This window comes from Littorina saxatilis, linkage group LG12, assembly GCF_037325665.1.
Source record: "Littorina saxatilis isolate snail1 linkage group LG12, US_GU_Lsax_2.0, whole genome shotgun sequence".
Lineage (NCBI taxonomy): Eukaryota > Metazoa > Mollusca > Gastropoda > Littorinimorpha > Littorinidae > Littorina > Littorina saxatilis.
Genome location: NC_090256.1, coordinates 43771457 through 43843545, shown reverse-complemented (window position 1 = coordinate 43843545; position 72089 = coordinate 43771457). Strand labels below are relative to the sequence as shown.

Here is a 72089-nt window from a genome sequence, read left to right as displayed (position 1 = left end):
CCGTATTTGACGGACTACAAGCCGCGACTTTTTATTTTTTAAATCGCATTGCGGCTTACAAAAAATTGCGGCTAAAACGTTACCTAAACTTGAATAGCATTTACCTAATGGAAGTCGCTGCGGATTTTCATTTCGCTCGATTAGCGATTACCGGTACTTTATTAACCCTCTACTCAAGACTCGACGCTTTTCTCTTTCTTTTGCGAATCTTCGTTTGTCAACAAGTCGTCGTGACAAGCGTACAGAGTTCAAACACCGGATGTATCAGGATCTCGCGCGTGCGAGATTTTGTTTTTTTGTGTCTCGCGATAGTTGGAGGAGCGAGAGCCGCCATGTTGTGTTTTCGTCTGCTCGAAATGTGCGCAAAAGTCGTAAATCATCCCAAAAAAGCTTATTCCGGGCGGGACTACATACATGTGTGTTGGTTACAAATTGTGTGTGTGTGATATTTTTCTTCAAACTTTTTCACTTTTCTTCTTTGTTTCACTTGTTTATTCTCGGAGCCGATTTCGCCAAATACCGTACTTTCGTTTGCCTCGTTGTTTTGATTGATTGACACGATACGCGATCCGATTATATTTTTTCGACGGCAGCTAAAATAGTGACGTAATCATGTGCCAAAATACTGGATCGGCTTCAGGATGGGCTTGTGAAGAAAAGTAGTCTAGGAATTTTTCTCGTCGTATTTTTTTCCCACTGACCGTACTGAGCGTATTCTCGACAATCATGCGTACAAAATACGGCAATCGTATGGGTTGCCAGGTCTGATATATATATAAATATATGACCCAAAATATGGCTGGGGTCAACCAAACTAGGGTCACGTGTTCAAAGTTTCAAAGCTCTAACTTCAAAAACGCCAATGTTAGGTATTATAAATATAACAAGAGCCCCTGTGACCCCAAAACTTGACAAGGGTCAATCAAACGCAAGTCAAGTCTGGAGATTATCAAACCCTAGAAGCGTGCAAAGTATCAAAGCTCAAGCTTCAAAAACATCTGAGATAACCTCAACGTCAAGTTATTACACGAACATGACCCAACTGACCCCAACATTTGATAAGGCCTAAAAAAAAAATAGGTGTGGTTACGGTAACCCGACCTACCCTATTTTTAGGGGCCGACCCTATAACTTTTTATTACATTTGTCAAAAAACAAACCAAAAAAAAACCCCAAGAAAACGAGTGCAGAAAACGCAATGAAAGTGAAATCGCCCGAGTCGCACACTTATTAGGCCAAAAAAAAAAAAAGGTCTGTTTACGGTAACCCGACCGACCCTATTTTTTCGCGCGACCCTAAACTTTTTTTGGCATTTGGGGGGGAAAAAAGAAGGAAAAAAAGTTTGGTTTTTTTTGTAAAATAACTAGAAAATATGTTTTTTGGGAGAAAAATTAAAAAAAAATTAAAAAAAAATCCCGACCTACCGACCCTATTTTTTGGGGCCTATGTTACCGTAAACAGACCTATTTTTTTTTGGCCTTAAGTTATTTCCCTGTCAAGTAGGTTTAATTTGTACACATTAGAAAAAAAAGTTTAAAAAAAAAAAGTGATTGCCTACCTTCCTACCCTATTTTTTTTTGGCTATGTTACCGTAACCACACCTTTTTTTTTTTTGGCCTAAGGGTCAACCAAACTAAGGTCACTTCGTGAGATCATCAAACCCTAAAAGTGTGCAAAACAGGCAGGCTTGAAGAGAGAGAAGGAAAAGAACTTACATTTGCCGCAATACCACCCACAAATATTCTGCTTGGAATAACTGTTCCAAACTTTGGAGCATGGGTACCAACAAGAGGCGTAGAGCTTGGAGTAGCAGATGGGGACACATCAGTGGAAGACTGCAAAATGCAATATAATTCCGTTCACACATAATTACCTAATCTAATACAGTGTTGCCCCCCCCCCCCCCCCCCCCCGTCTTTCACAAATACTTTTTACCCCAGGCCAGTGTCACGAACTGAAAACTCTGCCTGAACAATCCTTCTCATTGCGCATGCGCCAACACGTGGAGATTAATCAGGTCGTGAACAACCTAACCCTAACCCATGATTCGATCGGTCAAAGGGTCGCATTTTGTAAGTCCAAGATTGGCGCATTGACCGCAATGAGAAGGATTGTTCAGCAGAGGTTTCAGTTCGCGATGTCTTTTGACACAAACTTTGCATGTGTGGCCAGGACATTTCGACCCATGTATATTTTTAACTAGATGATTACCCGCTTCGCCGGGTACCGGCTTCGCCGGGAAGAAGTAGAGCCGAATACCAGGCTGCGCCTGGGATGGCTTCGCAGGCGCACGAAGGAAAGAAGATAAACGTGCAAAACACTGGAGACCTTCTAAAAATAGTAACGTGCAGTGACCTAAAAATAGTAACGTAGTAACGGGAATATGGATTGACGCCACACGGAGGAAGGGAGATAATCGCGGCTGAAAACACTGGAGAAGATAAGGAAGAGTTACTGGTAGTGGATCCCGACAACAAAAACAAAAATCGGTTCAGCGCTGAGAGCACGTGTTGAAATATCTCATCGATGAGGTTGTGTCCGGGGTGTAGCTGAATACGGTCTCCAAATTTGAACAAGAAGAGCAAACGCTCGATCGAGTCACTTTCGCAGTTCTGAATATTATATGAGGCATCAGCTGATGGACAGGAAGAAATTGCTATTCACAACACAATGAGTCACGTTCACATAAAATTTGAGCCCGGTCACTTTTAGTTTCCGAGAAAAGCCCAACGTTAAGTTGTGTGTTGCCGAACAGAAAAGGCTAGTTATCTCCCTTGTTTTTCTGATAACGTTCGTAAAAGGCTACAGATGTAAATACTTTGATGTAAAGAATAATCCTACAAAGTTTCAATCACATCCGATGAACTTTGTCAAAGATATAAAATGTCTAATTTTTCCTTTGACGCTGACCTTGAAAAAGGTCAAAGGTCAACGAAACCATCGTTAAAGTGTAGAGGTCATTGGAGGTCACGACTAAACAAAATATGAGCCCGATCGCTTTGATAGTTTCCGAGAAAAGCCCTGGTGTCTACGGACGGCCGGCCGGACAGACTAACACTGACCGATTAGTCACTTTTTCTCAAGTGACTCAAAAAGATCCACCGAGAACTTTGGCCGTGCATCGCGAACAGACAGACAGACAGACACTAGTCGTATATATATATAGATCATAGTCCAAACAAGCTATTGTCTCCAGTGTCTGAGTCTGGGAACAACACTGCCCAACATCATCAAGTACCAAATGATGCTTTACATCAATGGAAAGCTCAAACAATGTTCTATTACGCAGTCTAGTTAGTAGTTTCTATATATAAAAACTTTCTATTGTTTGGACTTTTTTTTTAAGCTCGTCACACAAAAATTGGGGGAATCGACAAAATCTTGTTTAAACTAAAAGGAGAAGTTTTTCCTCTTTTAAATATATCTATATACGGCTTGTGTGCATCTGTCTGCGTGTTCACGATTCACGGCCAAAGTTCTCGATGGATCTGCTTTAAATTTGGTGGGCATATTCAGGTAGACCCCAAACACAATCTGGTCGATGAAAGTTTTCAACACGTGCTCTCAGCGCGCAGCGCTGAACCGATTTTAGTTTTTATGTACATCCATTCCCAGTAACTCTTCCTCATCTTCTCCAGTGTTTTGCGCGTTTATCTCCCTTCCTTCGTGTGGCGTCAATCGCGGATACCCGGCGAAGCCGGCGTACGGTGCGCAACTCACCCGGCGAAGCCAGGTATTCATACTCCGTCTCGCGATCATTCCGGCGAAGCGGGTAATCATCTAGTATAATATATATATAAAACATCAGAAGTTGTGAAAAAAACAATTAAAAGTCAGAAGACTTTCTTCTGAGATTTGTTAAAATCTCTTAGCAGAGCAAAAGAGAGGAAACAAAAAAATGTGTCCCTTCACAGACAGCCCTATATAAATGATATATATATATATATATATAATTATATATAAACTGTGTTCAAAATCCTAACCAATCACTTAGGTTATAAATGTCAAATATGAAGAAAACGTTTTTTAATGTTTAGGCTAACAATTGCTCCAGAAAATGGCTAGGCTATGTGTTTCACCCTCACACTCGAAAGAAAAGCAGGCACGTTTCATACCTCCTTAGCCCAAATATTGCAAATTTATGTTTATAGGCTACCTCCTGAAAAACGCTTGTAAATGAATTCTTTGGAGGCAAAAGATTCCTCTTATAAACACGGATGTAGAAATGCATACTGTCTGATGATTTTGCAGTTTCCATGTGACTAGCCTATATATTAGGCCTATAACTACTATTGTAGTGGTTGCAAGGGTGTCGTTGAATAAGTCGGTCTGTAAAACGATCGCTCAAGAATTCGCCTACCTCTGGAAGATCTTTTCAGCCATTCACACTCATGGCAGTTCTTTCTTTATTTGGTGTTTAACGTCGTTTTCAACCACGAAGGTTATATCGCGACGGGGGAAGGGGGGAGATGGGATAGAGCCACTTGTCAATTGTTTCTTGTTCACAAAAGCACTAATCAAAAATTTGCTCCAGGGGCTTGCAACGTAGTACAATGTATTACCTAACTGGGAGAATGCAAGTTTCCAGTACAAAGGACTTAACATTTCTTACATTTCTGCTCATGGCAGTTGGGCTAGACCTTTAGCTAGTGAGCGTTGAAGTTTGGTCTAAAGTAAAAGTTCCAGTCCCCATTTTAACATATCAATGAGATTTTTTTAACGAGCATAGCAATACCAATTTAAGGAGAGAAAAAAACCCAGAACTGCACCTCTTTGGAATGCACTTGCACAATCTGTCAACAAGAATCGGTAGGATGAAGACATCCAAATTTTAAGAATTAAATTCGATTGACAATTCATATTCTGAATATCCCCCCCCCCCCCCCCCCTCTAAAAGAGGAAAAACACGCGAAACACATACATACACTGACTTACTTTCTGTACATACCCTGTTTTACTTTTGCAATGATAACTAGCCAGACAAACCCACTTCACCAGACACACCGACACACACGAACGCGTACACACTCTCTTTCTCAAAACATGTGGGTGTCATGCTTTCAGTCGTCACCGTCTGGAGTGTTTTTCTCCCCGTTCTACACGAAAATACACGTTTTAACATCGAATTTTGTCTCTATTTGTAAATGTGCCGTGAACAGTTGTACGTACCATTTTCCAGAAATCCTAGTAAACCGTACAACAATCCAAATCACTGAAAAGTTCCTTCCCGAACACGAAGGATCCCGTTGAACTCTTGGAGCGACATGAACGCTTTCGAAAGCAGGACTCTGCCATTTTCTTTCAAAAAGGGGTGTCAGGGTTATGCTGGCAGTAGGAATAAATCCATCCTTCTGCTAACTTACGGTACTTCTGGCGCAGCAGAAGATAACTTTACTGAACAAGACTCGTGAAAGTGAAAATACAAGCAAGTCATGGTGCATACTTGCTCTCATCACGAATCTAAAAATGTATCCTGGAAAATAATCTGATGAGTTGTTGCGATGCTAAAATAATTATACCTATGCAAATACTAAAGTCGGACATTCCAAGAGACCATTTGAACAGACGTTTTGAGTAGTCTTCGTTTTTCCACTATGAAGTCTTCAATTCACAGCGGAAGATGCATTTCGGATTTTCCATTTCATTTGGTGGTTGATTTTGATGTTGTTGGGAGGGGGAGGGGGGGGGGGGGGTATGAAACTCATATTATATGCAACTGATCTTCGTGCTTCCAAATGTCCCGCAGCTTCCAGCATCGGCCAACAAACGATGTAAAGTGTCTTCTATCCTCAACTTGTAAAATGTGAAAACGGTCAAGCCAGTCCCGCTCAAAACAAGTTCGTTTGATTGATGCAGCATGCTCAAAGACAACTAAATGTTTTGAAAGGCGCCAGAAATGGCTGGTATGACACGATTTTGGAAGACAAGGTCCACACACAAAAAATGACTCGAACAAAAAAGATTCGAATGACTCGAACAAAAAAGAGTCGTTCAATAAAAAAAAAAACCATATTTTTGGGATCAGCTCGTTACTCCCCCGGCTCGTTACTCCCCCTTAGGGTTAGGGTTAGGGTTAGGAATAGTAACAAGCCGGGGGAGTAACGAGATGCTCCCCATATTTTTTACATTCAGTGATTACGAGAGCGGAGGGTGAGGTTTGTCTCCCCAGGTATGTGTGTGTGTGTTCAAAGTATATCTCAACAAGAGGCGAAGCCATCAAGGCTCACGTAAGAAATCGACAAACAGTAACACACACACACACACACACACACACACACACACACACACACACACACACACACACACACACACACACACACACAGAAAGAGCATAGGTGAAACTGTGCAAGAAAGCGAGACACTAGATCTAGATCTGTCTGTCTGCATGTAGCCTACTTACAGGGACACGACTGCCAACTAGTCTCGGCCCGCTCAAAATAATAATGACCGAGACTTTCAGTACTTCCTTCGCGTGACGTCTAACCCTCTTACGTCATAATGTGACGTCAATGTAATGTGACGTCTTCAAATGTTAGAGTTCCAGGCTACCACAGACATACACACGCACGCACATACGCACGCACGCACAGACAGACAAAGTTACGATCGCATAGGCTACACTTACGTGAGCCAAAAATGAGTGCATGGAATTTTATAAAAATGTATGTGCACCATAATCTTGTGTCGTTTTTCTCTGATTTTTCGATATAGCGCTATTTGATGACGTCATGTGTGCCCGTCTGCAAAAGTTAAGGCCGCACTATCACGGCCACAGTTGTTTACCAATTTGATTGAATTGTTTGTCACACAATCTTTGATTTCGTTTGGACTATGGAATTGCATTTCAGCTTTGTACCTTAAAAATTCGTTCATGAAATATGTTCTAAAAATTTGCCAATTTTTTCATTATTTTCACAATCGGAATCGGAATCACAAAAAATATATCATTGTATTCCTTATTGCCTCCTAGATCCTGTATCCAAAATTATATAGTTTTGTTGTGTTTGATCGAAAAAGTGCTTCACATTGGAGAAAACCGTTAAATAGCAATTTCCTTCATTTTTGAAACAAGACACATACTCATTTTTCGAATCCAAACATATTTATTGTTATATTCTGCTTGATATTGAAAGTATGCTCACAATTAAGAAAATCGTTGAATAGAAATTATGCTTCAAACCTTTCTTACTTATCGATAACAGGGGCGGATCCAGGTGGTTTTTTTTCGACCCCCCCCCCCCCCTAGCATAAAAAAAGAAGAGAAAAAAAAGAAAAGAGAAAAAGAAGAAATAAATAAATGTGAAATAAAGAAAAACTGATGGCTCAGGTTGCACCAAATTGCTCCATTTTGCTTGATTTTTATCAAAATGTTCCGGATGGGCATGCCCCCCTAGGAGCCGGCCTTTGTCTTCTAAGGGACGGTTTTGGAAAGCAGTTGGTCCATTTCCCTTGTTTTTATCAACATTTTCCGGGGGGGGGGGGGGACATGCCCCCTGACCCCCTAGGAGCTTCGCGCCCTCAACTGAACGCTTCGCGTCGTCGAATTGTCCCTAAAACAAATTTGCAAACACCCCCCTACAAATGATGTGATCCGCCCCTGTGGCCGAGGTCTTGTCGGTAGCGCAAATAAGTTAGGTTACGCATGGAGTTACGAACACGTAAAGCCTACATATTCCGTAGCTCCGCAAATGCGTAACTTGGTGGTCACGACGCTTGCTAAGTCGTTTGCGGAGTAACGAAATACGTAAGGAGCTGACGCTGTGCGCAAAGTTGTACTATTTTTAGTGAAGGGGTATATCCACAGAGATATAGAATAGATTCTATATATCTCTGTGGGTATATCCCGTGAAGTCGCGTCTAACTAGTGACGTCAAAAGCCTCAAGGAAGTCTATTAGTCTCGGCGATACGGAGAATTCTTTCTTTTTGTGTACTTTACGTCATGCTGTTGTGTTTGATTACGTAATATAGTATTTGTTTTGTTCTTTATCACGTTGTCGAAGCTGGAGCACCAAAGCACCGCGGCGGACATTTTAGTGAAGTTAAAATCCACACCTTGCTAGAAAAAAAGAAGCAAAGCAATGAGGATCTGTTCAGCAACGTCCGTTGACGGCTGAAGTTCCGCCGCAAAAGCATCCGAAAAAATAACGTGCTGCCCGCCATGTTTTTTCGCCACACGCGTGCTGCGCAAAGGTTTACGACAGGGGGGGGAGCTGTCGTAACTTTACGGTGAACGTAGCGGCGCAAGTTTCGCTACGCTCGCGTCATGACCACCACGTTTTCATCTTACGGTGTCCGTAGGCTCTGCGCATATGCGTAAAGCCGCTACGTAGCCGACAAGACCTCGGCCACTGGATAAGAGAACGTCCGTCGAGTCTGGAACAAGCAAATGACGTCATATTAAAAGGCGATGATATGGCGTCATCTTGTCACGCGACGGTCTTTTGCAAGAATGGTACGACTTTGGCGTCATCTTGTCACGCGACGGTCTTTTGCAAGAATGGTACGACTTTAGCCTCCAAAATAAGGCATTCCGCATTCACAAGTACATCGACAGGGCCGGACTACCCCCCCCCCCCCCCCCCCCCCCTAGCCTAAACATGTACCTCACTTATTTAAAACATTTTTTATTATTGTTTATTTTATGCCGTTTCATGCAAAGAGCGACCTTCTTCTTCTTCTTCTGCGTTCGTGGGCTGAAACTCCCACGTACACTCGTGTTTTTTGCACGAGTGGAATTTTACGTGTATGACCGTTTTTTACCCCGCCATTTAGGCAGCCATACGCCGTTTTCAGAGGAAGCATGCTGGGTATTTTCGTGTTTCTATAACCCACCGAACTCTGACATGGATTACAGGATCTTTTTCGTGCGCACTTGGTCTTGTGCTTGCGTGTACACACGGGGGTGTTCGGACACCGAGGAGAGTCTGCACACAAAGTTGACTCTGAGAAATAAATCTCTCGCCGAACGTGGGGACGAACTCACGCTGACAGCGGCCAACTGGATACAAATCCAGCGCGCTACTGACTGAGCTACATCCCCGCCTAGGAGCGACCATTTTCCTATCTCAGAATATGACCTACCCATCAGCTTCAGGGGGCATCGCCCCCTGACCCCCACTGGCAACCCCATCCTCTTAGCCTAGTCCGGCCCTGATCGACCCAATAGACAGACAAACAAATACTTATGAGAGAAACGAAACAAATGAAAGACACTTGTCTGAGTATGATTTCGATACGCTCTCAGGCAAGATTTCTGCTTTCTGTGCATATTGGTTTTTGTTATCTCCTGAATCGAGTCAATTTAGCAAGTTGACATTTGTGTCAATAAGCTTAACGAAATAAATTCAACGAAAAGCAGTCAGTGTGTTAATATTAGGTTAGATATTATGTGTATAAACGAAGGGATGGTCTTATTCCATGTAAAGCCTGGCCAGATCTGAGATGGTAAGCCAAAATTTGCTTTCCACGCGGCATGCAGTCATTTCTTTAGCGAGAGTAAAACGTACTGTTGAACTGCACTCGATGGGAATGTCCGACAGAAGGAAAGGCATTATTATACCCAACGGCAAAAAAAGTAACTTTTTTTTCGGAGTTATGACGTTATATCAATCGAATGTTCAACCTTGAATACAATTCACGCATGCAGAAGTACATTATAATTAGAAGTAGTGTACGACCATTACATGCAGTCGACGCGCGGTGATACAATCGGCCTTTGGGCTTTTCCCAGAAGCCGATGTTACGAAAACATAGAATGGGTAATTCTGGGAAATCGTTAATTGGAAGTACTCAATAATTAAACAACCCTTTGATAAATTCGATTTTCAATATACCACTTAAAACCTTTGAAATGAATTAAAATGAATAAATTACAAGAATTACGAGTACATAAAGTAAAGAAAAAGATGAAAAATAAAAAATAAAATTTTTAAAAAGTTAAACATCTTTTTGCCGGTTAAAAGATGCGAACCCGTAAACGCCGGTGTACTCCCGGTTGACCGTATCTCGTTTGACCGTATCTTGTTTGACCGTATTCATTCAGTGGAACGGACTCGAAGTGCCGTTTGATCGTATTTGCTCATGTTTGGTTGTTTTTCTTTCGTGCATGCCGATCATTGTACACACACACACACACACACACACACACACACACACACACACACACACGCACGCACACACACACACACACACACACACACACACACACACACACACACACACACACATATACAAATCCCAACTTTCTCCCTTTCGTTAAATGGCAGGTGCAATCGCTAATAACAAATAGTACATAGATACACACACAGAAATAAAATGTGTTTGTCAAATAAGAAAATCAATTTGCCATGCTAATCAATATCGCAATAAATGGACTCACAGAAAACTGTCCAAAATCTTTACACTGTGAGTACAAATCGCAAACATATGCTCCATATGTCTCACGTGAGAGACAGAGAGAGAAACAAGTCGCGTAAGGCGAAAATACAATATTTAGTCAAGTAGCTGTCGAACTCACAGAATGAAACTGAACGCAATGCCATTTTTCAGCAAGACCGTATACTCGTAGCATCGTCAGTCCACCGCTCATGGCAAAGGCAGTGAAATTGACAAGAAGAGCGGGGTAGTAGTTGCGCTAAGAAGGATAGCACGCTTTTCTGTACCTCTCTTTGTTTTAACTTTCTGAGCGTGTTTTTAATCGAAACATATCATATCTATATGTTTTTGGAATCAGGAACCGACAAGGAATAAGATGAAAGTGTTTTTAAATTGATTTGGACAATTTAATTTTGATAATAATTTTTATATATTTAATTTTCAGAGCTTGTTTTTAATCCGAATATAACATATTTATATATTTTTGGAATCAGCAAATGATGGAGAATAAGATGAACGTAAATTTGGATCGTTTTATAAATTTTTATTTTTTTTTACAATTTTCAGATTTTTAATGACCAAAGTCATTAATTAATTTTTAAGCCACCAAGCTGAAATGCAATACCGAAGTCCGGGCTTCGTCGAAGATTACTTGACCAAAATTTCAACCAATTTGGTTGAAAAATGAGGGCGTGACAGTGCCGCCTCAACTTTCACGAAAAGCCGGATATGACGTCATCAAAGACATTTATCAAAAAAATGAAAAAAACGTTCGGGAATTTCATACCCAGGAACTCTCATGTCAAATTTCATAAAGATCGGTCCAGTAGTTTAGTCTGAATCGCTCTACACACACACACAGACACACACACACACGCACACACACACGCACATACACCACGACCCTCGTTTCGATTCCCCCTCGATGTTAAAATATTTAGTCAAAACTTGACTAAATATAAAAACACATACCATTGTTGCATACGCTCACAATCGTATTTAAAAACAAGTCGCGTAAGGCGAAAATACAATATTTAGTCAAGTAGCTGCCATTTTTCAGCAAGACCGTATACTCGTAGCATCGTCAGTCCACCGCTTATGGCAGCCAAAGGCAGTGAAATTGACAAGAAGAGCGGGGTAGTAGTTGCGCTAAGAAGGATAGCACGCTTTTCTGTACCTCTCTTTGTTTTAACTTTCTGAGCGTGTTTTTAATCGAAACATATCATATCTATATGTTTTTGGAATCAGGAACCGACAAGGAATAAGATGAAAGTGTTTTTAAATTGATTTGGACAATTTAATTTTGATAATAATTTTTATATATTTAATTTTCAGAGCTTGTTTTTAATCCGAATATAACATATTTATATGTTTTTGGAATCAGCAAATGATGGAGAATAAGATAAACGTAAATTTGGATCGTTTTATGAATTTTTATTTTTTTTTACAATTTTCAGATTTTTAATGACCAAAGTCATTAATTAATTTTTAAGCCACCAAGCTGAAATGCAATACCGAAGTCCGGGCTTCGTCGAAGATTACTTGACCAAAATTTCAACCAATTTGGTTGAAAAATGAGGGCGTGACAGTGCCGCCTCAACTTTCACGAAAAGCCGGATATGACGTCATCAAAGACATTTATCAAAAAAATGAAAAAAACGTTCGGGGATTTCATACCCAGGAACTCTCATGTAAAATTTCATAAAGATCGGTCCAGTAGTTTAGTCTGAATCGCTCTACACACACACACACACACACACACACACACACACACACACACACACGCACAGACAGACAGACACACATACACCACGACCCTCGTTTCGATTCCCCCTCGATGTTAAAATATTTAGTCAAAACTTGACTAAATATAAAAAGAAAAGTCATGTGAATTGAAAAAGCATGCTACTGTTTTTCTCTTTTCTGTTTTGTTTTGCCATTGACTGCTCGCACACACACACACACACACACACACACACACACACACACAGCACGACCAGGTAAAAGCATACGGTCAAACGAGACTTTCCAATACGGTCAAACGATACAACGCTTCGGTTACCGTCACGGTTAACTGGACGGCGGCTACATCAATAGTACGGTCAAACGGGATACGGTCAACCGGACCCTAACCTAAACGCCGGGTCAGTGGTCGAGCGCTCTACCGCTTGAGCCAACGCGGAACACTTTTCTCCGAGGTGAAAATAGAAATTTTAAATAGAGAATACTACATGGCTTGCTGTGTCGTACCAGATTTACACGAGGTTTTTTTATTTTAAATATTGAACTGCGAGCGAAGGCGAGCTGTTCACTATTTGAAAAAGCAACAAGTGTAAATCTGGTACGACACAGCAAGCCATGTAGTATTCTGTTTATCCTACATACTGTACTTATGTGTATTTTACTGAAAATGTCCTGCATTCGAGGCAGCTAAATTGAAGACGCTTGTTTTGGAACCTCGATATCTTCTAAAGCCTCGTGCAATCTATTACGTCAAAGCAAAGAAACGTCACTCTGAAAGTGTGGCGTGACGTGTTAGTTGTAAAGATTCATCGAGGGTAATTAGCGAGCGCAATTTGTGTTTCTATAATGACGTTTGTCTCGGTGACTTTGGCATCATACGCAGTGGAAAAACAGGTCCCTGCCAGACTTGCTTGACATGTGACCTCATTTACATGATATACACACGTGTGATTTGAACGATTATTATCTCACGGGTGTCTCTCTCACGTATGTAGGATAATTTCGAATAGTACACATGAGTTCTCGAGTATGTGTCGACTCGCAGGTTTCCGAGTTTTTCCTTTCGTATTTGTGTGCTGAACGTTCTGCCGATCTCACTGTTCGAGGTAAGTTAATTAGATAACTGATCTCTATGCTCCCGTTCACTTCGTATCAGTTTGGAAATCATTCTCAAGAAGCATTCATTTCAAATGTGACCGACATTATGTTGTAGTTCGGCTACAAAATGCATTGACCAATCGCCAAAAGGCGCTGACGTCATTGCATGAAAGGATTTCCCTACCCAGAATTCCAAACGGTTTTGGAGATTTTGAAGATTTAGTTCGGGACGACGATGCTCTGTTGTGGGATTATTATATAAAAGCAAGCAAGAGGTTTAAAACGGGCGTCGACAGAGCCAATGAAGGGGGATATGAACTTATAGACAATATACCTGCGACGCAGGCCAATTCACTGCGAATAGCACGTGAATTTGAGTACTTGAAACGGCGCGTCACAGAGTGCTCCCCATCGCCTTAAATAGAAACTTCCAATTTTATATTTAACTTGTAGGAATTTATAACGATGGAGAAACAGAACAAGAATATTTAACAAATCTGATATAATTATATGCGTCGGGTTACACACGGGTGAATCAAGCATTGCGTATAAAAGTCACATTAGCTTTTGACAGTGCAGCCGTTATAGTATAATTTTAAGTACATAGCAACAATTGTTGTGGCCTGTAAAAAATAGAGAGCTCTGATTATTTGGTTTAAGGGTGCCAGGGAGTGTATTAGTGTCTGAGCGTTCTATTTTTCAAATAAGTCTAAATGCTGTGTTGGGTGGTCTTTTGAGATCGTAGATATTCTCCAATTAGCAGTGTGTTTGTTTACGCGCGCGCTGTGTTTTGCGTTTTAGCCCCGTAAAGCACGGAATGTGCATGCGTTTGCTAGCTTACAGGATTGATTTTCCAGCTTTATTCAAGCTACAAAACTTGAAGTCTGACCTGAGGCCAAAAATCCTGGAACGCCGAAGAAGAAGAAGAAGATTTCCTGAATCCAACGGTATTTTGCTGCTTCGGCGAATGCGAACCCTTTAGAACTATACAAAATATGATGTCGAACGGAATCGGGACTCCTGACACAGGAGAGCTGCCGTTGAAAACCGCCCGCCGATTTAACTTGATTGATTTTATTAATTAGCATAGTTACGAAGCATTTTTGAAGAAATTATGAGGGGTATCTACCATTCTGATCAGTCATCGCTCAACGGCTATCGCCAGTTATCTCTCTGACCGGACGCTACAGTCCTACGCGAATCTATCAAAACACGAATACAAGAGTTATCATCTCCCATATGTTTTTCGCGAGCACTGATCTAAATTTGAGATCCCAGTGTTCGCGAGACGAAAATGATTGCAGATTGGCCGACTTCGACAGTGATCTCCGTTCTGTTCTTCACAGTTATGATAAAGACATCGTTCCAAGGTCAAAACAAGTCGAAATTTTGGGACTGCTGCCGGAAGGAGACCGTAATATATGGTTTCATCACTGCCAACTGGTTACAGAAAAAATCGTCTGCTCCAGTGAGCGCCGAAACCAAACGGTTGATTATCACGTGACACTTTTGCCATATTTAGAGTTGTTTGCACAGTAAATACAGCCGCGAAAAATAGCTCGCTTGAAACTGTCTTACATATCAATTCCTTTGTAATTTAAAAATTACAAAACACCATGAAAAATCATTATCGACGATCGCGAATCTGCTTATATCAATAATACATTACAAAAAGCTCTACAGTAAATATGTTTTAAAAAAAATCGGTTTCCTTGCCAGACAAGGGAACTCAAGGCATCCTGTCAGGGAGAGAATCAGTGAGCCGAACTCATTTTGACCTGAGTTCAGGATGGGGTATCTACATTACAGAACAGCGAATGTTCCTTGAACGTGTAACAGTCCAATTTGCCAGAAAACTTCCCAAAATGGCTCCTTAGTGAGTTTTACTCAGTTGCACATCTACAAATTGAATAAAATGTGCCGAAGCCTCCTCGACTTCATTTTTCGCGCACTGACTCAGCCAGTGTATGAAGCAGTTAGCACACCGGCCACTGTGCGTATTCCACGCCCCACTAGAACTAGAAGGACAGCTTTCAGAAACAAATTCATACATTCTTTTTATGAAATTCATGGTCTCATTTATGTTTAGGTTGTTATCGTTGATGATGTGCAGTTTTGATGTTAACTCATTTAAATTCAGTCACACAAAAAGAAGAGAAGAGCGCGCCGCATACTTTTCAGTCTGCTTTTTAATTTCGACCCCCACCATGTTCTAACGCGTGCCAGATCAACACTGGAAACGAAGACCAATCTTTCTGAATCAAACACAGCTTTAAAGCAAAATAAACAAGGTTTCTGTTGATCTTTTTTTCCCCCTCATAATTGTTGTGTTAATCAAAAATTGGTGGCCAAAGAAACACAAAGCAAAATGAACAAGGTTTCTGTTCATCATTGTTTTTTCATGATTGTTTTGTTAATCAAAACTTGATGGCCAAAGAAACACAAAGCAAAATGAACAAGGTTTATGATGATTGTCTTCAATTTATGATTGTTTCGTTCATCAACTTAGTAAGCGACACCCCCCCCCCCCCCCCCCCCACGGTTAATCTATTGGCACAGGGTCAGTTTCGGCAAATGTCCGTGTTTTTGTTTGTTCGTACGTTGTTACCGGTAAAAATGGTCGAAAATAAGAATGTCGTCAAATGGTCAGTCCTGACTATTTTTAATACATTTGACAGTTTCCCCCGCATGTGCTACCCCTAGTTGATCAGTTGTTGATTGCTTTCCATGAGTCAGCGACAGACCGGTTTATGACTGAGGCACTTATTCACCCGTATAATTAAACAGAAAATGTAATCGGTGTACAATACAACCAAATAGCGCAATCAGTGATTTAGAATACACGGTAGGGTGACCATGATCTCGGTTGACTCCCATCATCACGATAAGTAACCTCAGTACAAGTTCTGACGACTCTTGGTTGAACTGAACGGCGTATCATCAGGATCAGGATCGATACATTGCAGGAACCTTTTTAGGTTATCATCGCAACGGAAACTGACGAGAGAGCGCAACCCCAAACTTAAATTTTGTTTAATAATAGGGAATTATTGGATCCTAGCCTATCCTCCTATTTCTAAGGAGGTCAGTTTGTGGGGTTAGGGGGGCGGTTGAAGAACAGGAAGCATCCGAGTGACACCCCCAGCCTTCCCCCACACGCAGATCCCCCAACCCCCTAAATCCTATCCCTAACCGAATTTAAAAACAGGTTAAAATAATTTTTGGCGCTCATCATCTCTCAAGTGACGCCAGTTCAACTGAATAAGTTAATCCGAGAGTATCAGACTGTCAGCGATCTATACTGATGTTTACTTTCTGCAGCAAACCAACACTGAGCCTCGGTCAGCTTTTGGAACAGACCGACGGTGTAGAAGTGAAGCCTTTGCGTAGATAAGTCTCTACTGATCGCACTCTTGAACGTAAGTGGCAACAAAACTGGGTCTACAGCTGATACGCTCTCTATGTAAGCTGAGACACCTGCTTTGCGGGATTCTCCGGTGATGCCCATAAAAGGTCAAAGGCAAAACCCAGTGTATCTTGTTTCCGATCAGTCATAAATGACACCGATTGATTAAGGGTAACTTTGTTGTAGACACAGAGAAAGGACTTTGATAGGGTCTGTCTTAGGTCGATGTTCCTATACGTCGACGGACAATAGAGACTGAACCAAACCCTCCGCCCCCTGGCCCCATACATTGGACTAGCCCAAAGCCGCACGTGCAGTCAGTACGACACAAACAATCATCACAACCACCACGTCGGCTGCTCGCTGCTGGAACCAAAGCAAACCGCGTGTTTGTTGTGTTCCGTGTGTGTGTGTGTGTGTGTGTGTGTGAGAGAGAGAGAGAGAGAGAGAGAGAGAGCGAGACTGCGTCAGTGTCTCATCATACACACACGTGTGCGAGCGTGTAAACCCCCGGCAGAGTAGAACTGCCTGTGTGCATTCCAACGAGAAAGTAGCAGCACATTCTCTCCCCGCGTACCTGGCCCCTTCCCCCTTCATCATATCTTGGCAGAGCTACCTGCTGCCAGCGGCCCACAGAAAGCTTGCAATCGGAACCCTTACCTTTCTGGTTCTGTGCTGCTGCCATTACGCCCGTCTGTCTTCCAAGGTTGCGGTTTGTTTTTGTTGATGCCGAGAACAGCAACATTCATCGCCGCGTCTTACTCAGTTCAACCAGACTGCCAGGCGCTTGCACCTATCTAATGATTGACTGTCCAAAAATACCACGGGCCCTGAAGTTCGGCGGTTGGCCTATACACCGACACTATCAAAACTTGGCAAGATCGGGCCTCGTAACCTGATGCCTGAGCATCGTGATGAAGTCTGCGAGTAATTTGCTTTTGAAAACCTTGGCTTCATTTCTCAGCGTTGACTCACTCTAAACATGCGAAGATCGGGTTTTAACCACTGAATACAGTGTCTGCACTCTCCGGGAATTCAACAGACCGCGCATGGCGTTACTCCCGGACGATGGACGGCCAGTGGTCAAACTAGGTCATGCCGTTCGCGCCCTTTCTCCGAAATTAGCGGGTCACAGTCCTCAAGCTTGCCGCTGCTGTGAAGATATTTTGCATTGCGCGAAGCGGTGCCATATTTCGGTTCACAAGTGGAGGACGTTTTTAATTACTTTAAAAAAATCTAGGCAAATTTTATGTAGCGCTCAAGACGAAAAGTTGAAAAGGACGATTAGTACTTTCTTCTGTTAAACTGGCTTATTTCCAGCTTTCATAGTTTTGAGCCCTGTACACGTAGGGCCTACATTTTCACAAATCAAGACGGTAATTAAACCATCACATTCATACCCAAAACAACCCCTAAGCTCAATGTCACATTTTAATTTCTTCGTTTGAACTCTCGTGGTCTTTAAAACTGTCACGCTCATCATAAGACAGAGAACCTGTGTCGGCGATTTTGATCTTGAAAACTCGTCTCTTCATTTCTTTGATTGAAGTGACTCGGAGTGGCAAAACCGTGTAAACCGCGCCTAAGTTAAACTTATGAGGTTTTCGTGCCACACATGGACGGAAACTATGTCATAATATGAAAGATACTGGTTTCCTGCTGTTGTATTTTTAGCATGCATGCATGTTATCAAAACTCGTGTATATATATATCTATCTATATATATATACGACTAGTGTCTGTGTGTCTGTGTGTGTGTGTGTGTGTGTATCTGTCTGTGCGCGATGCACGGCCAAAGTTCTCGATGGATCTGCTTCAAATTTGGTGGGCATATTCAGGTACACCCGGGACAGGACACAACCTGGTCGATATTTCAACACGTGCTCTCAGCGCGCAGCGCTGAACCGATTTTGGTTCCACCTCAGCTACCCGGGCCCCCATACCGACACACCAAAGCCGCTAGACCACATCACAACGCCAAAGTTCTCGGTGGATCTTTTTCAAATTTGGACACCGTATTCAGCTACACCCCGGACACAATATCATCGATGAGATATTTCAACACGTGCTCTCAGCGCGCAGTGCTGAACCGATTTTGGTTTTTCTGTTCATTTCACCATTCCCAGTAACTCTTCCTTAGGCTTCTCCAGTGTTTTGCGTTTATCTCCCTTCCTTCGTGTGGCTTCAATCCATATCCCCGTTTCTACGTTACTATTTTTAGAATGCCACTGCGCTGTCCAGAACGCTTCCCTTGCACCCGTAAGTTGTTCTTACTGTCAAAGTGAAAAGGTCGAATCAATTTATAGCCACGCGAAAAATACACTGTCACCTATCTCTATATATTTATAGATATAGATATACATATATATATATATACGGCTTCTCTGTGTGTGTGTGTGTTTGTGTGTGTGTGTGTAAGCAACACCTGTGGATTATAGAGTTCTGTTTGTGATGGGGTCTAGCGGCTTTTGTCTGTCTGTATGTTCTGGCATTTGAGAAGCCACAACAGATAATATAGGGCTAAGAAATAAGCTCTAAAATTCTCAATCCCGTTTGACAGGACTTCGCCTTCAAAGGTGATTGTGGTGAACCGCCACGCTGTCTGTTTCTGTCTCGCGATTCACCCCGGCGAAGCCGGGTATTCCTCATATATATATATATATATATATATATATATATATATATATATACCAATTCTGGATAACTCCATCGGATAAAAAGCTCCTATATCTCAATATTTTCTCCGTTGTATGGAATATCATTAATAATTGACATCAGGGACCTATATATAGGTCTATGTTGACATTAACACACAGAATGGTATTGCACTGTTTCAAAGAAAATATCAATCAATGAATTGAAGTTATATTTGAAGCAGTGCTATTTCAAAACTGTTTTTTCCATTTTTCTCAAAACAGCAAAAATGAGATACAAGGTTGCGACGATATGTACCAATGTCACACGCTTTCCTTCTTTGCCACTACTAAAGCAAACGTGTGCAAGATTGTATGTTACACGCTTTGGAGCATGTGCAAGAACGGATTCAAACTCGAAATCGTCCCTCCAAAAGCCCCAAAATGCACACACGACTTTTATTTCTCCTGCTGTTGTCGTGTCTTCTCTTTACAAATTCTTCAACGCTGAGAATACTGAAAACGGCATCCCAGACTGCAGTACTGTTTCCATACGCGAGTTTAGCTTCCCTTGGAAAGTGGCTCGCTCAGGAGGCCTGTTAGTCTGAAACTAGAAGGACAGAGTTCTGAACATAGATGACAAAGACCCCGGAAAGAACAAACATTTCGCGGATGCAGACACAGAAAGACGTCATGAAGAATTGGAATGCTTCAAAAGATACAGACTGTGACGATGACTGTGACGTCATTCACATATACCGAGACGTCATTCATAGTTGTTCGTTCACTTTCGTCAAAAAGTAGATCTCTCCACAATGGCTGCTCCTGTGTTTAGGTTTATCAAGCGTGAGTACGCAAAACGTGTTTGTTCTCTCCTCTGTTGAAGCTGTGAGACATAATCGCCATTACGAGCTAGTCGTGTGACAGAGAGTGTTCTTGCACACTCGACTGCTGCTGTTTCACTCCGGCTAAAGCCGTCGTGAAACATCTACAGTCTCGTGTGCAAGAAAACTCTCTGTCACACGACTAGCTCGTAATAGCGGGTATTATTACCAATTCAGTGCCCCATATGGCTTTTTGACCAATCAGGACGGATTCTAGGTGACCTGTTAAATGTTATAACGTTCAGGCAGGGACCCTTTTTGTCTATCAAGCTAAAAATTGACAAAACAAAGTAAAAATGTAAACGAACAATATCAGCGTGATTTATTCTTCAGAATGACACTTCAAATACTGTCAGATAATACTCTCTTTATCTAAAAAAAAATACCGATAAGCGAGTTTTGTCGGTGGGTGCTTTACGGAACAGCAAGGTACCACCCATCCTCTGAGTGTGAAATCCCGACCCGCTCACTTGAAATCTAAATTACCTAAGTTCAAGTGAAATTGCGTCACTCGCGTTACGTCAAATGTATCTTTACGTCATTTCCCATCCGTCTTGAGTCGGTTCTAAATTCTGTCGCTCTCTATTCAACAAGAAAAAGCGAAGCAACCGAAACGCATGTTCAACATGGTTTATTATCTTGTGAGATTGTTGTGTGTCAAACGCATTTGATCTGTGAATATTCATCACGTCAGGAGTATTACTCTGATTGGCTGACCCAGGTCACGAGAATTCTTTGGCTGACAGGCATAATCAGGTAGGAGCGCTCCAGTTCCCATTGCGGCTGTTCTGTCTAATTCGCGGGGTCGCTTCGAAATTTGTTTTGGTCGAATTAAACGGTAATAAAACCGTTATTTCTAATATGCGGACTGTTAGCAAATGACAACAGTCATGTCTCACAAACGATATCAGCATTCGCCTAAAAGGCTCATGCTTGATATCTTTTTTCTCGACATGCCTTGTTATCATTTGCTAACAGTCAGCATATTAGAAATAACTCATATGATTGTCTTTTAAACTTATGAAAGTTATTTATTTTCACACTTAAAGCAAAAACTTGTTTATTTACTGTTCTGTTCATCTTCAACAAGAAAACAGTGAGCAATGTTATTTGAACTACCGTTCCTGGTGGCATGAAAGTGTATGACCCACCTGTTCAGGCTTTTCACCAACAAAATAAGGCAACTCATTTGTGCGTGCATGTGTGTCCGATCCATATGTGCAACAACTTTGTAACACAATGAGTTTAGCATAATCTTGAATAGATGGTTATATTCTTCAAAGCCACACTCGCCTATGGCTTAAGATTGGTAGAATCTCATGAAAATGAAATTCGTCTGTGTACTGATGCCCCTGAAAGTGTGTCAAAACCTGTTCACACACACACACACACACACACACATGCACCACCATACACTCAAGAGTAAAGATGTAGCCAGAACAAGTACAGAACATTTAATTTTGTTTATTTTCATCTCTGTGAGTTCTGTGTTTTTGTGTATGTTGGAATGGAACAAGAAGGAGACAGATGACCACAGTGACAAAAAGTAAAATCTTCATTTTGTTAACACGGAGAGAGAAAAAACACACTCAAGACTTTTACAGTCAAACAAACTGGTATCTTTCTGGAAATATATGCACTGAGCGATCACATCTTATCTAAAATCTGTTTACTGCCAACAAAGAAAACAAGCAAATTAGGTAATAAAACATGGATTTAAAAAAAAAAAAAAAAGACCCTGTTTAGGACATTTTCAAAAGTTGAGAAAATATATATAGACAATGTCAACTGTTGCAAATAATTAGTGTTGTTATCAGGCCTGTCTTTGGATACTGATGCATACATTTTTACACCCCCGGTATAGGGGTGTGTATAGGTTTCGCTCGATGTGTTTGTTTGTTTGTTTATTTGTGTTCGCATATAGATCTCAAGAATGAACGGACCGATCGTCACCAAACTTGGTGAACAGGTTCTATACATTCCTGAGACGGTCCTTACAAAAATTGGGACCAGTCAAACACACGGTTAGGGAGTTATTGGTGGATTAAAATTATACAAGGACTTATAGAGGGACATCTTAATGGTCAAAGGAAAATAACCATTCTCACTCAGTCACTGCCACCAACTGAGAAGGTTATTTCCCTTTGACGGGGGTGTTTTTCCTACCTCGTAGGAATTTCTTGTTTTATGTGAGGCATTGTTATGACCCTTTGCTGGTCGACCCTTGGATAGGTTTGGTTTAAACAAGGTTTTATCCCCGAGTACGCTAGTACTAGGGCTCAGCAGACTTTAATTGTCCCCGAGTACGCTAGTACAAGGGTCCAGCAGACTTTAATTGTCTGTGTGTGTGTGTGTCTCGACTTAACAGCTTATTCATTGCTGGGAAACTACTGGGCGCAGTTCGTTCAAAAGTTGATACACTAACTTGATAATAGGTCCGATTGATCGTATTAAAACTTCATAATGTTACCTGGGACCTAAATGCGAAATAAACCACACAAAAACGACTTGGCGGCGGGGGGAATTCGCGGAGCCACAGCCAGCCAGGCAGTCTCATAGAACAGCCGAACGCGTCACACATTGACGAGAAATATAGCGTCATAAAAAGATTACGTCACGGTCAAAAGTCTTTGACGTCTTTTTCTCTCGCGCGGTGTGTGTGTGTGTTCATTTTGTGCACGTGTTAGTGTTACTGTGTGTGTGTGTGTGTGTGTGTGTGTGTGCGTGCGTGCGCGTGCATGAGTCTGTACTCAGTCGTGTGTATGTGTGTGTGTGTGTGTGTGTGTGTGTGTGTGTGTGTGTAAGAGAGAGAGATAGAGGGAGTGAGGGAGAGAGAGTGTGTGTGTGTGTGTGTGAGAATGTGTGTGTGTGCATTTTCACTGTGATCAAATTACAAATAAAAGAGAAAGGCTAGTCACCACGCACATCCTCGGCTCGCATGCAATGTATTTATATAGCAAAGGGAATGCCTGTAATTCACACAGATCAATCACTTGGTCTTAAACGTGCACAAGACAAAAACTTTCATACTGGGGGAGCGAGCCAATCTGAAGAGTACTCGGGTCCAGCGCGAGCGTTTTTTTTTATCTGTGTGTGTGTGTGTGTGTGTGTGTGTGTGTGTCTCGACTTTACAGCTTTTTGCTGGGAAACTACTGGGCGCAGCTCGTTCAAAAGTTGATACACTAACTTGATAATAGGTCCCACGAACTCAAGCGAAGGCTTGTATTATGTGCCCTACGATAGTTTTGACATGTAGGAGGTCTTCTGACAGAACTATGTTTTTGTAGCCAAGACGTTTGAACCTATACATAAATGAACTTTGAATCAAGGTCCAACCCACCTATTGTCTGGGAACAGCACTTAATAATCATTTCACATTGTAACTGACAGTGTTTTGGAAGTCACAGTCTCAAGAACCTAGCTTTGTAACACTGTACTGACACAACAGTTAGGCCCCCCCCCCCAAAAAAAAAAGGTGTGGTTAAGGTAACATAGCCAAACAAAATAGGGTAGGAAGGTAGGCAATCCCTTTTTTTTGTTTTTTTTGTTCTAATGTGTACAAATTAAACCTACTTGACAGGGAAATAAGTGTGCGACTCGAGCGCTTTTGCTTTCATTGCGTTTTCTGCACTCGTTTTCTTGTTCTTTTGTGTATTTTTTTGACAAATGCAATAAAAAGTTATAGGGTCGCCCCCTAAAAATAGGGTAGGTCGGGTTACCGTAACCACACCTATTTTTTGTTTAGGCCTTACCTGTGCTGATTAGCACTAGGCATAGCACAGTCATACTTAGACAGAGGAAGACGATTAAAAGCATGGGGATGGGAAGTGTTTGTGTTTGTGTGTGTGTGAGAGAGAGTCTTACAGTTTGGGCATCCACAACTGACCTTTTAGTGTGTGTTGTGTGTGTGTGTTTGTGTGTGAATCCAACTGCATGGTAGGATGCAAGTGTGAGGGGAATAGGAAGGACAAAAGTTCAGTTTGACAGTTTCTTGTGAGTGATAATAAAACATGTCTCAGACTGTTCAATTGACCAACTGCAATATCCATTTTCAAGAATATTGTTAACAATAATAAATATTATTACACTCCCCTTCCTCCTCCCCTTCCACACCCCAACCTTCAGACCAAAATATAACATACTTTGAGAGAAGACAAACAACAGTACATTACACCAACTGTCTTGAATTCAGACAGAAACCATGGTTACAAACAACTCAGAGAAGACAACAACAACAACAATAACAACACAATAACCCCTGCTTTGGATGCAGAAATAAAGAAGCAAAGAAAACAAGAAAGCTTTGCATGTACATGGTTGAAAAGCACAGCAAAATCTGAGACTCAGTCCTTGTGTGAGAAATTCCTCTGGGTATTCTGAAAGCTCACTGCAAGATTTTACAGACAGTACTCTTTACAAGAATTGTAGTACTGTATAAAAATGAAGGACTTTGAACTGTTCAGTTATCTGCACTAAGAAATGAGAATGTTGACTTCTTCTAGGTGAGACATATACCTTGCGTAAAAAATCACTAATCTCCTCTCCCATCCCCCCTCGACTTTATCATAGCACCCAGCAGCTAAACTCAAATTGTGAAAATGAGCACATGGCATTTTTTGTTGCAGCCGGCTGTGAAATGAAGATAACACTGTTGAAATTAACCGAGTTCATTCAAACACTATGGCCTAACACAATGTCGATGCCAAAAATGTCATACAAACACATTGTAATAAATCATGCTGCCCGTCGCCCTGGCCAATGAAACAGCATCAGTTGAGCGTTTGATTTCACCAGATGATACACCTGGATTTGTAAGCATACAAATGTGAGCCTTCCCCAAGACAACTCATCCCTTGTGAAATACATTAGTATGTATTGTTAGATTCTGTTTGAACAAAACGCAGTTTCCATAACCCATACATTTTTAGAACCAAATACATGACTAACAAAATGAAAGAAAATCAACTTGGGATTTCTAACCCCATAAATGGTTGTTAGCCTTTCATATGACAGCTTTCCAAGAAAGTTTGTCTCTGCTTCTTGTCTGTGCAAACGCTGCTTTTATCACAAACAATGCTAAAATACCAAGCCATCCAGAATGCACATGCTTATTTAACTTCAGGGTAACGAAAACATCAAGAAACCTCTGTTCACACAAATGTTCACACATTGAACAATTACAAACTGTCACAACATAATTATGCAGACACAGTTTTTCTTTCACACAACAAAGTGCTGAACAAAGTGATTCTTCAAACTTGTACACAAATAATTTTTGACCATGGCAAAGTGACGCCACCCCGAACAAACAGCTAACACACAAACAGAACTGATTGAATGTCAAGTGTAAAAACAACATTTCCCCTCCTTCAACCCGTCTGTAGACACGCTCCCAAGTACACCACAGACAGGGTAGTGTCCTCTTTTTGACCCAAGAATCTGCATGCGACCTCTTCGCCCCTGACCTAGCTCTGCGCAGCTGCCGGAGCACCCCACGTTCCTGCAACAGACCAACACACAACTTTACTCTCAAGAAAATGTCAACAAAATCATGTCAGGAAAGCACAGTGGAACCCCCCCCCCCCCCCCCCCCCCCCCTGCCCTTTTTAGGATCACCCCCGACCCCAGATCTGACAAAAACATGTGATAAAATAGAGGTTAATTTACCAAACATCTGAAAATGCAAGGTCTTAAAGGGAGGAGGGGGGGGAGGGGTTGTGTGTGTGTGTGTGTGTGATGAATAGGGGTGTCTTAAAAGGGAGGTTCCACTGTTTTCAAAACAACAAGATGCAATGTTTAAGGTAAGGAGAGTTAAGTTCAATATGCCAATAATTGTTACCCCTGTGACAGGTTGTAGGAATGATAGAAAACTATAACCAACCAACCTGACCCCCTGTGTCAGACATAAAGATAAATGCTGGTTTGCGATGCTTGGTGAATCACAAACTATGTGTGCTTCAGGTGTGTGTGTACCCATTCATGTCATGAGACTGAGTTGACAAATTATTGTAAAAAGTGGAAATACTCGAGCAGTAGTTTAAGTCGAAGCAGGGCAACACATATAACTTGTATAGGGTTAACAAAAACATGCATTCTGCAAGGGAAGCAACTCATGCAGAGCATACTTTTTGACATGTATCTGCAACCCGGTGAGGTGGGGGATGAGAGGGAAGAGGCGGTGAGAAAAGGAAAGGAAAAACAAATGCATGGCAGTCTTGTCCCCAACACCAGCATACTCTGAATGTTGACTCTTTTGGGTGAGACATGTTTATCAAACAGAAAGAAACAAGATATGCTCTGCACAGACAGACAGGGGGGCAGACACGTGTACCTAGGGAGACAAAACCTCACCTTCCACCCTCGTTAAATCATTCAGTCAAGTATTGAAAAATCACAACAACAAATATAAAAAACACACATTCAGACAAGATACAAATATTTCTTGTCATGCTATATTCTTCGTGGAAGTCAGCTTTCCTCTAAACCTACAAATGACAACACCCGTGAGCCAAGGGAAGCAACTGCTTTCAAAGAACTGTCCAGGAGTGGTATTCAAGAAGAAAAAGAATTTGAGGTGGTTTCAGATTCTGAAGCCGTTTACTACGCTTTAACTTCCGATTTTAACTGGCATTCACGAGTCCCCCTCCGAACGCTGTTAGCTAACAAGGTTGTCTATTTATAAACCACGGGGTTTCCCTCACTTCCCGGCTGTTCAGTGCGCACGTGCAGTAGGTCTTATCCGCCTTCATTGCTTTTATTCCGTGAACGAACACGTGTGCATTACATTTACTTCAGTCGACATGTACGGAACATCCATCGGACAAGCGAAAGCGCCGGCACACGAGGAAGAGATGGAGGGGAAGAGGAAGCGAAGTGCTAACTGGACTGACAGCGAAACGCGGACAAATTACGAGATACCGCTCGCGAAAGATTTCAACCGATGCTCGATCATACCGGCTTGTGGTGAAAACGTGCTAGCGTCTTCTTTAATGCATTACAGTGTCCATTTTCATCAACTGATTCTGTGGCCGAACGGTTCTCACATTCGCCTGATGCGCGATTGAGTCGAGTTCAAATCAGCATCTGTCCGTACTTTTTTTTTACTCTTTGGCATTTGTTTATTTTTGTTTATTTTCTTCATGTGCAAAAGAGTACGTTATAATAGCAAATTGATTTAAACATTTTTTTTTTAAGGCAGGATTGGGTTTTTGTTTTGTTTTTTGGTTACCATGATATTAATTTATTGATAAAGTTTGATTACTTAAACATGTAAACATTTGATTTAAAAAAAAATATATGAAGAAGGATGCTCCCCGCTTAAAAAAAACAAAGGTAAGAGAGACGAAAAAAACCCAACTAAAACTTTCTGTACAAATCTACATCGTCATATTTATCCAAAGGATGAATGCGATCCCGGAAAATACGGTTTCTTCTCAGATTTCTTCTCTCGGCATATTCCAACATCATGAAGGCCGCCATCTTGAATCACGAAGATAACACGGTGTTAGCGATTGTAGAGACGAGTAGTCCTGTAACTTTGAAGGCGTCATGTGACTTTGGCGGGTCACAACAGGCTTTCGTGAATGCCGATTAGCGCGACTTACAGCTCAAACAGCGCCACCATGCGGCCAAGTGGCGCTAAAGAGCTTTCTTGAACACCAGTCCAGCACTAAACTATTTCTTTCTGTTTTTTCTCCAATTTGTTTCCCAGTAAACTGCAAAATAGCAGGTATCTAGATTGCCCGTAACCAGCAATAATACAATAACACAAGCATGAGAATGTGCAAAAGGAGTTTCTATTCTGCAAAAATTGGCAATGGAATACTTTGTGACAACTGACAATTCTGTTACCTTCTTGAGACAAACTGCACAAGTTAAAACCTCACACATACAAAAAAAAGACAAACAGAGAAAGCATCTGCAAAACAAAATAACCCATGTCTCCCTGGCTTGCATAACAAACAAACCAACCAACCAAAAAAACAACCAACCAAGGGTCAAAACCTTGAAAACAACCATCAACATCAACAAAAACAAAAGGAAAGCAACAGAGAAAAAGATACCTAAAGGGTATGGTGGTTGGAGTGTGTGTGTGTGTGTGTGTGTGTGTGTGTGTGTGTGTGTGTGTGTGTGTGTGTGTGTGAATTCATGTCTGTGTTAGTCATCGCTGTTAAGCTCACAAACAGCATAGGAGAGAGAGGCAGAAAGGTGACAGCCACCACTTCCATCAACCAATACCTTCAGCAGCCGTACCATCCTTGCCACCATCATTCACTTTCTCATCATCATCACCACCATTATCATCATCACCAACACTCTTGTCATCCACAGCGTCATCTGTCTGCAACCAACAACAGCCACACACGGTCAACCTTAAATATCACTTCATGATCACAACCATACATCATTTCATGTTCACAATCATGCATCATTTCATGTTCACAGCCATCATGTCATGCATGATACACTCAGCCTTGAGAATGGCTCTAACAACCATCTATCTCAACAACAGCAACACACTGTCAACCATACATCAGTTCATGTTCACAAGCATACATCATTTCATGATCACAAGCATACATCATTTTATGATCACAAGCATACATCATTTCTTGTCATCATTTTCACGAGTTTTCATTCACAAACACCTGGGAAATAAATCTCATGTTCTGCATGCAATAACTCGAGGTGGTGAATGGGTTTGAGCTTTCAGGTGAAACGTGGATTGTCAAAGTAAAAGCCAATCAGGCTGATTGTTTGATGTGTGGAACCATCGCGGCTTTGGATTTGTGTTTCCGAGGACAACGATTGTAAGCATTCACTCTCAAAGACCCAATCAATGTTGATAATTACCGCGGCGACTCATGGTCAATTTGCAACTTATCTCTGTAATCGCAAAATCCACAACGAAAAGTCATAAACACTTAAAAGAAAAGAAATATGCTCAACACTTACTGAACTCACAGGTATGATCGCAGCTCTGTACATTTTCAGACTGGAAGAAAAGCGTCAACAAGCTACGTTTGATGTCACATACAAGTTTGACGTGTTATCTCGTGCTACTGTGACGATGCTTTGTGGCCCGGAGTTGGATTCTAAAAATTCGTCTCCCTGTGGGTTATTGTGCATTTTGTTGCACAACCAAAATGATGACAAAAACGATGTTTGGTGGCTTGTTGTCAGACCAGCATTTTGTTGTTGGTCCTCGGGGAGCATATCGCCTTTTGTCTCATATATATCAACCGCGGCCTTCGGCCTTGGTCGATAAAGATGAAACAAAAGACGATATGGTCCCCTTGGACCAACAAACAAGTCGCGTAAGGCGAAATTACTACATTTAGTCAAGCTGTGGAACTCACAGAATGAAACTGAACGCACTGCATTTTTTCACAATGACCGTAGTCCGCCGCTTGTGCAAAACGGAGTGAAACTGCAAGCCTGTTTGGTTTCACTGTGCTGCATAGCACGCTTTTCTGTACCTCTCTTCGTTTTAACTTTCTGAGTGTGTTTTTAATCCAAACATATCATATCATGTTTTTTGGAATCAGGAACCGACAAGGAATAAGATGAAATTGTTTTTAAATCGATTTCGGAAATTTAATTTTGATCATAATTTTTATAATTTTAATTTTCAGAGCTTGTTTTTAATCCAAATAGAACATATTTATATGTTTTTGGAATCAGGAAATGATGTAGAATATAGAGATGAGATTCCCTAAAAGTGTTTTGGGAGGAAATTATTTGGCGGGTGTCCCCAGTGGGGTCCAGGGGCAAAGCCCCTGGCGGGGGTCAGGGGGCAAAGCCCCCTGAAGCTGAAGATTTTTTGACACTTTGACCATAAAAAAAGACTTGGAAATGAGTCCGAGCAGTAGAAGCATACAACATTTTGTCAGTCATATGTGCAAAACTTAAGTAACTTTAGCTCAGGAATTTTCACAAATTTTAGAAACGGCACAATTTACTTGCACAATGACCAATGGTGCTCGTAAGGTATTGATAAAAGAACTGGACCTAAATAAATTGCTTGAGTGCCATATGTCTTCCCTTTGGATTTGTAGCTGAGATCAAAATTACACCACGTGCATCTAGCCTTTCCCGGAACAGTCAACTTTTTAATAGAATCTTCAAGTCGGAGCGACAGTTTTCTCCCGCGCAGTTCAGACGTGACGATTTCTTCCTGCCATTTCGGAACCCACTTATTCTTCACACCCTGGTCGATCTCCGACGCCAAAACATGTTCGCTTTCCGTCAATGTTCTCACCGACGCCATCTTTGTTAAGCAGGCTAAAGCCGACAGCTGAATCAGCCCGTTTATGAATTTTCGGAGTGAAAGGGAAACTTAGTCCCAAATGGAAAGTTCATATTCGGGTCGAAGGTCCACTTCCTTCGATACGGAGGTTATGTTGTCATTATTTTATCGGAGATTTGATCTGGAAAATCGACTTTAGGGTTGTAGGTGGGACTTTACAGATCGAATCCAATGGAACCACAACAACTACTCTACCCCCCCCCCCCCCCCCCCCCCCCCCCATTTTTTCTCAACGGATTTAGACGATTCAGAAAAATGGTCCTGGGAACGAACTTTTGGGCGGAATTCCGCCAATTGGCGGAAGAATCTCATCCCTGAGAATAAGATGAACGTAAATTTGGATCGTTTTATATCAAAAAAAAATTTATTACAATTTTCAGATTTTTAATGACCAAAGTCATTAATTATTTTTAAGCCACCAAGCTGAAATGCAATACCGAAGTCCGGCCTTCGTCGAAGATTGCTTTACAAAAATTTCAATCATTTTGATTGAAAAATGAGGGTGTGACAGTGCCGCCTCAACTTTTACAAAAAGCCGGATATGACGTCATCAAAGGTATTTATCGAAAAAAATGAAAAAAACATCCGGGAATATCATTCCCAGGAACTTTCATGTCAAATTTCATAAAGATCGGTCCAGTAGTTTGGTCTGAATCGCTCTACACACACACACACGCACAGACAGACACACACACATACACCACGACCCTCGTCTCGATTCCCCCTCTATGTTAAAACATTTAGTCAAAACTTGACTAAATGTAAAAAGCTGGTCTGTCAACAAGCCACCAAACATCTTATAATGTTCACAAGGATGATGCATGATAGTGATACACTCAGCCCTGAGAATGGACATTTTCAATGTTTTGACCAGGACCATGTCCCAGATGTGACCTTGAAAGTTGACAAGGGTACACCAAGCTTTTGTCCTGTTTGAAGATTATCAATCAATCAATATCAGTATGAGGCTTATATCGCGCGTATTCCGTGGGTACAGTTCTAAGCGCAGGGATTTATTTTTTATTTTTATTTTATGCAATTTATATTTGGAGTTTTTCTCCTACTGCTGGCCATTTAACCGTTTGTATGACCAAACAGCCAACACTGTTTACAACTATAAGACTCTCCTGATTACTCAGGTGAGTAAAAAAAAAAAAAAGTTGTTTTCATATTGCACTTTTTTTTTTTATAAACATGATTGTCTTCAAATGTAGTGATTGTTGAATGTATTTACCTTCTTGTTGAAAACGCTCCAACCCAATTTGGCCATGATATTTTTTTCCTCTTCAGACAAGGCACTGCCTGCTTCACTCTGGGGCTCTTCAGCAGGCTCTGGCTCTGAGTCACACACAAAGTAATACAGTGTTACACATGACAAAAGATACAGAGAAGGAAACATGGTACAGTGAGAGAGAGAGAGAGAGAGAATTGAATTGAATTGAATTGAATTGAATTGAATTGAACTTTATTTAACAAGGATTAAGATTTAAGGCTACGCCTTTTCTTACAATCTGTCCTCAGGACGCATAGACACACAATTATATAGTTAAAAAATTAAAAATTAAAAAGTTAAAAAGTTAACCAACAAAAGGAGGTCGGAAAACGTGATAATAAAGATGATGATGATGATGACGATGATGATGATGATAATGATGATGATGATGATGATGAAGATGAGGCATGAAGAGCATACATATGTGGTTATTCATAAAATCAAATGCATATTATGCAGGTAATTATAAATATAAGCTGGTAGCAATCAAACATATAGCAATAGTGTACCAAAAATATGTTCAGAATATACAATGCACAGCATATCTTTGACGTCAAAAGGCGTTAAACTACTCAGACATTAAGTGGTTTTTAACACATTTTTTAAAACTTTTTAATGACTTTAAGTGCTTAAAGGATGATGGAAGTGAATTCCAAACTGAAGTACCCGAAAAAGCAAGACTGGTCTTATACAGGTCAATTCGTGGAATTGGTGGGATCAAGTTGACCGACCCATATCTGTGGGTAGCTTTATTAAATAATGATGTAATGTAAATCGGCACTTTACCGTAATACAATTTATGCATGAAAATGGCTTTGTTTAACTTGAGATGCTTTTCCAGTGGAAGAAAGTTAAGCATTTTTAATTTCATATCTGTTGAGGCATTATCCTTTACGATGAGTTTGGCCGAGCGACGATAGAGAGAGTCTAACTTTTTTAAGTGGACATCACTGCTGCCATCCCAGAGCGTCGAAACATAATTAATGTGAGGCATTACATGAGCATGGTGGAACATTTCCAGAGTCCTTCTGTCGGTATATTGCTTTAACTTGGATAGGAGGAAAACGTTCTTGGCTACTTTCTTGCAAATATGCTGTAATTGTGCCTGCCACTTGAATTCACAATCAAGAATTACCCCTAAAACGCGATGCTGTTGAACTTGTTCAATTGATTGCGTACCAATAGTAAGATTTAGTTTGAGTGGAGAAATCTGATGTTTTTGTCTGGTTGCGATTACCATACTTTTAGTTTTTATTGGATGGACAAGCATAGCATTAGCACTACACCAGTTATTTACATCGTTTAAAGCTGTTTGAAGGGAGGACTCTATTACTGGAACAGACTTTCCACTTGAATGAAGAGAAGAATCGTCAGCAAAAAAATCACTTCTTACATTACTATCAGAAATGTGCAGTGGCAGATCATTGATATACAGACAGAACAAGATCAGCCCAAGCACTGACCCTTGAGGCACCCCGCATTTCACAGTCTCCTCAGTAGATATTTTACAGTTTAGGGCAGTATATTGAGATCTGTCCTGTAAATAGGAAGCAAAAAAGTTACACACTGAACTGTTTCTGATATACAACTGTAATTTCTTCAGTAAAATTGAATGATCAACAAGATCAAACGCTTTTTTAAAGTCGAGAAACACAGCACCACTGATTTCAGATCGGTTTGTTGCAGACAACCAGGTGTCGCATAGCGTGGTAAGGGCGCTGTGACAAGAGTGATTTGTTCGAAAACCAGATTGAAATTGATGGAAAAGGTTTCTGCTTTCTATGTACGCGAGCAAATGTTTGTGAATATGTTTTTCCAATGGTTTGGATAAAATGGGTAATAAGGAAATGGGTCTAAAATTATTTGGGTCGGATAGATTTCCGCCTTTATGGAGTGGAATTACTTTTGCTCTCTTTAATAAACTAGATACAGTATTTTGCTTTATGCAGAGATTATACGCATAGGTGAGTGGCTCCACAATATACGGTAGAGCTAATTTGGCCAAGTAAGGAGGAATCTTGTCAGGACCCATGGACTTTTTATTCTCAAGGCTTTCTAGCGCCTTACCTACCTCATGCACTGCCATGTCTGGAATAGTAAAAAAATCGTCCGGTTTACATTTGTCATTACAAAAATCATGTAATCTTGAGAGAGAGACTTCAAAGTCAGAATCAGGACTGTCGCATTTTGCAGATTCATTTAGCCTATTAGCAAGGGACAAAAAATGGTTATTAAAATCTTCAGGGGAGATGGTTGTGGCAGACCGATTTGAGTTCTGTTTAGATTTACCTAATACATGTATGTTATTAACAGCCCGCCAAACAGTTGCAATATTTTTCTTGTCCTCGATTAATTTATTAAAATAATTTGCTTTTGCATGACGTGTTAATTCTGTCACTTTATTCCTTTGTTTCTTAAAGTCAGACTTCATGTTCTTTGCTTTGAGAGAGAGAGAGAGAGGGGGGGGGGGGGGGGGGGGAGACAGAGAGAGAGGGAGACAGAGAGAGGGAAAGAGAGAGGGAGAAATACAAAATGTATTATTATCAAGGATTGGGGAGGAAGGAGTGCACTTCTATCATGTGAGAATGGTACACTAGTTGGGTAGCCACGAGAAAGTCGGGAGCCTGCACAAATAGTAGCGTGCTTATGCACACAACCCTTGATTCAGTCAAACCCCCTTTAAGATCCCTGTTTTCTCAGATTTTCTGTTCATAACCTCTGTAAATGTACACCCATTTTAAGACTCCCTTCTTATTAAGACCTGAAAAAATCAGGGATAATCAGGTCATAAAAAGGAGGCAGTCTAAAATTGGGGGTAAATCAGAGGTTGTGAACAGACCTCCAACAATCTGACAAAAATCAGATCTTCAAAAGGGGGTTCCACTGGTATCCAAACCCTGCCCTTCAACAAGTGTTAAAAGAGTGTGAACCTGGTTCTGGCTCCTCTGGCTTGCTGGTCTCTGCTGGTTCAGAGGGTGTTGCTGGTACCGATGGTGTTGCCGGCACCGTGGGCCCGATGAATCCAGCCTTGGCCTCCCACCCATTGTCTGATGCTGGTCTGAAATATAGCAGATGTTATACTGTCACGTTACAATTCAAAAAGATGAGTTTGATGATGCCTGCCTTCAGAATTTATGCCGTCACGTTGCAATACAAAAATAACAGTTTGACGATGCCTGCCTTCAGATGTTTGATGATACCTGTCTTGAGTCGCCTTGTGGTGAGATATATGCGCGTTATAAATTCTAGTATTATTATCATTATTATTATTGATCCGTGTAAAATGTAATATTTTGGCCAAAAATACAAATAACGTACAATGTTTGTTTCCAATGACAAGGCCAACAAAATTAGGGTCGGTAGGTCGTGTTTGTTGTTGTTGACTGAAGTTTGTTTTTCATTTACACAGCTGTCAGTTTTAGGATCGAGAGGAAAAAGTAGGGTTGTTTGGGGAATCAAAAACAAGGAACTTTTTGTGTGTGTCTTAGATAAAGAAGGATGAAATGTGTCTACAACCTGTCAGTGTCACCTGCCAGACATAGGGTTCAAATAACAAGGTTGTGTTAAGCAGCATTCCACATTCTCAAAATATTTAGAGATATTATATCTCTTGGTGAAAAAAACAACAGGTAATATTGGGCAACGATTCTTGTTTTTTTCCAAGGTAATTTTAAATGGTGGGATTACACAAAAAAAACAACTTTTCAGCAAGTGGAAGGAAGCTGTGATATTTTATGTGTTTTTTCTGTCAATACATGTATTACATGAAGTAGAAGACTAATGAACTCACTTTGCACTGGCAGAAGCGTCCGACAGAGAGTCTACCTGGTTCCCTTCCACCATCGCTCCCTGTTCACAACACAAACAACAAGTTGAACAACACCGTTACAATGTCACTGTTCACACTAAACAATCACGTCTTCAGAACTAACAATAGTCATTACTCCTGGTCCTAACTACATTGGCACACACTTAACACACAAACACATATGAAATTGGCAATGCCTCCTCCATATGACATTATGTGCACAGAGAAATACACAAAAAATTATGTGGTTACTTACTATTTGTCCTAACAGGTTTATGGCTGGAGTTTAATGCTCAATGTGCCTGTCTTTAACAAACCACCAACAATTTTGGTACACCAGCACATGACTGAGTAGCGCAACATACGTTCCTGCTAACTTTGCACTCGGAGTAAGTCACCCGAATTACCCAGAAATAGGAAAATAAAGTGATAAAAAAAACCTGAAAAGAAAATATATAAATATATAGCTATTCTGATAGACACGTGGGGGAATTCGGGGGCTGTGATTGGATGGTCTCACACATCCCTTTTCCGATCATCAAAGCATAATGCTACGGAAGTTGGTAATTTTTTGCTGATATCCAAACGATATCGGCAATAACAAAGACGCATGGTTCCGGTTTCTTCCACGTGTATAAAGTACACGCATACCTCGCCAGGTTTGTTTCTGTGACTAGTCGACAGACGATGCCATTTGCTTTGTGTGTTTTGTTGTTGTTGCTTACTGTACATGACATACATTACGTGTAAAATCCAGTTCTTTAACAGGCAACAAACCTTGCAAAGTTCAAGAAGCTGCAATCTGAAGCGACCTATCTCTGATTCTAGCAGACGATCTTTCCAATGTTTAACACAAAATCAGCAAACTCTCCTGTCACATAGAACGTCCATTGTATAGTGCAATGTTGAAATGAAGTTACCGGTCTGAAACATTTAGTCGTTTCTTCTGAGACAATCCTTGTTCTCTTATCATCTACAGATTTACCGCAGTCTTCATCACGCGAATCCCCAACAGAAGTCAGACTTTCGAACATAGAATATACGCAAGCAAGCATGATACGTCATGACGTCATATGATTCCTAGCATATTGACGTAATGCTAAACATCCGGTTATCTCGCGTCTTCTCCGTAATACAGTGTCCGTGGGGTTTTCAATGTTCGGTGATTTCCGTGGATTCATGCGCAAAAGGATATGCGAATTATAACCGTTGTCTGCAATCAACGACATGGACCATTCTGGTAGTTGTTGCTGACAAAAACATGATTTTAACACAGAATATAATGTCAGAATAGCTATATAAACGCTATTGTGTTTTCAGCGTAGCAATAGGGTCCGATATTTAGACTCGAACAAGTATAATGCGACTCGTCGGCATTATACTTGTCTCGTCTAAATATCGGACCCTATTGCTACGCTGAAAACCCAATAGCTGTTAATATTATCTTTGACTCAATTATTTTTCTCGGGAAAGTACTTGCTTTGCTCCAAAATCAAGAATAGTTCTTCAGCCAGTGTTACATGTCTGTACGTTGTGTGTGTGACAGGGATGAGTTGACTTACCCTCGTGGTGTTGAAGCTGCCGAAGCCCATGACTTGCCTCAAGGCCATGTCTTCCTCGCTCAGTTCCTCCATCTCCTCCGGCTCTGCTGGCTCTGTACAGGGATTCAAATCGTGCGTGGTTAAAACATAACTGAACAAGATTTAGGTAAAAAATCAAAATGTATCTCATATATAAATATATACAAGGGCCAACTGAAAAGTTGCCACTAAGTGCCCACTAGTTGATCCTCCATCACCTACGCACAGACAGCATCAGCAGAAAGCATCAACGGTCTCATGAGTAGTGGCTGTTAGGTGGTCTTCCACAACATTTGTGTTTGTTTGTTCGTTCATGGGCTGAAACTCCCACGGTTTTTACGTGTATGACCGTTTTTACCCCGACATTTAGGCAGCCATACGCCGCTTTCGGAGGAAGCATGCTGGGTATTTTCGTGTTTCTATAACCCATCGAACTCTGACATGGATTACAGGATCTTTTTCGTGCGCACTTGGTCTTGTGCTTGCGTGTACACACGGGGGTGTTCGGACACCGAGGAGAGTCTGCACACAAAGTTGACTCTGAGAAATAAATCTCTCGCCGAACGTGGGGACGAACTCACGCTGACAGCGGCCAACTGGATACAAATCCAGCGCGCTACCGACTGAGCTACATCCTCGCCCCGACACACAACATTTGTCATCTTGGAAGTTTGTCGGATCTCCTTCCCAGCATGAATTCATCTGACCACCTTTTAGTTTTAACTGTGGTGTATGAAGGGGCACCTTTGCCAAGTGTTTTCGTCATGTCATCATGGGTTTTCAGTGGGCTTTATCCTTTTGTTGTTGCAAATATTGGATCATTGCTCTGTTATATGTTTTTTCTCCATTTTATGAAAACCAGAAGGGTATGGAACTTTGACTTTGAGAAGCCAAGTCACACAAACTATCTGATGAAAATATCTTTTTGCATGCAGCCTTTGTAAATTTACCTTAAATTTAAGTCTCCCTCCTTTTGAAGACCTGATTTTCTCAGATTTGTGGTTTTAAAAGGGGGGTCCCACTGTACACAAAAAACTTACTTTCTGATTTTTCAGGCTTGTCAATGTCACCTTGCTCTGATGAAGTGTTTTCATGTCCCTTTTTCTTTCTTTGCTCTCTGAAAAACAAAAAACATCATATCATTTGATTTCGACAAAGTGTCATTCTTTCAGTTTCAGTGTTGCTAGTGTTAACTTGCAAATTCCTGAGACTGACAATGGCATGGATATATATCAGTAAATTTCAGCCTGCACTCCTACAATATAGTGTACTTTCTGTTTATTTACAGATGTGGGAAAGTGGTTTGAACTTGAAGTTCTTACTGGTTAAATATAATACAGTTAAAAGTTAACGTTAAAAAAACACCACACACTGACACACACCAGCCAACCAGACATAAACATTAAAAAGGTGACAAAGAATTCCCAGGGTCAGGGGACTGTGAACAGTACTGGGACTGTCAAGTTTACCCAATAGATGACATTAGTTCAGCAACACATTCAGTAATTTAAGTACCAGATAGTTAATGACAATGTGTGCTGCTACCAAGTGTCCAGGTTTTTTCAATATGTTTTCTCCTAAATATTATGATCAGTAGTGAACTAGAAGGCTTAGGGCGGGAAGATAACGGCGCCGACTTGAAACCAGTATGTCGCTATCGGCGTAGGTTCTTTGATGATTGCAATGTATTAATTAATAAAAAAAAAGTCATCCTAGTGATATTATGTAAAGTTTGACATAATTTATGTGAAAATGTGAGAACTGAGACCAGACGTTTGTGAAAACTGCCAATTTGCAATGTTCACTAACCTGTACAAGCAGTCTTCACACATCTCATCATGAAAGGACAGCAGATGTTTGATCACCTCGGTGTCCTGCTTGCCAAAGAACTTGCGTAGTTGACCCCAGCGACTGTACATCGACAAGGGCACCTCCACGTCCACCACCTTCTCTCCCTTGATGTTGACTCGTACGCCATCCTGCATTCGTTTCCCTTTCCCACCACCTATCACCCCTGGCGTCCCCGTCAACATCTGTGCAAAACGGTTGCCGTAAAATTCTTGCTTTTTGCTGTCTTTCCCACTCCACTTTTTTCCCTTCTTCCCTTGCATCGCCCCAAGATTTCCCATTGCCCCAAACTGGAAATTGGTATCCATGGGTGGGGCGTAGAAGCCCCCACTCCCATCTGGCATCCCCCATGTGTTCCCTGTACCAAATGCTGCCCCGCCATTGTTGGACTGTTGTAGCAACGTTTGTTGCAATAAATTCATCATCCCACTGTTGAATGCATTGTAACCTGTCCCAAAAGCACTACTTGTTGCATCTCCACCTATATTATTTCCAGAATTGGCACCAAACATCTGGCTTAACTGACTCAGTGTGTTTGCGTCAGCTCCAAGTCCAAAGTTCTGCCCACCCATGTTCATATTGGTAGCCATGTTGCTGCCGGTAGCTGTGTTGCTACTCATTGATGTGTTGCTACTCATAGCTGTGTTACTGTTACTGCTGGTGTTACTGATAGCGTTAGCGTTATTGTTCATTCCAAAGTTCTGTGCGTTACCATAAGCGGCACCATACATCGTAGTGTTTGCGGCGTTGGCAGGATTGCTGTTGCCAAAAGTCACACCCATTCCAAAAGCGGTACCAGTACCGGCCCCAATTCCAAATGCAGTACCATTACCGGCGCTATTGTTAGTGTTACTGTTAGACGCCACAGTTCCTGCTGTATTCGCGCTACCAAAGTTCCCCATTGTTTTAGATCCCAGCGTCGATGTGCTCCCGGTCGAGTTGCCCGTGTTGCCTGCACCCAGGCCCAGCATACTGGTTCCAGTCATAGCGCTACTGTAGTCCTGTTGTGTTTGCGTGCTGGTCTGTCCGTACTGCTGATTCCCGTAGCCCGAATAATCAGCAGCCGACGCATAGTACTCGGCACCAGTCTGCCCCGTTGCTGGATACTGTTGGGTTTGTTGTTGATTCTGCTGATTACCAGTGCCTGTTCCTTGCACCCACTTATTTTGGGTGGCATCATACTGCATACCACTAGCTGTACCATAACCAAAATATTGGCCGTAGGTAGCGGATTGACCAAAGTTCGCCATTTTGTAAACGACAACTACACTTCCGTCAAGGGAGAGAACTCTTGTGATCATATAATCACAGTCCAGCTGGAACACCCAAAGCACATAATTCGTGTTGGAAGTCGGCAAAACGCCCGTTCAAGTCGCCAATAAAGAATTACGTGATTTGGCAGCTGCTGTCGGATTTATTTTCTCATAAAAAAAATATAGAAATAGAAAACGTGAACGTCCCTGCAGCGGGGTATGAGGGCCCAAAAGGGGGGGTATCATCACGATCACGGGAAGGGAAATTTTAGCTTTCACGATCACAGTTACCTTGATTTTTGTTTTCACGATCACGAACTCCAGTGGCAAATCACGGTCACGGTAAAAGTTGCAGGTACAGAAAGCACGTGTCAAAGTAAACACAACCACACAGTAATTCGCTCCTCTGGATCTATTGTTTATTCAACACAAAGTGAGAACTGTTGCACTTTTTTTATTATTTTTTGTGTGAATTCTCTTTCATACACACATAGAAATACATATCGAGTCATGATTTGTAATCAGTAACAAGAATGTTGTTTTCATTGTTTTTTCTCTCGCTCTCTCTCATACAAACACACAGGAATATACACTCCAGGGGCGGAGCAGTTAAGCGGCGGCCAGAGGGGGTGGGGGGTTACAACCTAAGGTCCAGGGGTAGACCCCTTGTGGGGTACATGGGCCCCGTTGGGGGGTCTGGGGGGCTTAGCCCCCCAGAAGCTGAAGAGTTTTAGCTATTTTATGAACAATTTATGGCTTATCCTTGATTTTAAACATGATCAACTGGTGTCAGCAGCCACTCATTATTTCTTTTAAAGTTAGTATTAATTTTTTTAATTTTTTTGACAGCTAGGGGGGGGGGGGGTGGGTTCCGGAACCCCTGTAACCTCCCCCCCCCCTAATCCGCCCCTGCACTCATACACATTAAACTCCCACACCCTCACTCACACACATAAATATATACTTGCACAATTTCACATTTCCAGAGCTAAATCTTTTAAACCCATTTTCTCAAAAACTATTGGGTGGATTGAAATTAAAGTACATGTATGTGTGATGGTAGAGTCTATAATAACAAAATCCCCAACGAACATGACTTTGATCGACTTTGACATGAGGATCAAGTGACCCAAACTGGCACGTCTCCCCGCCATAGTTCCTGAATTTAACCCATTGTTGATAAGTTTACAGGCGCTAAAATAAATCTAAGCTTAATGCAAAGAATTAAGCGACAATTAGAATCTATGCCAAGCGTGTCCACGTTGCTGGGATGAAAAACACATTTCTAGTTTCGGTTTTGGCTACACGCAGACTCGATCAGACTCGACTCGAGCCAGTCACGTCGAGGTCACACTGAGCGAGTGACAGCCGGACGTGGCAATGTCGACAATGTCAATGATCTCAATCAAACTCAAAGATCTTGAACAAATTTCAAGATCTTTGCCTACATTCAGAACAGTCATAGAGCAACATAGACAGGGCCGGACTTGGGGGGGGGGGGGGGGTACAGGGGTTGCGCAACCCCCCTCCCCCCTGGCTTAAACATGTACCTCCCAAACGCTTTTTTTTGGGGGGGGGGGGTTTGCATCTGGATCATCATGAAATCCGAGGAGAAATTGCACCTCTCACCCCCTTTCGAAAGACATTTTTCTTCAACGATTTTTGTGATGAAAAGTATGAGTCCTTACAATCTCAATTCTTCTTCATTGCCTATACAGCTTGCTGTCGAATTTACCTTTTTCGTTCAAGGAGAGGCTTCCTTTCCCTCCAGAAACATCAAAAACCGTTCAGCTTCAAGGGGGCAACCCCCCGGCACCGGGAAGGGGCTTTGCCCCCTGGACCCGCATCTGTAACCCCTCCCCCTGGTACTTACCTAGTCCGGCCCTGATAGATCAACATACCTTGACATTTCGTCTTCGGAAAGACGGACCCGTAGCCTGACCTTTCCACCAAGGAAGGCATTCTCGCCGCCTGCTTTGGTCTGGCTTGAATCCACAAAATATAACAGAAGTTCGATGACAGTACCGCTGCACGCCATTTTTGATCTTCGAATTCGAATTTGACTGAATGCACTCAAAACTTTAGCACGAAGCCCTTCCATTGGATGAAGTTTGGCAGACTTTTGTAATTCGCCTTCTGATTCGATCTCTTTTTTGTGTGATTGGTTATCCTAAAGGGAAGCAATCGCTGTCAAAATCATATTTCTGAATGTGTTGTTGCTTCCCTTCAATCGGGATTGGCTCCTTGACGAATAGAGGATCCTTGAGTTACAGCTGTGAAAAATGTACGTTGAAAATAAAATGCTTTGCAATAATGCCCATCACGATCACGAAAACAAATGACGATCACGATCACGAGACTTGATTTTTTTGTCATCACGGATCACGGGCAAAGTCCCATCACGATCACAGAAATGGAAATTTCGGCAATCACGGTCACAGAAAGGTCAAAAAACGCCAATCACGATCACGATTTTAAACCCTTTGGGGCCCTCGGTAGTTAAACTAGTGTTGGTCCAGTTCACTGGACCACTACTTACATAGAAAGACTCAAAGCTGAGTGACATACCTTGTAGTCTTTCTATGAAAGTAGTGGTCCAGTGAACGATACCTTCCGATGAAAGTAGTGGTCCAGTGAACGATACCTTCCGCCTGTGGTCTCACTGGCTGAGCGGCTTCAGGAGACCTAGTACTGTGGCTGTGGTCAGGAAGTACTAGTGACATGCCAATCAGTGGTCAGACTGGCAGCCGCTATAACTGAGATGGACACCGCGGAGGCACAGGAGATGTGGGGTATCGAGCTGATGGGGTTAGCAATGCCTGAGTGAGTGAGTGATCGGAGGTCTCACCAGGCTGCCTGGCTGCAGGAATGAGGTTGTGGAGTTCGCACAGATCTATGTCAAGATATAGTGGTGTCAGCCCGCCGGAGAGGCTCCTTCTTCTGCTTCTTCTTCTTCTTCTTCTTCTTCAGTCTCGTTCGCTCCTTCTACTGAGTTCTAGACATCTACTCCTGTGGCACGCATGAATGCCGCCGTCTACTTTAGGGCCACCAGGTCGCCAAAATGCTTCTCCTGCAGCGGGGGTCTCATCCGGCCAAGCTGTGCTTATTTTTTCTTCCTGCAGCGGGCATTCTTGTAGAAGGTGTGCCGTTGTCATCGGTGCAGTGTTGCAGGTTTCTTATTTTAAGGAACGACAGTTAAAACCCACCTTTTAAGACGCCCCCCCCCCCCCCTCTTCCTCCAATTTGAGATTTCCTCCCTTTTAAGACCTTGCAGGCTTTCTGTTCATTACCTCAATTTTCCCCAATTTTAAGACTCCCTCGAGATTTTTGGAGGTCTTAAAAGGGGGGTTCCACTGTAGTATGATACCAATCTTAGACAATCGGTTACTTGTAGCAAGTTTGTGGATGATCAATCCACAAAGTTTCCGATCTGTAATGATAGGTCAATTGGTCGGACTTTTATCTTCTCGTCAAATGATGTGTTCCTAATAACCCTTTCGGAATTGTCAATGACGCAAACGCTTTTCTGAATAAGGATTGCCCTGAACCTGGCTGTAATTGATATCTTCAGGACACCGATGATCTGGGGTGTTTTTGTTATTGTTGTATACTTGGACCTTCAAATACTCTAAAGGGTAAAAGTCTTGAAGGTTGAACTGAATCGGATTAGAGTGGGTACTACTCAATAGCGAACCTAGCTCTTACTGAGTCGATCCCCGAATTGAGAACATTTTTCGAAAGAGCAAAACAGTCAGACCAGTTGGTCTACGAACTTGAAACTGTGGAAACTGATCATGCATAAGCTAAAGTTAATGTACACCAAATATGAAATCATTCGTTTGCTAAACATATGCAGAAGTTATCATTATTTGTATGGGTGGCATTGCTTAGAGTCACCCCGCAGTTAGAATGGCTGCCTAAAATTGCCTGAATTATAATGAATACTATAAGGTACAACCCAATCCGTCTGTCTGTTTGTTTTCGGGGGGGGGGGGGGGGGGGGAGGGCTGGGTGGCTTAGGTGGTCGAGCACTGGACTCGTGATCTTAGGGTCGCGGGTTCAAATCCAGGCGGCCGGGACGGACACAGGTTAACTGTATGTGAGACGGTGTTAGAGACGGTATCCATGTCCAACCCCCGTGGCACGTAAAAGACCTCGGTCATTCTGCCATAAGCGCAAGTGGCATGACTACACCTAATCACGCACACACCTGGGTAGCGCGATTCTGTTGCTGCTAGCTTTCCACTGGGAGGAAATGACCCGAATTTCCCAGTCGATTGGACAATAGAGTTATGAAAAATGAAATAAAGCCTGCCGCCTATGGATGCCTGGAGGATAAGGAGGACAAGGTACAATCCAGTTGCATGTCCGGCTGGTCAGCCTGTCTGATTGCTTCATGAGGTGAGAGACTGTTGGCCGAGGCATCTTAGGTCACCACGTGGCGCTATCTGAACGGTTAGGCCTACATGGAGAGAGACCGTTGAGTCGCAGAAGGTCGAGATTAAGCGTGTCTGGCGGTGCCACTGATGCCTGTGTATGATGATTGCAGTCTCGAAGAACTGCTCCTCTCACATACACGACACACAGCGGTGCACTGTTGGACTTGGTGCTGATCGTGTCATTAGTACCCATCAGACATGAGAGCGTGAAATACATCAAGGTCTGAATGCACCCCCCTTAGGTTTATTTGCATGTCGTTTGAGAACTTGAACCTGAAAGCAATCAATCAATCAATCAATATGAGGCTTATATCGCGCGTATTCCGTGGGTACAGTTCTAAGCGCAGGGATTTAATTTTTTTCTCTATGCAATTTATATTGCGCACATATTCAATGCCGTGTGAGATGGAAATTTTTTTACACAATACAATCACGCATTCACATCGGACAGCAGATCGCAGCCATTTCGGTGCATATCCTACTTTTCACGGCCTATTATTCCAAGTCACACGGGTATTTTGGTGGACATTTTTATCTATGCCTATACAATTTTGCCAGGAAAGACCCTTTTGTCAATCGTGGGATCTTTAACGTGTACACCCCAATGTAGTGTACACGAAGGGACCTCGATTTTACGTCTCATCCGAAAGACTAGCACTTGAACCCACCACCAAGGTTAGGAAAAGGGGGGAGAAAATTGACCCAGGGTCGAACTCGCAACCTCTCGCTTCCGAGCGCAAGTGCGTTACCACTCGGCCACCCAGTCCACTCCATACCCTCCAACACCCCCCCTCCCCCCCTCCCCGGACCTCAGCCAGTCCCTGACAAAAATGGTGTCGTCACGTGTGATGGATATCTGCTTGATATTGGCAGTCCATCAGCTACCGGCGGGGGGAGATGAAATATTCTGCCCGCAGCAATTTATCTTGAAATTGCCACCAACAACGTCACAATTATGGAAAATGTGGCTGCTTCCTCCCCACTGGGGCGGACCGTCAAACACCGTCCCCTAAGGCCATGCAAGATCGATAACTCTGGCAAACGTTTTTGCTGGTTTGGTGTGAGAATTGTGAGTGAGTTCCCTTTGAAGTGGTTTGGTTGAAGGGTTGACCATCATGCTGGGTATGGTGAACGACATTGAAAGCTGTCCTCTATATTGCGTTGAACAAATTGCGCCTATTTGCCAGCGTTTTTAGAATAATTGTGTTCACAAGTTTGCAGTCCAAAAGCTTCTTGGGGACAGGTTTTCGTTTGGATTGTTTCATCCAATTACAAATCCAGAAAAATATGCCGTTTTCTCGTGTCCGAGATACGGACAGACAGATATGCAGTCGAAACAGACATACGCAGACATGAACACAGAAGAAGAAGACACACAGACAGACACACGCACAAACACACACACACACTGGGATCCATGTAGCCAGCAACTCACTGTCCAATAAGTCTGGAACGAAGTCATAATGGAATTGAACAATTCATCACTGAATTTAAGAGACGCCGTGAGCATCCGTGCCAGCAGTGTGTGTGTGTATGCGTGAGTGTGTGTTAATGTGTGTGTGTGTGTGTGCGCGTGCGTGTGTGTGTGTATGTGTGTGTGTGTGTGCGCATGTGTGTGAGCGCGTGTGTGTGTGTATGTGCCGTGTGCGTGCGTGCGTGCGTGAGTGTGTGTTAGTGTTAGTGTTAGTGTGTGTGTGTGTGTGATTGTGTTCACGCAACAAGCATGCTCTCGGACATAACGTGATCTGGGACAGAAGAAGGAAGGAAGCGGGGTCAGTGGAGAGAAGACTCCACAAGGCAGACAGTTAGTATTCCAATCGTCGTCTCCGTGTTAACAGAAGAAAGGCAAACAGAGAGGGCGAGATTGATTTGGATTGGATTTTGTCTTCTGTGGCGGAGGACAAATTAAGGCGAGTCTGGAGAAGGTGGTAGAGTGGAGTGGATCTGATTCTGTGACAGAGGACTAATATGTTACCGAAAGTGGAGTTGTGATGCTCTTGACGTTTTCTACAGCAGACTAAAAAGAAACAAGTCGCGTAAAGCCTGTCCTTAATTAGGTGAAGTCGACTAGGCAAAGTATACTTCGCGAAGCTCGCCGCACGGAGATCCAGCACTGAGTTTTCGGTAATAAGACTTCGCGTAGTCTTCGCGAAGTCGACTTCGGGCTGCATTAAGGACCGCCGTAAGGCGAAGTTACTACATTTAGTCAATCTGTTCAACTCACAGAATGAAACTGAACGCACTGCATTATTTTTACCAAGACAATACAGCTTCGTCAATCCCCGCGGCAAGGAAATCGCTGACACTTTTCACGTCGAAACCGCAGTGAGATTGACCAGCCAGTATAGCGCAATATCCATTGCGCTTAGGACGATAGCGCGCTTTTTACATTTAGTGAAGTTTTGACTAAATGTTTTAACATAGAGGGGGAATCGAGACGAGGGTCGAGGTGTATGTGTATGTGTGTGTGTGTGTGTGTGTGTGTGTGTGTGTGTGTGTGTGTGTGTGTGTGTGTGTGTGTGTGTGTGTGTGTGTCTGTGTGTGTGTGTAGAACGATTCAGACTAAACTACTGGACCGATCTTTATGAAATTTGAAATGAGAGTTCCTGGGAATGATATCCCCGGACGTTTTTTTTTAATTTTTTCGATAAATGTCTTTGATGACGTCATATCCGGCTTTTTGTAAAAGTTGAGGCGGCACTGTCACAACCTCATTGTTTAATCAAATTGATTGAAATTTTTGTAAAGCAATCGTCGACAAAGGCCGGACTTTGGTATTGCATTTCAGCTTGGTGGCTTAAAAAATAATTGATGAATTTGGTCATTAAAAATCGGAAACTTGTCATTAAAAATCTTTTTCTTTTAAACGATCCAAAAACAATTTCATCTTATTCTTCATCATTTTCTGATTCCAAAAACATATACATATGTTATATTTGGATTACAAACAAGCTCTGAAAATTAAAAATATGAAAATTATGATTAAAATTAATTGTCCGAAATCGATTTAAAAACAATTTCATCTTATTCCTTGTCAGTCCCTGATTCCAAAAACATATAAATATGATATGTTTGGATTAAAAACAAACTCAGTACGCTAAAAATAATAGAGATACAGAAAAGCGTGTTATCCTACTCAGCGCGACCATTACCGCACTATTCTGGCTTGTCGATTTCACTGCCTTTGCAGAGATGACTACCGGCACACATTGTCCAGAGAGCAGCAAGTCAACCTCATCAGGCTGCGTACTGGCCACAACAGGCTCAATGCTCACATGAACCGAAAGTTCAAGCTGGCGCCATCACCAACCTGTGCCTGCGGTCAAGAAGACCAAACAGCGGAACACATCTTACAGCGATGTCCCTTACTAGATGAGGAACGAAAAGAAGTGTGGCCGTCACCAACTCCCTTGCAGACCAAACTATATGGCAGTCGACAGGAGTTGGAGAAAACGACAACATTTATCACCAGTGCTGGACTGATCGTGTAACCTCTGCGAACGCCAAGAAGAAGAAGACTGCCTTTGCAACGAGCGGTGGACTGACGAAACTACGAGTATGCGGTCTTGGTGAAAAAATGCAGTGCGTTCAGTTTCATTCTGTGAGTTCGACAGCTTGACTAAATGTTGTTATTTCGCTTTACGCGACCATTTTGTATTCTTTTTAACTTTCTAAGCTTGTGTTTAATCCAAACATCTATATGTTTTTGGAATCAGGAAATATTAAAGAATAAGACGAAATCCTTTTTAGATCGATTACTTAGATTCTATTCATAGTACCTAATTAACCTATTTTTGTAAATTGTGATCACACTTTTGGAGTAAACATGACATATCTAACGCACGCACACACACACACACACACACACACCGGCTGTTGAACTGCCAGGACGGGGGTAGGTTAACACAGGACATTTGCAAGCCTGACAAAGACGACAGAAGAAACGTCACAAAACGAAATCAATAGTGGTTCCAAAATCACCTTGTTACTGCCTTGAGGCTAGTTTACCAAATGTGCCGCCGCATATAGCAATAAAAGCTTTGAAGATATCACTACAACTACAAGCGATTGGCTGGATGTAGTAATAAAACCTACCAAAATAGAAATATAACCGGACGTCCGGATGTAGTGATAAAACCTACAAAAAATATCACTATAACCGGACGTCCGGATGTAGTGATAAAACCTACAAAAATATCACTATAACCGGACGTCCGGATGTAGTGATAAAACCTACAAAAAATATCACTATAACCAGACGTCCGGATGTAGTGATAAAACCTACAAAAATATCACTATAACCGGACGTCCTGGTGTAATGATAGTCCGGATGTAGTGATAAAAAAATTTGGTCCCGAGGGCTATCACTACATCCGGACTTCACTGTATATATTTTTTAGATTCAGAATTTGATGAAGAATACGATGCAATCATTTTTAAATCTGTTTGCAAAAATTCATCTTTCTTCTTCTTCTTGAGCGTTGCGAAAATTCGATTTTGATGACAACTTTAATGAGCAAACTCATTAATTAATTTGCTTAGCTTCCGAGCTACAATGCAATCCCATAGTCCGGACTTCGTCAAAGATGCTTGGCTAAAATGTCAATCAATTTGATAACAAAAATTAGCGTGTGACACTGACAGTGCGGCTTAAACTTTCACAAAGAAAAAGGATATGACGTGATCAAACTCATTAGGCCAAACAAAAATATATGTTGGTTTAGGGTATCATGACCAACAAAAATAGGGTCGGTAGGTCGGCTTTTTATTTTATTTTTATTTCTTATTTCTAGTCTCGGTGTGGTTCGCAAAATGTGCGAGAGGTGGTTTTTGTTGTTGTTCTTGTTTGGGGGGGGGGGGGGGGGGGGGATTTTTTTGTTGGAAATGATAAAAAAGTTTTAGGGTCGGCGGAAAAAAATAGGGTCGGTCGGGTTACTCTAAACCAACATATGTTTTTGTTTGGCCTTAATCATATAAATGAAAACAAAACACCGGGGGATATCATTCTCGGGAACTCTCATGCAAAGTTTCATGAAGATCGGTTAAGCAGCTTTTTCCGAATCGCTCTACACACACACACACACACACACACACACACACACACACACACACACACACACACACACACACACACACACACACACACACACACACACACACACACACAAAACTTGACTAATTAACGCCCACTGAACGACTGACGTCACATGTCGCTTCGGTCTTTTCCGGAGGAACACCGCGTGTACATAATACACACTTCGATCGCGTAGCACTGCCATTGCACATTTTCGCAACGAAAACCGTGCCACTGTTTCATTCATCTTGGTGTGTTAAATCTGAAAGCAATATAAGTGAACGAACAATTGAAAACATATCACGTTACTAAACTGTAGCTCAGTGTTTCAGTGTGACGTGGAAGTGTTCAAATATCTGCTGTATCAGGCAAGCCGATTTGGTTTCACCTGAACGACTGCGAGAGGCGAGCGCAAACCGTTGTGTTGTTCAGAAATGGTGTTCCCTTTGATATTTTAGTGGACATTTAACTTCAAATGCAACCTTTCTTAGCCGTAGAGTTGGTAACAGAACCTTCATGCGCGAGAAACGCCACATACGACGGAGTAACCCTGAAATGCCTTCACTTTTGTAGCCCTGTCTGTCAGTTGCTGTCGTAGCCTAGTGGTTTGTGCTCCAGCTTGAAGGTCAGCTGACTCGGGTTCGACTCCCTTCCTGGTTCCAGATTTTTTTCTTGTTTGCTTTGTTTTTGTCATCTATTTTGTGTCCTTAACTCCACCCTTCAATCTTTTCAACCATGATGCATTCCTTTTATTCTTTTTTATTTTTTAAAAATGTTTTTAAACCATTTCCCCCAAAGCGGTTTAGCACGGTGGTATGTTATGATGAAAACGCGATCACACAAAGCCGCTCACATGTGCACAGTCTGCAAACTAAACGGCGTGGGCTCACCGTATTAGCCAATAACAAGCACACATATTAAACCGCAGCGCAAAGCGTAAACATTAGTACAACTTGAAGAAATCAATATAGTTACCAGAAACAAAACCGTGCTTCGCACCGAACAGTTCGACAGTGACTGACCTACTGACCGAACCGCACCTCTCGCTTGTGACAGTCGCTCATGATACAACCATTCTTTTGCCGAGTCTGAAATTGATCTTCATAAAACTATGTGTAAGTGTAACAAAAGAAAAAACTAATTTCTTTCATATTGCCTGAATAATAACTTTATTAACTGATAATCAAGGTGGCATCGCCGAATGACTGCAAGTGCAACGCGATCGAAGTGGCACGCAGTGTTCCTCCGGAAAAGGCCGAAGCGGCTGTGACGTCAGTCGTTCAGTGGGGCGTTTAGGAATCGCAAATTCGCGGCCCGGGTAGCTCAGGTGGTAGAGCACTGGACTTGTGATCGAAAGGTCGTTGGTTCGAATCCGGGCCGGGACGGACACGGGTCAACTTTATGTGCAGACCCAGAGACGGTATCCATCTCACCACAATGGCACGTTAAAGATCTTGGTCATTCTACCATAAGTGCAGATGGCTGATACCACCTAAACACGCATACATCAAAAGCCGTGAGGGCGTAAAAACTCGAATCGTATAAACCAATTCATGTCCAATAGCAATTAAGACCTGACGGACAATAAGCCCCTTAAAATTTACTTACTATTCCTCAATAGTCCAGTGCTCCCCCTTTGGGCTCTTCGTACCACATGTCCCGAACTTAGCTGCAAGGGTTCTTCTCTCGGTCACGGTTGGCCTGCCTCCTAAAACGACGACGAATTCGAACTGTCGAAAAAACTATTTAGGACATGATGGGTTAATTCGTTAAACAACCTGCCTCCTATTCGATGGTAATGCTGTTTTACGCCATCACGGTGAAACCATTAGGGGCCTGTTCTCGGGTCCTCGACTTTAGATGAGATACACAGGTGTATGCGTGTTAAGGTGTGATCAGCCATCTGCACTTATGGCGGAATGACCGAGGTCTTTTACGTGCCGTCTCGGAGTATGCCTCGTATTCTGCAGCGTCCGTCCATGTCATGGTGTGGGACGCTGTCCTGTCGTCTGCGCGGCGTGTGTGCTTCTTGTCTCCACTGCATATTTTCATTCAATTTTGTCATTTTCTAAAAATTTTTTAATTTGATACCCCATTCTTCTTCTTTTTCTTCTGTGTTCGCTCAGACAGGCACTCCGGTCCTCCTGAAAAATGCTGCTGTCCATCGGAGGGTCTCCACAGAGCCGTATCCATTCAATATTTATCATTTTTTGGCTTTTGAAACGTGTTCTCTGTCGTATTTCCTGACCGTAGATGTGATGTAAACTGAATGGGAGAAGTCTTTATGAAAAAAAGCTGATTTTAAAATTAAATAAAATTAAATCATTGAGGATAACGAGCACGGAGCACGTGCACACTCCTTGCGCTCTGAAACTCCACAAACTCCTGATTTACAGTGCAGCTCACAGCCTTCGTTTTGCGTTTTTGTTGCAGCTGAGTGCATTTACAGTTAAAAAATCCTCCTATGGTACTTTGGTAGTAAAACAAACCCAAAACTACCCAACGACGACATCTGTGAAGCTCGAGTTTCTTGTTCACGCGAGTGCATAAATAAACCTAGTTATTACGTGGTGTTTGGTCGGAGTTCGATTCAACTGAGTGATTCTGGCCTCCATTTTGTTTTACACAAACTCATGAAGACGTCTGACATAGTATGCTAGTGACGTGTCTTTTTGTGCATGATGTTGTGATCTACCTGATCTAAATTTAGATCCAAAAATAGGCCAAGACCAGCCGGGTCCGAGTACGAAATTAGTTCGTAACAAAATCGCAGTTCTTGACTCTTTGGGTGCAAGTCAATGAAACTTGGTAGTTCTTCTAACGGATAGCTGCCTGAGGTATGACTAAAAGTCCCAGGGGCTCCGTGCACCTGGATTTGACAAGTTCAGTACCTTTAAGAACGATTAAAAACAAAACAAAATCATATTGCGCGCACGTGTGTTTGCAAGTGCATTTGTCCCTTTGCACAAATGATTTATTCACGCCATCTTGTTTGTCTGTATGGCAGTAACAAGCAACACTGCCAGCATTGACCCATTGTGAAAATAAAATGACACCCGCAAACACACACACGGGCTAAAAGTCATCCGTCTCTGTGGGACCAAAGAGCTTCTGCCGGCGGCCGTAGGGAAGGCTCTCTGGTGGGACTGCCTGCTGTTTGCTCGCCCTCGAGTTATCAGCAGTGTAAAAGCTTTTCACGCGCCCAGAGAGAGCGGGACTCAGCGTGATGCAATATCTCTGAGAGCTTCAAATGGACCCCGGTAATCTATTTCAATCACCAGAGCTATCGAACACAGCGAACAATGCTGTCCTGACAGCTATGGCGTTTGCAGCTTTGGCTAAATCCCTCCGCCTTGGGCTTACTGTAGGTTTCACATAAGTATTCAGTGAGAGCGAGTGACGCCTCCACGTGTATCCTACGCACATAAAGACACACATACACTGACACACATACACATATATACATTCACAGACACAGTTAGAGGTAAATAAACACAAACATAGACACAGACACAGACACATGTAGAAACACAGGCACAGACACATGGACACACAGACACACACACACACACAGACAGACACAGACACAGACAGACAGACAGACAGACAGACACACACACACACACACACACACACACACATACACACACACACACACACACACAGAGTTACAAAGCCTATCCTGGACTTGCTCATATATAATAAACTATAGAATGAATACCCGCTTCGCCGGGTACCCGGCTTCGCCGGTAAGAAGTAGAGCCGAATGATACCCGGCTTCGCCGGGAAGAAGTAGAGCCGAATACCCGGCTTCGCCGGGAAGAAGTAGAGGAATACCCGGCTTCGCCGGGATGAAAGCGTTGTGGACAGTGACCTTCTAAAAATAGTAACAGGAATATGGATTGAAGCCACACGAAGGAAGGGAGATAAAAGCGCAAAACACTGGAGAAGATAAGGAAGAGTTACTGGGAATGGATGTAGTGGATCTACAGAAAAACCAAAATCGGTTCAGCGCTGCGCGCTGAGAGCACGTGTTGAAAATTCTCATCGACCAGGTTGTGTCCGGGGTCTACCTGAATATGCCCACCAAATTTGAAGCAGATCCATCGAGAACTTTGGCCGTGCATCGCGAACACACACACACACACACACACACACACACACAGACACAAGTCGTATATATATAGACTAGAGGAATACCCGGCTTCGCCGGGGTGAATCGCGAGACAGAGACAGCCAGCGTGGCGGTTCACCACAATCACCTTTGAAGGCGAAGTCCTGTCAAACGGGATTGAGAATTTTAGAGCTTATTTGTAAGCCCTATATTGTTATGGCTTCTCATATGCCAGAACATACAGACAGAACAGACAAAGGTCGCCAGACCCCATCACAAACAGAACTCTACAATCCACAGGTGTTGCCTCCACACACACACACACACACACACACACACATAGACACAGACACAGAAGCCGTATATATCTATCTATATCTATAAATATATAGAGATAGATGACAGTGTATTTTTCGCGTGGCTATAAATTGATTCGACCTTTTCACTTTTATAGTAAGTTACGGGTGCATGCAAGGAAAGCCCACAACTTCTAAGGCGAACAACTCTGCAGATCTAGAGTCTGCTGTGAAGGGCGACGGTAGTCTCCCTGTCACACTCGACCCCCTTTGAATGAACTTAGGTCACTCCCAGGTGGAATGGGAACAGCACGTAAATGATTCAGTGGTCTGAACATTTCATGTCGAGTCCCATCGCTGTCGACGACGCCAAATGTAACTGAGTGCCTAAACACCACAATCACCTTTGAAGGCGAAGTCCACTCAAACGGGATTGAGATTAACTGTTATGGCTTCTCGAAGGAAGGCTTGAACTTACTGACACACCAATGCCGCTAGACCACATCACAAACAGAACTCTACAATCCACAGGTGTTGCCCACACACACACACAAACACACACACACACAAAGAAGCCGTATATATATATGTATATCTATATCTATAAATATATGGAGATAGATGACAGTGTATTTTTCGCGTGGCTATAAATTGATTCGACCTTTTTACTTTTACAGTAAGAACAACTTACGGGTGCAATCGTGACATTCTAAAAATAGTAACGTAGTAACGGGAATATGGATTGACGCCACACGAAGGAAGGGAGATAAACGCTGAAAACACTGGAGAAGATAAGGAAGAGTTACTGGGAATGGATCCAGAGAAAAACAGAGAAAAACCAAAATCGGTTCAGCGCTGCGCGCTGAGAGCACGTGTTGAAATATCTCATCGATGAGGTTGTGTCCGGGGTCTCTCTGAATAAGCCCACCAAATTTGAAGCAGATCCATCGAGAACCTTGGCCGCGCATCGCGCACAGACACACAGACGCACAGATACACAGACACACAGACACTAGTCGTATATATATATAGATTATAGGCTGTCACACAGTCTTTTGCGCGAGATCTACTTCTGCACGGCTCACCTTTGAGGCGGCGTACCTGTCTGAACAAAAAAGGCTTCATTGTTATAGCAAAGAGTGTATCCCTACGGAGGGATACACTCTTTGGTTATAGTTTGTTTTTACATTTAGTCAGGCGGGGATGTAGCTCAGTCGGTAGCGCGCTGGATTTGTATCCAGTTGGCCGCTGTCAGCGTGAGTTCGTCCCCACGTTCGGCGAGAGATTTATTTCTCAGAGTCAACTTTGTGTGCAGACTCTCCTCGGTGTCCGAACACCCCCGTGTGTACACGCAAGCACAAGACCAAGTGCGCACGAAAAAGATCCTGTAATCCATGTCAGAGTTCGGTGGGTTATAGAAACACGAAAATACCCAGCATGCTTCCTCCGAAAACGGCGTATGGCTGCCTAAATGGCGGGGTAAAAAACGGTCATACACGTAAAATTCCACTCGTGCAAAAAACACGAGTGTACGTGGGAGTTTCAGCCCACGAACGCAGAAGAAGAAGAAGAAGACATTTAGTCAAGTTTTGACTAAATGTTTTAACATAGAGGGGGAATCGAGACGAGGGTCGTGGTGTATGTGTGTGTGTGTGTGTGTGTGTGTCTGTCTGTCTGTCTGTCTGTCTGTGCGTGTGTGTGTGTGTAGAGCGATTCAGACCAAACTACTGGACCGATCTTTATGAAATTTTACATGAGAGTTCATGGGAATGATATCCCCCGACGTTTTTTTCTTTTTTTCGATAAATACCTTTGATGACGGCATATCCGGCTTTTTGTAAAAGTTGAGGCGGCACTGTCACACCCTCATTTTTCAATCAAATTGATTGCAATTTTGGCCAAGCAATCTTCGACGAAGGCCGGACTTCGGTATTGCATTTCAGCTTGGTGGCTTAAAAATAATTTTTGACTTTAGTCATTAAAAATCTGAAAATTGTAAAAAAAAAATTTTTTTTTATAAAACGATCCAAATTTACGTTTATCTTATTCTTCATCATTTTCTGATTCCAAAAACATATAAATATGTTATATTTGGATTAAAAACAAGCTCTGAAAATTAAAAATATAAAAATTATGATCAAAATTAAATTTTCGAACCCTTTCATCTTATTCCTTGTCGGTTCCTGATTCCAAAAACATATAGATATGATATGTTTGGATTAAAAACACGCTCAGAAAGTTAAAACGAAGAGAGGTACAGAAAAGCGTGCTATCCTTCTCAGCGCAACTATAGGGGAGACCGGGGATAGTCGGCCCCCTTTTGCACTTAAACCAATGTGGAGACTAATTTAAGAGAGATAGAGAAACGATTTATGGTTTAAAATGAGCGTTAATATCTTGCTCAAATTTGTGATAAAAAAAGTGGCCAAACTATTGTAATATTGTTTACAGTTTGGCTGCAAGCAGACCTAGTGACACAGGGTCCAACTTGCCCCGTGTCGGGGTAAGTTGGCCCTACGTATGGGGCAAGTTGGACCCTCACTTTCAGAATGTCAGAAATGATTCACGAGAGCACTCAGTTCAACGGGATTTATTAGACCGAAACAGAAATAAAAACAACATTATGTTTTGCATCGCAAAACTGAACAAAATGAATCAAAGGACAAAAAATTCTTTTCGTGTTGAGGACATCAGTACATGTCCAATAGTACGAGAACAGGTGACTCCTTTGAAGGTCTCACGTGATGCTTGAAATGTTCCAAGAACTTCGGGAAGTTCTCTTCCGTCATCCAACCAGACTTGTGTGCACTTCCCTTAGATCCAGTAGGGGCTCCTGTGAGGAAATGGTCAGAGAACTTGACCCTTGGAAACACAAAAAATGGTGGAACTGAACGACCATCTGCAGATATTGCAGCACACAGGGTGACTAGTTGTCCCCTCTCTGATGACACCAATGATCCAACTTGTTTGGCACCAGTAGGTCCCACGACTTTGCGAGGCTTTTGGACTGTCACCACCCCCGTTTCGTCAACGTTCCAAATGTCCTTCGCCTCAAACTTGTACCTGTCGATTACAGTGCCCAACTTCTGAAAGAAGTCATCAATGTTTGCTCTGTTAAACGCTGTAGCACGACCAATACTGGTAGCTTCAGGTGTTCTGATAGAAATACAGTCTTTATGTCTCTTCATGAAGCCTGAAAACCAGTCAGCCCCAGCACGTTCTTTCTCACTCCATGACTGGGGCATAGGGATGTCAAATTGCTTTGCACACTGATATGCCAAGACACGGACCTCGATTGGGCACAATCCAAAATATATGTCACAAGCATCCTTCAGGTACTTGACCAGTGCCAACTCCTGTTCGTCAGTGAAGACCTGTCGGTGTCGGGTATACCCTAAAGGAAGACCTGCAACATTTTTCTCTCGCTGTGGGGCAGACAGGTTCTTAAATTTCAGAAGCTGGCGTCGGAGTGTTGTCTTTGGCACGTCGAAAAGAGCAGCAGTTTTCTTCACCCCATCTTCTGTGGTGTGGTAGTGATCTATCGCCCTGCGAATTACATCTGGCATGCATCCTCTGCTGGTCTTTCTTTCATATGTTCTCACCATAGTGGAACCTACACAAATGCAAAAAATAAATCACCAAAGTGTCCCAGTGATTTGGCACGCACACAGGCTTTCTCTCTCTCTCTCTCTTTCACACACACACACACACACACACACACACATCAATCTCACGGTTATTTAAAAGAACAAATAAACACAAAAACAGTGTATTATCACGAAAAAAGAATATACACTATATGGGGCATGTTGGCCCTACCCCCCGGGGCAAGTCGGCCCCTGGAACCAACGTGCCCCATCACATGAGGACCAACTTACCCCAACACAGGAAATTTTATTTGGAGGGGTAGCAATAAACACTGACACTGGGCAGAGCAAAAGTATCACTTTCCAGTGAAACCGTTGATATACATGTTTTGTTCATATATGTTTTTGTCTGACTGATGCGATTCATTAGCGCTAAAATCTGATCCAAACAAATCTTTAACAAATTTACTCCAAATGATCAAAATCAGTTTTTTATCACTTACCTCCAATATCTGCATCAGATTGGCGCCATATTTTCTGTGCAGGAAGGCGGGCAGTCGCGTGACGTAGTCACATGACCAAAATGTCTAAATACACCAAAGGAATCAAATAAAAGCCAATAGTCCAACTTACCCCGGGGGCCGACTATCCCCGGTCTTCCCTACTACCCCGCTCTTCTTGTCAATTTCACTGCCTTTGCCACGAGCGGTGGACTTACGATGCTACGAGTATACGGTCTTGCTGAAAAATTGCATTGCGTTCAGTTTCATTCTGTGAGTTCGACAGCTTGACTAAATGTTGTATTTTCGCCTTACGCGACTTGTTGTTTTTGTGCAAGGCGGTGTAGATAAATCGGAAGCTTTCTTGATAATGACCCCCTGGCAATGACACGAAAACTGTGATTTTTGTCATCTTCACTTTAAACTCATCTTTTCTGTTGACAAAGTCTCTACTCTTGCACGATTTCGGAGATTCAGCCGTGTTTCTTGTCAAAATAATAAGGACCTTGGCCACTGTGTTTTTGTAACAGGGGCGGATCAGTTGCTTTGTAAGGGAGGGGGGCACTTTGAATCGAAAGTGAATGTGATGGGCGCGAAGCGCCCGAATTTGCTAGGGGGGTCCGGGGGCATGCCCCCCCGGAAATTTGTTTTTCCCAAAGAAGCAAAATGGTGCCATCTGGTGCCATTTGAACTTAGAAATGGTCATAGAATCAGCATAGAAAAATCTTTTTTTTCTTCTTCTTTTATTTTTCTTTTTTTGGGGGGGGGGGGGGGGGGGCACGTGCCCCCTGTGCCCCCCCCCCCCTCGTCCGCCTCTGTGTAACTTCCTTTGTTTGGAGAAAAAATGCGGAAACAAGCGGAAACTATCAGTGACAACTGCACTTCCTTCTGTCCATGTGTCTGTGCCTGTGTTTCTACATGTGTCTGTGCCTGTGTCTATGTTTGTGTTTATTTACCTGGATTCTTGTCAGTGTAGATGGCTGTGTTTTTCGCCGTTTTTAGTCACAGCTATTGTGTTTTCAGCGTGACGTGACCGATGATCGAAATAGGGCTGTGTGAGACGATCCAATCACAACCCTCGAATCCCCACACGCGTCTATCAGAATAGCAATATTCACATTTAATTTTTGAAAATGTTTTTTTTTGCAAACGAAATGCAGCGCAGTTGTGTGGGAGTTAAACGCGCACAAAAGCAACGAAAAAGGATCCCGGGCCTTCGTTCAAGGATGTTTGTGTCGTCTTCAGAAACGCAAAGCTTTGAAATGAGTTTCCCGACAGCATTCAACATATTGCAATCGATTTTTTCCCGCTGGCAAAAAAGAAGAAAAAAGATTAATTAGAAAACTGTGATTAAGTTTTTTTTCTCTGTCTGTCTCCCTTTCTCTGTTTGTTAGATTGTGTGTATGCGTGCGTGCGTGCATGCGGACGTGTGTGTGTGTGTGTGTGTGTGTGTGTGTGTGTGTGTGTGTGTGTGTGTGTGTGTGTGTGTTTGTGTTGTTAGATCCGTGTTAGATCGCAAACCATAAAGTAAAGGTTTTGTGCTTGATATTTCTCTTTTACATACCTTTATTTGCCTTTGACGCAGCCGGAATTATTTGTTTGCGTTTCAATGTCGTATTTTTTGGTAATGTAGGTTGCTAAGATATATACTTGTGTCATCTTTGTAATCGTATTAATATAAGTTATGCATGCACGTCTACCAAATTGAAATTTAATAAATTTAAAATACTATTGTTTTAACCTCATAATACCCCCACTTTTTCTCCGGTAGGGCAGGTTTGCAGCCCTGTCTTTCTCTTTTCCTCCGAAAACGGCGTATGGCTGCCTAAATGGCGGGGTAAAAAACGGTCATACACGTAAAATTCCACTCGTGCAAAAAACACGAGTGTACGTGGGAGTTTCAGCCCACGAACGCAGAAGAAGAAGAAGAAGAAGAAGTCTTTCTCTTTCTCTCTCTATGTAACGTATACTTCAAGGCTTTCACAATATTCCTGTGCGAAGGCCATGAATAATTCTTAATCCCGCCTACCAAAGTGCGCGTTCGTGTTTCGGTGCGAAACAGATGTGCCTTCAAACCAAAACATAACTCGAAGTTGCGTAACGTAAGATTAGGAAGCCTTTGCCATCTGAAAGAAAGGATACATGCAACTCAAAAGCACAATCATCAAAAAGCGATTACCGTTTGTTCCGAAGCAAGAGCAGTTGCAAAAGACGGCGGAAACATTCGTCTCCAGCAAAGGTTGTTTAGATCTGGCAGTGCCGCCACCGGGCAGGGAGGAGGGGGAAGGAAGGGAGGGTGGGGGTGGTGGTGGTGGAGGTGGGGGGTATTTATGGTCAGCAGACATGCGATGCAGCGCTTTGGATGGCTTGTCTGCTCGACGGTCCCGCTCAAGATGCATCGTCCACACTGGTCAACCCCCACCGCAAGCCACCCCCCCCCCCCCCCCCGCCATCCCCCAGTCACCCGTCTTCCACATTAACATTAAGAAGCCGTTACAAAAAGAATTAGCTGAAGACCTGTATTTAACTTTAAGTGAATAATTATTATGACAATGACAGTGACAAATCTGTATTTATTTAGGGTAACAGGGCCGGACTAGGCTAAGAGGAGGGGGGGGGGTTGCTAGTGGGGGTCAGGGGGCTTCGCCCCCTGAAGCTGATGGGTAGGTCATATTCTGAGATAGCAAAATGGTCGCTCCTTGCATGAAACGGCATAAAATAAACAATAATAAAAAATGTTTTAAATAAGTGAGGTACATGTTTAGGCTAAGGGGGGGGGGGGGGGGGTTGCGCAACCCCCATAACCCCCCCCCCCGGTAGTCCGGCCCTGGGTAATAAGAATAAGCCTAGATATGCGTTTTGCATCTGGCCATCGCCCTAAAGCTGGACTAATCTTTTTACTACAACTACTAAAAAAACGACATAGGCTTACACTTTGAGCAGAGTCAGCGGAAGACAGTGTAACGCTCGAACAAAGCCATGGTCCACCTTGGACAGAGTCAGTGAAAGAAACCGAGAAGCTTGAACTGAGTTACAAGCGACAGAAACCGACACCCCTACACTCTCTGCCCACCAAGCCTATAGGCCTACTACCCCTTCTCCTCTGATCACCTCACCTTCACCAAAGATATTCTACTGCGACGATAACATTTCTGCCTTCACGCCCTTTCCAGCTAGGTCTCCAACACAAGGTATACTTGGTGAAGAGTAAGCTGAAGAACTAAACAGCCTAGTACGTACGAGGTGTCTGAGAGCACCACCGTACGGAGGGGTTCTGAGGGCATCGCAGCAAAAAGAAAGAGGGCCATTTTTCTCGGACTCTCGAGGCAGACGCCAGACAGCAACACTTTGTCTCTAGACTGTAAATGAACGTTGGACACCGATGGCAGGAGACACTACACTGAAATGTGTCCACTTCGAACAAAGTGAGCAGAAGAAACTGAGAGGCTTGAAGAGAGTTATTGTGGCAGAAACCGACCCCCCCCCGCCTCCCCTCACTGGTCCAATCCCGCACTCAGGTACCCGCTTCATCTGTCCCCTGATCACCGCACTGTAACACGCTCTCTGTGTCTCCAACATTGCAGAGCCTTGCCAAGAAGTAGAACTGTAGAACCTTACGAACGTTGGAAAGAGTCAAGGGAAGAAATTGACGATGTGCGGAAATAAGTCTGTCAAGACTTTTATGGGTTGTGGAAGAGTTGCTTCCCTTGTTTCCACAAAAAAAACCCATTGATTCGAGCCTACGGCTACAATGTGCCGTGTAGCGTTGCCTCGGTGTTTTTACATTTAGTCAAGTTATGACTAAATGTTTTAACATCGAGGGGGGAATCGAGACGAGGGTCGTGGTGTATGTGCGTGTGTCTGTGTGTGTGTGCGTGTGTGTGTAGAGCGATTCAGACTAAACTACTGGACCGATCTTTATGAAATTTGACATGAGAGTTCCTGGGTATGAAATCCCCGAACGTTTTTTTCATTTTTTGGATAAATGTCTTTGATGACGTCATATCCGGCTTTTCGTGAAAGTTGAGGCGGCACTGTCACGCCCTCATTTTTCAACCAAATTGGTTGAAATTTTGGTCAAGTACTCTTCGACAAAGCCCGGACTTCGGTATTGCATTTCAGCTTGGTGGCTTAAAAATTAATTAATGACTTTGGTCATTAAAAATCTGAAAATTGTAAAAAAAAATAAAAATTTATAAAACGATCCAAATTTACGTTTATCTTATTTTCCATTATTTTCTGATTCCAAAAACATATAAATATGTTATATTCGGATTAAAAACAAGCTCTGAAAATTAAATATATAAAAATTATTATCAAAATTTTTTTTTCGAAATCAATTTAAAAACACTTTCATCTTATTCCTTGTCGGTTCCTGATTCCAAAAAACATATAGATATGATATGTTTGGATTAAAAACACGCTCAGAAAGTTAAAACGAAGAGAGGTACAGAAAAGCGTGCTATCCTTCTCAGCGCAACGAATACCCCGCTCTTCTTGTCAATTCCACGGGCACTGCCTTTGCCACGGGCGGTGGAGTGACGATGCTTCGAGTATACGGTCTTGCTGCGTTGCATTGCGCTCAGTTTTATTCTGTGAGTTCGACAGCTACTTGACTAAATGTTGTATTTTCGCCTTACGCGACTTGTTACATAGTACATTTAGTCAAGTTTTGACTAAATGTTTTAACATAGAGGGGGGAATCGAGACGAGGGTCGTGGTGTATGTGCGTGTGTGTGTGTGTGTGTGTGTCGAGCGATTCAGACTAAACTACTGGGCCGATCTTTATGAAATTTGACATGAGAGTTCCTGGGTATGAAATCCCCGAACGTTTTTTTCATTTTTTGGATAAATGTCTTTGATGACGTCATATCCGGCTTTTCGTGAAAGTTGAGGTGGCACTGTCACGCCCTCATTTTTCAACCAAATTGGTTGAAATTATGGTCAAGTAATCTTCGACGAAGCCCGGACTGCGGTATTGCATTTCAGCTTGGTGGCTTAAAAATTAATTAATGACTTTGGTCATTAAAAATCAGAAAATTGTAAAAAATATTTTTTAAATAAAACGATCCAAATTTACGTTCATCTTATTCGTCATTATTTTCTGATTCCAAAAACATATAAATATGTTATATTTGGATTAACAACAAGCTCTGAAAATTAAATATATAACAATTATTATTAAAAAAAAATTTCGAAATCAATTTAAAAACATTTTCATCTTATTCCTTGTCGGTTCCTGATTCCAAAAACATATAGATATGATATGTTTGGATTAAAAACACGCTCAGAAAGTTAAAACGAAGAGAGCTACAGAAAAGCGTGCTATCCTTCTCAGCGCAACGAATACCCCGCTCTTCTTGTCAATTCCACTGGCACTGCCTTTGCCACGGGCGGTGGAGTGACGATGCTACGAGTATACGGTCTTGCTGCGTTGCGTTGCGTTCAGTTTCATTCTGTGAGTTCGACAGCTACTTGACTAAATGTTGTATTTTCGCCTTACGCGACTTGTTTAATATTTTGTTTTAATGAAAAAGCAAGGAAAAACAAGAAAAAGTCACACTTCTACAACCTTCAAAAACTTGACAGAGCTTCCGTAATGTGTCTATTGTGGAGCTTGAACACAGTTAGCGACAGAACAACCTTGATATAATTGACAAAGCCGACGAACGACATGAACTTTGGACTGAAAGTAAGATGAAGACATTGTGTGGCTACATCAAAGTAAGCAATAGCAATTGTTCAACCGAAAAATGGAGAAGCTAGAAAAACGTAAGCGACAAAAATACTACGACAATTGACAGAGAAAGTCAAAGAGATCAAATTGCCAAGCTGAAACAAAACAAGTCGCGTAAGGCGAAAATACAATATTTAGTCAAGTAGCTGTCGAACTCACAGAATGAAACTGAACGCAATGCCATTTTACTCGTAGCATCGTCAGGCCACCGCTCATGGCAAAGGCAGTGAAATTGACAAGAAGAGCGGGGTAGTAGTTGCGCTAAGAAGGATAGCACGCTTTTCTGTACCTCTCTTTGTTTTAACTTTCTGAGCGTGTTTTTAATCCAAACATATCATATCTATATGTTTTTGGAATCAGGAACCGACAAGGAATAAGATGAAAGTGTTTTTAAATTGATTTGGACAATTTAATTTTGATAATAATTTTTATATATTTAATTTTCAGAGCTTGTTTTTAATCCGAATATAACATATTTATATGTTTTTGGAATCAGCAAATGATGGAAAATAAGATAAACGTAAATTTGGAGCGTTTTATAAATTTTTATTTTTTTTTACAATTTTCCGATTTTTAATGACCAAAGTCATTAATTAATTTTTAAGCCACCAAGCTGAAATGCAATACCGAACCCCGGGCTTCGTCGAAGATTACTTGACCAAAATTTCAACCAATTTGGTTGAAAAATGAGGGCGTGACAGTGCCGCCTCAACTTTCACGAAAAGCCGGATATGACGTCATCAAAGACATTTATCCAAAAAATGAAAAAAACGTTCGGGGATTTCATACCCAGGAACTCTCATGTCAAATTTCATAAAGATCGGTCCAGTAGTTTAGTCTGAATCGCTCTACACACACACACAGACAGACACACACACACACACACACACACACACACACATACACCACGACCCTCGTCTCAATTCCCCCCTCTACGTTAAAATATTTAGTCAAAACTTGACTAAATAAAAAAAGTTCAACCTTTGGGAAAATCTGTGCCAAATCTCGACGTGTGAAAAGCGCGAGCCGCAACAATGGCGCAGATTTGGACAAAGCCAGTTGAAGATCAAGAAACGCTAAACAAAGTCAGCAGAAATCAAACGAAGAAAAAACATGACAAATAGACTTATGAATAAGCCCGATTTGCGGAACCTTCGACACAATAAACTGAATTTAACGGGCAAAAAGTAATTATTTTTGTGTGTGGAATGAGTATTGAGAAAAAGGAAGTGAAAAATAAGTAAAGGATAAAGAAGAAGCTAAAAGACAGTATTAACCTGACGACGGAAACGGCCTTTTCGCCATCAATGCTGTGTTATAACTGAAGGAGCCACAGTCATGTCGGGAGGATCGACTGGACAAAGAGTCTCGAGATTGATTGACGTGTGCGGTATCAAACAAAACGGGGAGTAGAAAACGACTTAGAAGAGGGCAGCAGTGCTTTAAATAATCCTTAAAAGTTACGACATCCTACTGTAGCAAGAGTTGGCTTCCTTGGGTTCTTTTTCTTCGTCCATGGGCTGAAACTCCCTGGGTATTACGTGTATGACCGCTTTTACCCCTCCATTTAGGCAGCCATACGCCGCTTTCGGGGGAAGCATGCTGGGTATTTTCGTGTTTCTGTAACCCACCGAACTGTGACATGGATTACAGGATCTTTTCCGTGCGCACTTTGTCTTTTGCTTGCGTGTACACACGAAAGAGGATAAGGCGACATGAGTAAATCTCCCCCCTTAACCCACGACCTTCTGCTTAGGAGGCCGGCGTGTTATCCACTAGGCCATTGCGCCGCTGGCTTCAAAATAGCTGAGTCAAATCTGCACCATGATCCTGATTTAAATACTTTGTCTTCCAGTAGGAGTTACCTTTCTTGGCATCGATCGTGGACTCTGTTCAGCATGTTGAAATGCTGTCTCCCAGCAGACGTTAGATTCCTTGAATTGAGATGGTGGTGATACTTAAAATTACAAACCATGACAGGGCGTTGTGTGTGTACGTGTGTGTGTGTGTGTGAGTGTGTGTGTGTGTGTGTATGCGTTAATGTGTATGTTAATGTGTGTGTGTGTGTTGGAGGGGGGGGTGAGTGTGTGTGACAGAGTGTGTGTACGTGCATGTGTGTGTGTGTGTGTGTGTGTGTGTGTGTGTGTATGTGTGTATGTTTGTATGTGTGTCAGAGTGTGTGTGTGTGCGTGCATGTGTGTGTACGTGTGTATGTTGGTATGTGTGTCAGAGTGTGTGTGTGTGTGCGTGCATGTGTGTATGTGTGTGTGTGTGCGTGTAAGTGTGGGGGAGTGTTTCCGCTTAATTCCTTATTATTTTGTCTTTATTTTCTCACGAGGCTACTCCGAACCCATGCGCGAGAGTAGTAGTTAAAACCTCGCCCAACATAAACGAATGAAACTCACCCAGTTTTTGTTTTAGGTTCCTTGCCCTGGCCAATGATACACAATCACTAAGGGCAATATTAGTTTTCGGCTTTCCCCGGGAAAAAGGCAGCACTGTGTTCCCCTGGGAAATTCAATATGGAAATTATCAAATTCATCATTCCCTCTTTTATTGCCCCCCCCTGGTTTCCTGATCATTTAATACCACGTCGCACGACTCTATCCGTACACATTCTGTGTGTTTGTCTTTGTCTCTCTATCTCTGTCTTCCTCTCCCTTTTCGGTTTGCTGGTCGTTAAACGCCGGAATTCCATCCGTCCACATGTACTATATCGGTCTGTCTGTCTGTCCCCCCCTGTCTGTCTGTCTGTCTGTCTCCCATGCGGAAGAGGACTGGTATGAGCAGAATATCATTTGAATGTATGCCAATGCAACTGCCGTTACAAATAAAGATGTATCTGATTCAAAGATGTATCTGATTCAAATATGTATCTGATTCTTCCAGTTACCCTACTTCTCTGTCCCCCTATAACCTTTAATTCACTCTCCCTGACACTATCTCTTTTCTGTCCCTCTGTTCTTCTGTCAGCCTGTATCCTCTTCGCGTGCTCTATCTTTCTCTTTGCGTCTGTGTATTTCGCTGCGCTTCGTACGCGTGTGACAGTATATGAGGCAATTGACGGTTTTCGTCTACCTGCAGAAGTTTACAATAACAATAACAATAACAACATTAAATGATCAATCTTTGACAATCCTGTCTCCCTCGCTTGCTCTTCCACCTCCTTCTTAGTCCGCCTGTGTCAGTGTGTATGTTTACCTTCCTCTTTCTGTCTCTTTCCCGAAGCCGCTGGTGCTAATCTGTCTTGTTTCTTTCCGATTCGCCTGTTCGCTTGTCTGCATCCCTGTATGTCCCCTATCCATCTGTTTGCTTCTCTGTCTCCGCCTTTCTCCCTCTGTCTGTATGTGTCTATCTGTCTGTCTGTCTCTGTCCCTCTCTGTCTCTCTCTCTCTCTTTCGGCCTGTCTGTCTGTCTGTCTGTCTCTGTCTCTCACTCTGTCTTTCTCTCTCTCTGTCTCTCTCTTCCCCCGCCCCCTCTCTCTCTTCCCCTCTCTCTATCTCTCTGCTCCCTCATCCCCAAAGGCCTATAGTGATGAGACAGAAAGAACGCCCCCGCCAAGTAACGCTTCTTGAAGCAGTTTCTAGTTGACAGGGTCTGGGGCGTTGTTAGTGTAATGGAACAAATGATTAACAGCCTTTCAACCATACTCTGCTCTTTGCCAAAAGAAAAAGAGAAATAATGAAAAGTGGAGCTCACAAACGATAACACTCAGACTAGTTTTCTGCGCGACATTTTCATCTCCTAAGCAACGGCACGCAACATTTCTTCCACTTCACTTAGTTCTTCTCTCCCCTCCCTTTCTCTCTCGTTTCTAATCCCCCGTCTCTCTCTCTCTCTCTCTCTCTCTCTCTCTCTCTCTCTCTCTCTCTCTCTTTCTCTCTCTCTCTCTCTGTTTCTCTGTATATATATATATATCACTCTCTCCTCTCTCTCTCTCTCTCTGTTCTTTTTTTTTCAAGTTGCGCGGAATTTGAGACCAATTTCCTTGGTCAGAGAGAGAAAGTCGTGGCATTTGAGAAACGTCGTAGGGAGAAGAAAAGGCAGTCACGACAGCGTGAGAACACGACACTCGAAGGAAGACATTGTGACTGAACAATTACGGTCTGGAAGATGCCACTGGTACAAAACAACAAAGTGCGCCATCTTTCTGTCATCTGCTCTTTCAAAAGATATTATGTTTGTCCTTTTTGGGGGGTATTTTGTCTGTTGGTCAGAGTGCCGCGTCAGCGAGAACACGTCTAGTTTCAAGACACACTCCTTCCCGGTATAACACGAGAAAATTACTCCCACGAGATTTTTACTCCTGAGTAAAAATTTCGTACGAAAATTTTACTCCCTTTACGAAAAAAGTACTCCCCCATTACACGAGAAAATTACTCCCCACGACAGGTGAGTTCTGAGTAAACATTTCGTACAAAAATGTTACTCCCCTCACGAATAAATAACGAATAAATTACTTCACCCTAACATGAGCAATTTAACTTCTCATGCCAGGTGTACGAAATTTTTACTCCCTTGTCCCCTGCTAGTCTTGGTGGTGGAAGGGGTGGAGGGAGGGAAGCGCGACATTCGTTTGTGCGAGATCACAATAATAATAATAATAATAATAATAATAATAATAATAATAATAATAATAATAATAATAATAATAATAATAATAATAATCAGTAATATAGATAAGTGACACATCTAATTAGGGGTTTTCGAGGGTGCTGATTCCAAAAATGATGTTTTTATCTCGATTAAATGTTATGATCACATATAAAAGGTCTCCTTTGTTGCTGAATTACGATTTTTTGGTGTAAGTGAGACATGGATGTGTTCATGACTGAATGCGTAAGCACAATGCAAGGAATGGCCAGAGAGGTATGTGGGAGGTGTGTTTATAACCTGCCCTGTTATATAGTGCTATATGTCTTATGTAAAAACAATGTCCTGTTTGTATTATCGTTATGTACCACGCCTGAATTTCTCTATGAGATAATAAAGTATTCTTATTCTTATTCTTATATCCAGTTCAAATTGGTTAAATAGTTAGTACATACTTAGTAAACATATGATATTCTTCATTTAAAATCTTGTCATTATCTCCTCAGGTATGGCATATCAATTATTATATATAAAGTAATAATAATCAGTGAAAGTCTGTGAGTAAAATATATACCAGGGTTGTCATAGATTCATGCTATGATTATCGACTTCGACGTCCTCATGTCCTACTGTTTGATGCATGTGCATCCCTGCCTTGGAACACCAGATGGGTTCTTCGCCAAAACCAACAAAGCTGCCGTGCTGCATTACCTCCTGGAAGACATCACACCAATAGATCTGGCGCCCAAAGACGCCTTGTTCATCCAGGATGGCATGGCTCTGCTTCACATCCTCACAAACATGCCGCCGACCTTTGGTGAAATATGCTTGCAAATCTTTGACCAGATGGTGGCGAAGAAACAACACTTCTTGTTCTCGACAGACAGCTACCATCCGCAGTCCATCAAAGCACAGGAGAGAGAAAGGCGGGGGAAATCAGAAAAAAATCATTGTCGATGGACCATCAACCAGGAAGCCTGGCGACTTCAAGCAGTTCCTAGCGAATGACGACAACAAAAAGCAGTTGTGCCAGCTTTTATTTCGAGTATGGAGTGACCAACGTGCAGCTTCAAGACTCGAAAAGACAGACATGGCAGTTCTGATCGTAGAAGGAAGGGCCCATAAATTGACATCATCCAACGGAAAGGTCGAGGCACATGAGATTCATACGATCTACAGCAACCAAGAGGAGACCGACACAAGGGTTGTGCTGTATCTCCACCACGCCGCAGCAATTGGATACAAGGACGCTGTCGTCAGGACGCCTGATACTGACATATTTGTCATCCTGTTGTACCATGCTCATGAAATCAAATTGAACGTGTACCTAGACACAGGGTCTGGAAAACACAGGCGGCTGATCAACGTCACTGAGTTTGCTGAGTCTCTTGGAAAAAACTACTGTGCCGCACTTCTTGGGTACTACGTGTGGAGTGGAGAAGACTGCACCAGTGCCTTCAAAAGGAAGGGAAAGGTAGGACCGTTGAAGAAACTGCAGAAAAACCCAAAGTTTCAGGAAGCGTTCTCACGGCTTGGTGACGAATGGAGCATCCACCATGAAGTGGACGAATCATTGGAACAGTTTGCCTGCGTCATGTATGGACACAGTCGGGAACTGTCAGTGAATACAGTTCGTGGGAAAATGCTCCGCAAAATGGTGGGTGAAGATGAAAAACTCACCGCGAAGTCCAAAGTCGACCTCGCTCATCTGCCTCCTTGTCGTGCTGCTCTGCAGCCACACAACAAACGTGTGAACCACCGTGTTGCTCTGTACAAAAGAGCGCACATAGCCATTGTAGAGAAACCAAAACCCTATGATGAAGGCCAGGGATGGATGAGAAACGCAAAAGACTTACTGGAACCGATATGGTCATCAAAACCCATTTTGCCAGCGTCTTTGATTGATCTGTTAGCTGCTATTGATCCTAAAGACAAGGAAATGGAAGATGAAGAAGACATGGAAGTGGATGAAGTTGACTTTGACGCAATGTTTGAAAGTGATGAAGAGTTGTAACTGTTTCCTTTGTACAATGGTTCACTACCAGATATGTTGACAGACGCAGATATGATGAAGATTTGGTTTACCCGAGATTATGCCAAACATTCCTTTAGGGTTTTGTTGTTATGAAATTATGCCAAACTTTTCGTGTAGGTGTGTTATTATGAGATGATGCCAAACACTCGTTGTAAGTGTGTTTGCATGAGATGATGCCAACTATTCATAGTAGTTGTTATTATGAGATGACACCAAACATTCTCCGTATATGTGTTACGAGTTCCCTGTATTCATGTTATTATGAGATTATGCTTAAACTATTCCTTGTATACGTCTCATTTGAGATGCTGCCAACTATTCTTGTATATTTTTTTATTTTGAGATTACGCCAAACATTAATTGTGGGTGTATTATAATAGTTTATTTTTGATAACGTTTTTTTTTTAGAAATGAGCACGTAATTTAACCGTTCAAATCAGTCAAGATAAGTTCAACAGCTTTCATGACAGAACTATCAATTTTGACTAAATGTTCAACACTTTCTGATTAATTGATATGATTAATATAGTTGTCTTGATGACTACTTGTATCTTTCTCAACTAGACACAAAGTACATCTATGCAATGCTATTGCATAGTGTTGATACTTTTACAGTAATGACCTAGGTAATAAGCTAAATTTTATAACATAATCATATGTTTCAATAAAGAGTTGATGTTTTAATAAACCTATTGCATAATAATTATTATGTCCTATATTTTGTTGACAACACTTTCAGCTATGCTGATTTGTCCTTATTAATACTATCGTTTGAATTTTGCTCTCTATTGCTCTTAATAAAATGTTTTTTGTTTTTGAATATTTTTCTTCACTTTTTATGGATAAAAATATTATTATTTGCAATATATCGTCTCTTAGCTTTGATCATGACATTTAATCGAGATAAAAACATCATTTTTGGAATCAGCGCCCTCGAAAACCCCTGAATAGATGTGTCACTTAACCATATTACTGATTAGATAATTATTTTCTGTTGACGCCAAAGGACCCCCACCCGGGGTGGCTCGGGGGCCCCTCTCGGTCGTTTAGCACAAAAACTGAGCTGTGAACATAGCAAACCGTTATCATAATACATTTTCCGATCTAGTAATGCCAATTAAAAAAATATGTAAGAGGTTGAAGGCACCCCTACTGAATCTACTAAACTAACACACACACACACACACACACACACACACCACGACCCTCGTCTCGATTCCCCCTCTATGTTAAAACATTTAGTCAAAACTTGACTAAATGTAAAAATAGGGAGTAAAAATTTCGTGGAGGGAGTAATTTTGTCGTGCCTTGGGGAGTTCTTTTCTCGTACGAAAGGTGTACTCGGAGTAAGAATTTCGTACGAAATTTTTACTCCGCAGTAAATATTTTGTAGAGTAAACATTTTGTGTTACACCGGCTCACCGTCTCAGATCTAGCCAGGCTTTACCATGGGATAAGAAAGATCACCCTTTTACTTGGACAAGAACACGTACAAGAAAATCAG

At 42.2% G+C, this 72089-nt stretch overlaps 3 protein-coding genes across 7 annotated transcripts in view; all 3 read right to left on the bottom strand.

The window, feature by feature from the left end:
* Positions 1–5295, bottom strand: part of LOC138982018 (protein boule-like) — a 60195-nt gene extending 54900 nt beyond the window's left edge. For 3 of the 4 annotated variants that reach the window (XM_070355220.1, XM_070355222.1, XM_070355221.1), the window contains exons 1-2: positions 5170–5295; positions 1716–1835 (exon numbers count right to left, since the gene is read on the bottom strand). In XM_070355220.1, coding sequence (XP_070211321.1) covers positions 1716–1835; positions 5170–5172 — 123 coding nt within the window. In that variant the 5' untranslated portion in view covers positions 5173–5295. The remainder of the gene's footprint in view (positions 1–1715; positions 1836–5169) is intronic. The other variant, XM_070355223.1, reaches the window with a different exon arrangement.
* Positions 5296–21587: 16292 nt separating this feature from the next.
* On the bottom strand, positions 21588–40242 carry LOC138982015 (putative per-hexamer repeat protein 5). Of its 2 annotated transcripts, XM_070355216.1 has the most exons (8): positions 38919–40240; positions 38150–38226; positions 37092–37183; positions 35512–35570; positions 34652–34779; positions 31683–31786; positions 28378–28480; positions 25455–25639 (listed from the first exon to the last, which is right to left on the bottom strand). In XM_070355216.1, the coding sequence occupies exons 1-8, from the start codon at positions 40205–40207 to the stop codon at positions 25605–25607; spliced, it is 1887 nt and encodes a 628-aa protein (XP_070211317.1). In that variant the 5' UTR covers positions 40208–40240; the 3' UTR covers positions 25455–25604. The 2 variants fall into 2 exon arrangements, with proteins under 2 accessions (XP_070211316.1, XP_070211317.1); XM_070355215.1 differs by lacking the exon at positions 28378–28480 and having other exon boundaries at positions 21588–25639; positions 38919–40242.
* Positions 40243–56707: 16465 nt separating this feature from the next.
* LOC138982013 (uncharacterized) lies at positions 56708–58378 on the bottom strand. The gene is made up of 2 exons (XM_070355214.1): positions 58224–58378; positions 56708–57746 (listed from the first exon to the last, which is right to left on the bottom strand). Exon 2 carries the CDS (start codon positions 57736–57738, stop codon positions 56824–56826), a length of 915 nt encoding a protein of 304 aa, XP_070211315.1. The 5' UTR covers positions 57739–57746; positions 58224–58378; the 3' UTR covers positions 56708–56823.
* Between the last annotated feature and the right edge of the window lie 13711 nt (positions 58379–72089).

Bases quoted from the DNA above. Each gene is read 5' to 3' on its own strand.
- LOC138982015 (XM_070355215.1), bottom strand. From the start codon at position 40,207: ATGGCGAACTTTGGTCAATCCGCTACCTACGGCCAATATTTTGGTTAT. The intron at 37,184-38,149 runs GTAAGTTTTTTG...ATCCCTGTACAG, and splicing joins CAAGCCTGAAAAATCAGAAA to AGCCAGCAGAGCCGGAGGAG. The intron at 34,780-35,511 runs GTGAGTTCATTA...GCTATATTTCAG, and splicing joins GACGCTTCTGCCAGTGCAAA to ACCAGCATCAGACAATGGGT.
- LOC138982013 (XM_070355214.1), bottom strand. From the start codon at position 57,738: ATGGTGAGAACATATGAAAGAAAGACCAGCAGAGGATGCATGCCAGAT.